Consider the following 72,089-nt stretch of genomic DNA (forward strand, 5'->3'; position numbering starts at 1 on the left):
AATTGTTGTTGTACCTCGAAAAGTTGTTCCTATTATATTGAATTGACCTGAAGTTACCTCGAAAACTATTATTTTGCCTGTTATAACGTGATCTAAACGCTAGTACCTGCCTTTCACTTGTTTGGTTATTTTGTTCTACGATCATTTTCGCAACTACATCCTTAGAATCAGTAAACGTAGTTGACGCTAAAATTGATTTTACTAGGTCTGAGCGAGTGTTAAGCCGACAAACGTTGACGGTTTGTTCGACTGCCATTTCGTGCGCTTTTTCCTGAGTCATTCCTTCTATAACTAATGATCGTTCTAAAGCATCGGAGAGTTCCTCAACACGTTTAGCGAATTCAGTATGATTGTTATTAAAAACTTTTAACGATGCGATTTTTCCTGCAACAACTTTTGAGTTGTCAGGTTTTATTCTACCTTTTAATGCATCTTTTATTTGTTGAATTGTTGTTACTTCATTTGGAATTGCCTCACGCGCTTTCCCTTCTAACTTGGATTTTATAAACGAAATGAAAGTATTTGTCAAATTTTCTTCCATCAAATCTTCTATCAAAACTATTTTATCTATAAAGGATGCAAGTGAAAGCGGATCGCCGCTGTAGTTTTCTCTAATTATGGATGCACACATAGTAATAAAAGTTTTCTTTTGCTCTGAAGTCGCCATTGTTGGTTGTTCTTCGCTAATTGTGTCTAAATTATTATTGTGGAGTGAATTGGAAAATCCAGGGAAATCCTCAAGAAAAGATACGTGACTTTTTTTAATAATACTAGCTTTGTAAGCTGAAGTTGTCGATGCGTCGGATAATTCTTCCTCAGTGTCAAAATCCGAACTTGATTCGCTTTCTTGTATTAATTCAGAAAGATCTTTGGGTATTTTTATATTGCAGTTAATTCTAGAAAAACATTTAGTGAGTTGTTCTCTGCACTTTGACAAACTTTCGATTATTGAACTAGGCTTATCTCGATTTTCAAAATATGAATTTACTTGTATTATGATTTGGTTATAGCTTTTAATTAAAGCATCTTCATATTCTATTGATTTTTTCGCTGAGATAGATCGGTTATTTAAAACTCGTTTAGTAACTTTAGTGAAATTAGAGCGTAAATTTTTGAAATTGGAATCAAAATCTGACATTTGACAACTGACATCTGAAAACTTTATTACATTTATTGAAAATGTTTACCTCCGTGGCAGAAAAAAAATGTTTCATAAAAAAAATTCGGAAAAATGTTAAAACTAACGCTGTAGGCACTGTTTATATAAGAATGAATTTGAAACTATTCATTCGCTCAGTAATTGTGGTTTGTAATTTAAAAAAAAATTTTTTTTTTTGTTTAAAAATCAGAGAATATTCGAAATATTCAAAATCGATGAGTTAATTGGTAAATCGTAAAGATTCGCATATTCGAAAGGCACTGTATTTAAGACTTATTTTGTAAATGCAAGTGAATGTTGAAATATTTTAACCGCACTGTATTCGTTTAATAATGCAAAGAGAAAAAACTGTTGGGATATTTGAAAGACACTGTATATAATACACAGTTTGAAAAGAGTCGCAAATGTAAGATATGTTGAAATATTTGGAATACACTGTATTCGTGTGATGCTTCGAAGGAATTGTTAACTATTTGAATGGCACTGTATTTGTTGCAAAAAAAAATATGTAAATGTTTAGACATCTATGATGCTTAATTTCCGAAGAAATAATTGGAAAAAGAGAAAAGTAAGCTTTCACCGATAAAATAAATTTTCACCATTACTCTGATTGACTGTAACCCGTCTATGTTGATATTTAAAGTCAATGAGAATTTTTCAAAATTGATTAGGTTTGAATAACTATCGCAAAATTTTGGCGAAAAGATTTGATATTTTTGGTATTATACATATAAAATTGATGTATAATTTGCGTTTCAAAAAGGTTTTAAAAAATGTATAAATTTGAAAAAATATTTTTTCGATTGTATTTATTACGAAGCAGTGTTCGCATTTAAAATAAAAAATTCAAGTTCCATATTAATGTTCGAAAAAGAAAGAATATAGTAATATATGCGTGATAATATGCATGTGATGGCCGTATATTTGAAATTATATTTAATGTGCATTCGAATTTTTGGCGATATTTAAATGTTTATATGTTTATATTTCAATATAATTGTTTTATGTATGTAAGTAATTTGAAAAATTCAATTTCTTAATTTAATTAGTTTAACATGTTATTGTCTTTAAAGTAGAAAAAGTATGTTGCTACATGCGTAGTAAACAAATGTTTAAGAAAAGTATGTTTATAATCAAAAGTGTCAAATTGTGTTGCTACATGCGAAGGCTACATGTGTATTACGAAAAATTGTTGCTAAGTTTATAGTATACATGTATTTATACTGAGAAAGCCAAACTACCTACGTATGTACAAAGTTAAAATTTTATATACGTATATTTTAAGGTACTGTACCGCCCTTTTTTCTGCTTTGCTTGCTGCCTTTGCTTGTATACTGCTGAAATTTGTTGTTGTTGTCTTCCTTTGCTGCCGTTACCCACTGATGCTTTTTCTGCTTCTCTGCCTCTCATTCTTGCTTCTGTCTTTTTGCTTCTTTTGCTTTCTCGAATTTTTGTGGATGAGTAAATGGCTTGGGGTTATATTTAACCGCTATTAACGGTGCTCTGTAAAGGCGTCACTGGTGGTTGTGCTTATCATCACCGTTATGGCATAGTACAGCCAGTTCAAAAAAATTTTAACATATATGTGTATGTATGTATGTAACACCACAATTTTCCAATAACTTTCTTTCTTTTTAGTATATTAAATGTATGTATATTTTGGATTTTGTTCCAAAATTTTTGTAAAAGTCCACTTTTAGTTTTAAATTTGGTTTTTATTTACCATTTAAAATTTTTTGAAATTGTATTGGTTTTTGTAATTTATAACTCTTTTTTTTTTTGTAGGTTTTTGAAAATTTTATGAATTTTTTCTTTTTTTTTTTTGTAGATTTTGAAATTTTATACTTTTTTTTTTGTAGTTTTTGGAATTTTATATTTGTTTTGTAGGTTTGCAATTTCATGATTTTGTATTTTTGAAGTTTTATTAAAAAATTGTTAGTAGTCTTTTTGAAATTTTGTAATTTTTTTGTAGACTTTTTGTAATTTTGTAGAATTTTTTTTTGTAGTCTTTTTATAATTTTATAACTTTTTTGTATTTTTTTGAAATTTTATATTTTTTTTGGAATTTTATATATTTTTGTATTTTTTTTGTAATTTTTCGTAAATTTTTGAAATTATCTTACTTCGAGTAATTTTCTTTTTTGCATATATTTTATGAATTTTGCAAAAAAATTTTCTTCATATTGGCACAACCACCACGCACTTTTCCGTCGCAACCACCACGCACATATTCTTCCGGATTTTATTTTTAATTATGCTGCTTTTGTAGTGCAGGGAATTTTTTCCTTCCCCGACGCCAGTTTTTGCCGCAGGCATGGCCACGGTCGCCATGTAAGATGACCATCGTGGTCATCTTTATTCTTGCGTCGTAGTTGACGCAGGTTATCGCCCAAAAAAGCTTTAACGCAACTTGAGTGAAGCACACAATATTAATTGCGTAGACTTCTCGCACATACACTGCTTCTAATACCAAAACAAGAAACTGACGAACTTTACTTTTTAAATATAGTCTTTTTAAAATATTTTATTTGTTGAATATAAAGATGTTCACAAACTTAGAAAATTTAATATATATATATATATATATATATATGTGAGCTGCTGAAAACTTTTTTGCTTCTTTTCAAGTTGAATGCGCGAAATTAATTGGCGTCATTCGAAGTGACGTTTATGAAGGTAACCCTCATGGTGAGTGATTGGTGTGGTCAAAAAATTGACGTGGTTAATATTTAATGATTGATGTTATGGTCACTCAACACTTATCATAAGGGTTGCCTTACATTGGTACCGTTGTCTTCGTCTACGATGTTTGTGACATTGGTTTTTGGAGAGGAAGAACCCTACTCCATCATAGACGTTTGCCGTATCTATGCAGTGCGTCTCCATTAATTCCTCAAGGGCTTCCTTCTGTTGCTTACAGCTTGTTTGATCTATATACATAGAATTTTTCAAAGTCTATTTATGGTCCCCAAAGTAATCTTGAAAAGCCTTGAAGACAAATCCGAAATGGTTCTAAAGTGATACCGAAACGGTGTCTGAGAGGACTCCGATAAGTGGGAAAGGGAGTGTTATAGATGTTGATAGTCCTTTGCGAATATATATCCGGTACCTTCCGGTAACAAAGCAGCATTAAGGTACTAGACCGACCATCTTGGGAATGTTTTAAACTTTCTAGGCCATACCGACCTCGCCACCCCCTATTTCCATGAGGAACTTGCTAAATATGTATATGATACACTCATATTTGTAACAGGATTTCCCCCGCGTAGGTGAGGTTGGCAATTGGGTTGTGGGAGCTTTGAAGCTATAAAGCTTTCTATTGCGTTTATTAACCCATTGCATCACCAAACCCTTCGGGGAGTGGGGAGGGGGCGCAACACTAATTGAGTCAACGGTAGACCTTTTCAATCTACCTGAGAGAAACCAATAGAAGACAGAGGTTTAATATGACCAATCAAGCAGGAAAGCCGTCGACAGAAGCGCAGGGTTGCAAAATTTCTAGGGTGATGTGCAATTCTTACAGTATAAGACTCACAAAGTATTTCATATCTCTGAATAGAGAAAACATAAGGCTCATGCTGCAGGAAGTAACGGCTGAGCATGTTATGTGTTCATATCCTGCTCTCGCCAGGTCAAGGCTCCAGCTATTAGGGGCGGCAGAGTTCTAGTATTTGCCAAGACGACGGAGTTGTCCTTTAACGTTCCGCAGTTGATAGGGGTTCTTCTCTTCACTTGAAGGGCGTCTATGCGATTTGGAACTCAAGGTTCAATAGTTGCAGTGATCAATTATATGCTAAGGAGTAGGGAGACATACTAGCGCCTCTTTTGTGGATACTGTTAGTTATGAAATTCCAGCATATTAAAGGCAGAAGGAACGAAGGTAGTCGCCTACGTAGAAAACAAAGTGATTTTAATCACAAATTAATTCCTGCCAACGATTTGCGAGCTCACAGAAATAACACTTTGCGGCATTTCGCGCTGGGCAGGGAAAAATTTAGGTAAATCCAACAAAAATGGAACTTGTTCTCTTCAGCAGAAAAACAAAATCTTCCTTCTTCAAATTATCGGAATTAAGCCGTACAACCATAAATCTTTCCTCTTGAAGCTGGAAGAAGGAATCGGCGCTTTTGAGCCTTTAGGTGACTGACAGTCAATAACATACCGCCATCATGTTCTTTTCACGTCTTAAACAAGCAGCAAATCTGATAGATAACTATTTAATTTGGGAACTAATTCATGTACTGAGTGACAAGGGCCGGTTGCCATTATCGTGCAGTCGCCGGCATGGGAAATGTTGGTAGCTCGTTGTGGTTGTGAAGCCTTGATATGTACAAATTACACAGTAGGGGGATAAGAGACCAACGTACGCCTCCCGCTGTGAAGATCTTCTAGGTTTTGAAGTTGCGTTCCTTAACTGAACCTTCGCTTGCCACCACTCAGATAATTTGCGGTCAATCTTTTTAGAATAGGGCGAAGGGGTGCACCATTTATGTCTTGGAGAACTGTGCGGTGATTGAATGTGTCAAAAGTCTTGGAAAGGTCAAGTGCCACGAGTACCGTCGTATGGTGGAGTTTTGGGTGGTTCAGTCTGCAATTTATCTGAGCGTTAAAGGCGTTTAGCTCGGTGGTAGTTGCTATACATTTAACGGAAGTCATGCCGTTGGCTGGCTAACCTAAGACTTGCGTTTGAATGGAGCAAGCAAAACGGTTTGCTACTTCTTCGCTTCTGACTAAACGAACGATAACGACTCACCATCGTTAGCACGGTTTCCCGGGGTTGGTACTGTGATTATCTGTTCAATTATTCCTTACTCTGTCTGAGCCAATTGATTAAGAAGGCTTGACCTCCTCATGGTATCATTAATCTGCGGAAGTAACAGTTAGGTGTACGAACTGTTTTGTTTAGGGCTATTGATTATTGACATTGAAATTTGGACTTGATGACTTTGGGCTGGTAGGTGCGGTATTCTGCCACCTTAGTAGATCAGGGTGAAACCCTATCGAAATGACTGGCAGGCTAATGCTGCACCTGCCCACGTCCCGTTAAAACCGTGGCGGGCCTCAAGGTACGTTCCGGCTCCGTCGCCGTTAAGTTGGTGGTGCAGGTGCGGTTGAAAATTTTCCCGCTTCGCGTCCGGTCTGGCTCTGAACGCATTACTCATAAGGTAATGCGTTAACCCTCGCGTGGCCTCCCTGCGGAGCATAGATAACAACGAGACCGTTGAAGGGCGAATTCACAATCGGGTCCGGATAGCGGCCTTGAGGGGGGACTTTTTAGAATGGACACGGCTAATACGAATCCGCCAAGGATGGGGTGCGGAAGAAGAGCGGTTTTGATGGAAATCCGTCAAATCAATCTTCAGCACTCTAGGGCGGCTTCCGCAGATTTGTTGCTCTGCCTTGAAAAAGGCGGAGTGGGTATAGTCCTTTTCCAGGAGCCGTGGCTGAGTAGTAACGGCAGTAAGATTTATGGATTAAGATCTGGAAAATTCAACACCTTGATGCATGGCGAAGCTTCTGCGAAAACGTAGAAGGCTGCAATGAATCCGCGAGGCTTAGAAAAATACTCTATAGGAATCCCTCTCCTCTGGGGTATCTGAAAGATGATGGGGGGGACTTGATCGATGAGTAGCGAGGAGCCCCTAAAGCTTTTACTGGACAATCATTTTCCCGATGTCCCAGTTGCGCAGGGATCTTCGCCTGCATGGTCGGCGGTCGTTGGCCATGCAGAAGTGCCTGCCATTCCAATACGGGAAAGTCAAATAACCTGGGCTATATAGTCGTTCAAGCCTTATAAGTCTCCGGGCCCGGATGGAATCATTCCTGCGCAACTTCAAAAGTCTTTGGGGATTTCCTGCCGCTGGTTGGCCATCATCTACACTAACTGCCTCAGACTTAACTATATCCCGAAATCTTGGCACACGGTTAGGGTTATTTTCATTCCGAAGGCCGGCAGAAGCTCTCATGTATCACCTAAGGATTTCAGGCCAATCAGTCTCTCGTCGTATAGAAAAAGAAACCCTTTTAAAAATAAGCTTTTATTATTGGTTAATAAAATTAACTAAAAAGTAAAAAATAAATTGACTGTAAAGAAATATAACACTTTATAAGTTCATTTTAACCTTTAACGATAATTAGGCTTTTTCGACTGCGACAAAAAAATTCCATATTGTACATAATTATATATTTTTAACATTAATACTTTACACCTAAATTATTAAATCTTACAGTCCTTGGACCACCTTGGACCGTTTTCGATATATTTCTTCAAAGCATTCCTTTTAATAAAGGTAACATCTCTGCCGAATTTTGTTACGATAGGTTTAACGATTTTTGATTTATGATTAATAATATTGGTAAAATTGATTTTATCACAAGTGGGCGGTGCCACGCCCATTTAAAAAAAATTTCAAATTTTTATTAAGAGTCTCAACGTAAGTTCACACGTCAAATTCAACATTCTAGGTGTATTGTTTACTAAATAATCAGGTTTTTTGTGTTTTCCAAAATGTTACATATATAAAAAGTGGGCGTGGTTATCATCCGATTTCGCTCATTTTCAATACCAATCTATTTTGGGTCCAGATAAGCTCGTGTACCAAATTGAGTTACAATATCTCAATATTTACTCAAGTTATCGCGTTAACGGACAGACTAACATGGCTCAATCAAATCTTTTTTTGACACTGATGATTTTTATATATGGAAGTCTATATCTATCTCGATTCCTTTTTACCTGTACAACCAACCGTTATCCAATCAAAGTTAATATACTCTGTGTGCAAAGCACGCTGAGTATAAAAATCGTCGGCCGAACTAGGGTTAAAGGCTCTTCCGTTTAGATTCAGCAAAACTCGCCGTCCCGGAGAATCAGACTGGCTGCATCTGCACTGTAATCATCAGTGAAATACGAAATCTCCAACGGCACTAGGGCCGGGTAAAGAATGTGGGTAGTAGACTTCCGAGCCATTTCAAGAAACCAATTTGTATTATACTCAGCAAGAATCGGTGGTCTCGGAGGACGCCGTTGTAGAAATAGGACTGGCACAAGGTTCGGTATTGGCCCCAGACCTATTTAACATTTATATTAATGATATATCCTTAGCATTGAAATGCAGCAAAATTAGGTTCTTTGCGGATGATGCCCGACTAGAAATAACTGAATTAGACTTAACGGTAGATAAGGGTAAAATGCAAGAAGATCTAAATTCACTATACAGGTGGCTTTGCAGTAATAAGCTAAAATTAAATGTTAACAAAACAGACTTTATGATTATATCCAGAACGATTAATAAAGATTCGCCGATAATTTATCTAGAAATTATGAATACAAAAATTGAGGAAGTACAAATGTTTAAGTATTTAGGGGCACAGATTGACAGCAAGTTAAAGCTTAATGATCACATTGAATATATGGTTGCTAAAATTGCCATGAAAATTAGATTCTGGAAGAGATCATGTAAATATATAAGTAAAAAATATAAACTGGACGTCTAGAGATCCATAATTGAGCCGCACTTTATACACTGTCCAACAATATTTTCTTATTGCTAGTGATGCTCAACTAGATAAATTACAGGTTATGCAAAATAAAGCTATCAGATTTACCCTTAAGCTGCCATATGACACTCTAATAAAAACTATGTTCGAAACACTTAAATGGCTTAGTGTAAGACAGCTTCTTTTTTACCACAGTATGAAATTTGTGTTTAATATGAAGACTGGTATGTTGCCTGAGTACTTGAGTAATAAACTAATTTATGTTGATGAGACCCAATCTAACGTAGTCAGGTAAAACAATAATCTTAGACTTCCTCTCTTCAAAACACAACTGACCAAGCAAAATATATTTCATAAAGGCTTAAAAAGTTTTAACGAACTTCCAAATCATATAAAAAATAGTAATAATTAGAAAACATTCAAAAAAAAATTGCTAGACCACTGTAAAACTCTTCCGCTAAGGTAAACCAGTTATAATGTCCTAATTTTTTTTTGGATTTTTCATGTACGGACACATGATGGGGTATGCACAACCAGATAAGCCTTAACCTGCCGAATGATGAACCGAAAATGGATCGCCCGAAAGGAAAAAATTCGTACAAAAATCATGTCAGAAAACGAGAGATTGGCGACAAAACCTCGAAATCGCAGTCTCAGACCGACAGTTGCTTCGTTGGTGGGACTAACGCCCTTTCAGCGTTATTTGGGACAAGGTTGGAAACACGTTCTCTCCAACCTTCAAATTAATAGGCCGCAAAAACAAACAATTAAATAAATAATTAAGTAACGAAAATAAGCTAAACACAGGTTGGAACAGGGAGGATTGGAAACACGTCCTTTTCAACCTACCATTATATGTTGACCTGTGCTGATCGGAATCTTCATGCATTCCGACAGCGTCATAATTAACAAAGTTGAGGGGTGATTGGATACACGTTATTTCCAACATCTAAATACATGTTTAACTGTGTAGATCAGAGACTAATCCGATCACTTAAAGTACCAATTTAAAAGCAAAATATATGTTCCATATTTTGTTGGCTTATGCTGGGAGCGCTGGAGGATTGGAAACGCGTCAATTCCAACCTCCCTTAAAAGAGTGGCTCCCAGACTCGTATGTTTGTCACGCTAGTAAATATGCTGATCGGAATCACAAGGCATTCCGACAGCATATTCAATGGAACTAAGTGATTGTAATAATGAATTGTGTTTGGTAGTTTAAGTTTTAGGCCTAATCAGCCGTAATAATGAATAAATAATAGTAATAATAATAGCTAAGTCTTCTAAGAGCGAGGAAGTGAAGGTATGTATATTAGCTGATGGCAATTGCGTAATGAACTATAGATTGACGGTGTTAGCAAGTTCTTTGCAAGTGTTTATCCAAAAAATTCACAGAGTGGCAGTCTTCTCTGCTGGAATACGCGGAAAGTAACGAGCGATATAGAGCATATGCAGGCGAAGCGTATGTAAATACGTGGGCTGCAAGCCTGTAGTTTGGCGTATTATAGGGAAGGAAGATCAATTTATTTATGAATAATCTAAGAAGTTTCTCAACTTGGTCGAATTCGTTAGGCTCCCATACCTGCGCGTAATTAAACATATTGGAGCTGGAAGCAGCCTCGAAGATTTATATTTTCTGCGACAAAGAGATAGATGGTAAAGATATGCGGTGCATCTCTTGATTGGTTGTCTCTAATGTACTACAGTATTGAATTAAACTAAAACTTTTCGGTAAATGCTACTGCGGCTCTGTTGTAAGGGAGTAATATTCCGCCGAATCCCTCCGAATTTTAAGAGGAAATTGAAAATCCGGAAAATATCTGCGACGGTTCATTATTCATTTAAGTATTAGATAGAAATATGCCATGCGGCTATAGTGCTGTAGCAAGCGAGCAGTGCCTCCTCCCTTGACCGTATTGGGTTATTTCAGTCGATAAGACTCTACTTGTTCAGCTATCTAAGCATGTTGCTAATGTTTTATAATCAGCAAAGAAGTATCGAATGAACCAATGGACTTACAGGCTTTGGTCTTCCAGACTCACCGAAGAATAGAGGAAAGGACTGCTTCATTCGTTTTTTTTGCCTATGTAACTGCCTAGTGCACCGAGGGATACATAATATACATATAATAGACATACCATCAAGTTTCATTGAGTTTAGCCATGATTTTTCAAATTTTTTTTTTTTTAGCACCGAAGAAGCTACATGATACTGAATTAAATACGGCTATGTTAGCAAGCTTTCTTATACCTGCTTCTATATTGTGCTGCCACAGACGGAGAGTAGATGGGCAAAAACATAGCAATTTCTCGATTTATTGGGATTATTTAAAACTTGCTTTCTGGACGGTCTCGGTACTGTTTTCAAGATCATATCTTGGTATATCGTAATAATTTTATGTTGTGTTTTCTTCGTGTGAACTGAGCCGCGGGTGTGGGCTAGTTTAATGAATATGTAAAAGATGAGCAAAGGTAACAATCCATAACAAATTAGCTTCTCTTTAACACTTAACACAAGATCTTGATTATGTTAGCTCACTCAAATTCGAGCAATGTTGTTAGTCAAAGTTTAGTGCACTGCCCCCAACTATGGTTTTGTAGCAGTAAACAAAAGAACAAATTAGCAGTTTGGAAACAGATAGACCTAATTAAGTGGACCCTTTGTACTTTTCTGTATTTATTCATTAAGACGGCCATTGTATGGATATCAAATTAATAACACAATTCAACTCTGCAAATACATACATATATAAACAAAGAGTTACTAGGAAATTTTCTGTTGAAAAAGTAGTACAAAATATATTGTCAAGGCTGATCTCATTTTATTTCGCTGGAATATGCATAAATACCTCGAATTTTTTATACAAACAGAGCACAATATGTTTCTTCAACTAATTAAAAAAAAAGTGTTTTGACCAAATAATCAGATACGGCTTATGACTTATGCTATTGCGTACAACGAACCACTTGAATAAATAAAGTAAAGTAGATACTAGCGACAATAGCAGGGCATGTCGTGTGTCGTACCACGTGTTAAATAAAATACTAACGAGCTACCAAAGTTCATTTAATAAAAGGTCTCTAATTTTAAAGCTATCCGCGAAAAACTTGGCCAGCGACTCGAAGTTAAATCCATTTAAACTGGCAACTACTTTGGCCAAATGTAAAGTTCTTTCACTAAAGTAAAGGAAACTAAAGTTGTTATATGTATATCGGACATGTACCAGTTACATACTGTGGAAAATGGAGACGATAGGTTTTTAAAGGTTCTTCCGTTTAGTTTCAGCAAACCTCCCAGTGCCCGAAGAATCAGTCTGGCTGCATATGCACGGCAATCATCAGTGAAGTACGAAATCTCCAACGGCACTAGGGCCGCGTAAAGTTCGTGGGTAGTAGATATCCGAGCCGTTTCAATGAACCAATTTGTATTATACTCAGCTAAGCGTTCTAAGATGGAAGGAAGTGAAGACCTGTATATTAGCTGATGGCAGTTGCGTAATGAAAGGTAGATTGACTGTGTTAGCAAGTTCTTTCCAAGTACTTACTTACTTACTTAATTGGCGCTTAACCGTCTAAATGGTTATGGCCGTCCAATAAGGCGCGCCAGTCGCTCCTTCGCTCCGCCAACCGGCGCCAATTGGTCACACCAAGGGAGTTTAAATGGTTTTCCACCTGGTCCTTCCAACGGAGTGCGGGCCGCCCTCTACCTCTGCTTCCATAGGCGGGTTCCGATAGAAACACTTTCTTGGCGGGAGCATCATTCGCATAACATGGCCTAGCCAGCGCAGTCGCTGCCTTTTAATTCGCTGGACTATGTTGATGTCTGCGTATAGCTCGTACAGCTCATCATTAAATCTTCTTCGGTACTCGCCATCGCCAATGCGTAGAGGTTCATAAATCTTTCGAAGAACTTTTCTCTCGAACACTCCCAAAGCCGCTGCATCTGCTGTTGTCATGGTCCATGCTTCTGCCCCATAGAGCAGGACGGGTACGATAAGTGACTTGTAGAGTATGATTTTCGTTCGCCGAGAGAGGACTTTACTTTTCAATTGCCTACCTAGTCCAAAGTAGCATTTATTGGCAAGATTGATTCTTCGCTGGATTTCAGTGCTGATGTTGTTGCTAGTGTTGATGCTGGTTCCCAAATAAACGAAGTCTTTTACTATTTCAAAATTATGGCTGCCAACAGTAGCGTGGTTGCCAAGGCGCATATACGCTGACTCTTTGCTCGATGACAGCAGGTACTTCGTTTTGTCCTCATTCACCATCAAACCCATCTTTACCGCTTCTTTTTCCAGTTTTGAGTAAGCAGAACTAACAGTGCGGGTTTTTAGGCCGATGATATCAATGTCATCAGCATATGCCAGTAATTGCACGCTTTTATAGTATATTGTTCCAGTGCGGTTAAGTTCTGCAGCTAGTATAATTTTATCCAGCATAAAATTAAAGAAATCGCACGATAGGGGGTCACTCTGTCTGAAACCTCGTTTAGTTTCGAACGGCTCGGAGAGGTCCTTCCTAATTCTGACTGAGCTGATGGTGTTGCTCAACGTCATTTTGCACAGCCGTCTAATGTGTGTAGATTCTCTTTTCATGGGTTTTTTCCAAGATTTGGCGCATTGTGAAAATCTGGTCGATGGTAGATTTACCAGGTCTGAAGCCGCACTGATAAGGTCCAATCAGCCGGTTCACGGTGGGCTTCAATCTTTCGCACAATACACTTGAAAGGACCTTATATGCGATATTAAGAAGGCTGATTCCACGATAGTTGGTGCATTTTGCAGTATCCCCCTTCTTGTGGACTGGGCAAAGAACACTTAGATTCCAACGGTCGGGCATGCTTTCGTCCGCCCATATTTTGCCAAGAATCTGCTGCATGCGCCTTACCAACTCCTCGCCGCCGAACTTGAATAGCTCCGCAGGCAATCCATCAGCGCCCACGTCCTTGTTGTTTTTCAATCTGGTTATTGCTATTCTAACTTCGTCATAATCGGGCGGGGGGGACACATATTCCATCATCATCGATTGCGGGATCGGGTTCTTCATCTCTGCGCGGTGAATTGCTGCCTCCATTTCCAAGTGTTTATCCAATAAATCCACAGATTGGCAGTCTTGGCAGCTGGAATACGCGGAAAGTAATGAGCGATATAGAGCATGTGCAGGTGAAGCGTATATAAATACAGGAGCTGCAAGCCTGTTCCCAGATGCAACATATAGTTTGGCGTATTAGAGAGATGGAAGATAAGTTTCCTTATGAATAATCTAAGAAGTTTCTCAACTTGGTCGAATTCATTAGCCACCCACACCTGCACGCCATTAAACAAAATGGAGCTGGAAGCAGATAAAGAGATGCGGTGCAGTAACACCAAAAAGTTGCATCTCTTGATCGGTTCTCTCTAATTTACTGCAGTATTGAATTAAACTAAAACTTTTCGGTCAACGCTACTGCGGTTCTGTGGTAAGGGAGTAATGTTCCAGTGGTTTGGAGTATCGTCCGAATGTATTTCTGTCATGCGAAGCTCTGCCAAAATTTATCTGCAGATGCCGTCAGAATTCACGCCGAATCACTCCGAATTTTAAGAAGAAATTAAAAATCTGGAAAATATCATTATTCATTTAAGTATTAGTTAGAAATATGCCATGCGGCTATAGTGCTGTAGCAAGCGAGCAGAGTCGCCTCCCGTGACCGTATTACTCTAGAAATGGGTTGTTTCAGTCGATAAGACTCTACTTGAATTCCGGGTTCAGCTATTTAAGCATGTTGCTGATGTTTTATGATCAGCAAAGAAGTATCGAATGAACCAATGGACTTGCAGGCTTTGGTATTCCAGATAGTTTCCTGATTCGTCCTTATGCCTGTGTAACTGGCTGGTGCACCGAGGGATACATAATTATAGACATACCATCAAGTTTCGTTGAGTTTAACAAAGAGTTTACTGTTTCTGTTTTTATGTTAGCACAGAAGAAGCTACAGGACTCTGAATTAAGTAAGACAATGTTAGCCTGTATATATATTTCGCTGCCAAAGGCCCAGAGTAGATGGGCAAGGAACATTACAATTCCATCAACCTATTGTCACGTAGCTCAATTTTTCGCAAACACTCCGATTGTATTTCTGTCATGAAAAGCTTCTTAGTGAAAACTCATCTGCCTTGCAGATGCCATACAGAGTCGGCATTAAACATGAAAGTCCCGTCGACCAGTTTTGAGAATAAACTGGAAGGAGCACGATGCAAACAATTATAATTTTGATCTGTAAACCATATAATAAAACATTAACAGAAAAGTAAAGCAAATATGACTTACAACGTTGAGCTATCTTCTCCCACAAAATGTATATTTTCGAGAAAACCTCTGTATTATTTTATAAATACGCCATCAATAAAGAAAAACAAGTATGGAAGGTTAAGTTCGGGTGTAACCGAAAATTACATACTCAGTTGAGAGCTATGGGGACAACATAAGGGAAAATAACCATGTAGGAAAATGAACCGAGGGTAACCGTGGAATGTGTTTGTATGACATGTGTATCAAATGAAAGGCATCAAAGAGTATTTTATGAGGGAGTGGGCCTTATTTCTATAGGTGGACGCCATTTAGGGATATAGTCATAAAGGTGGATCAGGGTGTACTCTAGAATTTGTTTGTACAATATGGGTGTCAAAAGAAAGGTGTTAATGACTATTTTAAAAGGGAGTGATCCTTAGTTCCACAGGTGGACGCCTTTTCGAGATATCGCCATAAAGGTGGACCAGGGGTGACTCTAGAATGTGTTCGTACAACATGGGTATCAAATCAAAGGTATTAATAAGGCTTTTAAAAGGCAGTGGTCGTAGTTGTATATGTGAAGGCGTTTTCCAGATATCGACCAAAATGTGGACCAGGTTGACCCAGAACATCATCGGTTGGATACCACTAATTTATTTATATATATAATACCACGAACAGTATTCCTGCCAAGATTTCAAGGGTTTTTTAATTCGCCCTGCAGAACTTTTTTATTTTATTCTACTTAATGTGGTAGGTGTCACACCCATTTTAAAAATTTTTTTCTAAAGTTATATTTTGCGTCAAAAAACCAATCCAATTAACATCCCAAATTCATCCCTTTTTTCGTATTTGGTATAGAATTATGTCATTTTTTTTTCATTTTTCGTAATTTTCGATATCGAAAAAGTGGGCGTGGTCATAGTCGGATTTCGGCCATTTTTTATACCAATACAAAGTGTGTTCAGATAAGTATGTGAACTGAGGTTAGTAAAGATATATCGATTTTTGCTCAAGTTATCGTGTTAACGGCCGAGCGGAAGGACAGACGGTCGACTGCGTATAAAAACTGGGCGTGGCTTCAACAGATTTCGCCCTTTTTCACAGAAATAAGTCATCGTCCCAGAATCTAAGCCCCTACCAAATTTCACAAGGATTGGTAAATTTTTGTTCGACTTATGGCATTAAAAATATCCTAGACAAATCAAATGAAAAAGGGCGGAGCCACGCCCATTTTGAAATTTTCTTTTATTTTTGCATTTTGACGCACCATATCATTACTGGAGTTGAATGTTGACATAATTTACTTATATACTGTAAAGATATTAAATTTTTTGTTAAAATTTGACTTTAAAAAAAATTTTTTTTTAAAGTGGGCGTGGTCGTTCTCCGCTTTTGCTAATTTTTATGAAGCATACATATAGTAATAGGAGTAACGTTCCTACCAAATTTCATCATGATATTTTCAACGACTGCCAAATTACAGCTTGCAAAATTTTAAATTACCTTCATTTAAAAGTGGGCGGTGCCACGCCCGTTGTCCAAAATTTTACTAATTTTCTATTCTGCATCATAAGTTCAACTCACCTACCAAGTTTCATCGCTTTATCCATCTTTGGTAAAGAATTATCGCACTTTTTCAGTTTTTCGAAATTTTCGATATCGAAAAAGTGGGCGTGGTTATAGTCCGATATCGTTCATTTTAAATAGCGATCTGAGATGAGTGCTCAGGAACCTACATGCCAAATTTCATTAAGATACCCCAAAATTTACTCAAATTATCGTGTTAACGGACGGACGGACGGACATGGCTCAATCAAATTTTTTTTCGATCCTGATGATTTTGATATATGGAAGTCTATATCTATCTCGATTCCTTTATAACTGCACAACCCACCGTTATCCAATCAAAGTTAATATACTCTGTGAGCTCTGCTCAACTGAGTATAAAAAAACAAATAGAAACGAAGATCGGCCTTAAATCTCTTCGGAGGTTATCGAGCCTTGTATTTATTCATTTATAAATTGCCTTTTTAAGAAATTTAGTATAACACCTCTTCTGTTTATCATTGTGTACTTATCGTCGAGACGGCGACTATTTCGCGATTTGTTGGAACTATTTAAAAATTGTTTTCTGGACGGTTTCGGTACTGCTTTCAAGATCATATCTTGGTATATCGTAATAATTTTATGTTGTATTTTCTTCGTGTGAACCTGGGGCGTGTGTAAATGCTCTTTTAATGAATATGTAAAAGATGAAACAAAGTTTCAATTCATAACAAATTAACTTCTCTTTAACACTTAACACAAGATCTTGATTATGTTAGCCCACCTAAAAGCAGTGCTGTTAGTCAAAATTTGGTGGACTGCTCCAAACTATGGTTTTGTAGCAGTAAACAATAGAACAACCTAGCAGTTTGTGAACAGATAAAGCTAATTAAGTGTAGCTATTGTTTATTGTCTTTTTTTTTGTATTTATTCATTAAAAAATAAAGTTATTGTACACATTTCAAATTAATAACACAATTCAACTCTGCGAATACATACATATATAAACAAAGAGTTACTAGGAAATTTTCTGTTGAAAAAGTAGTACAAAATATATTGTCAAGGCTGATCTCATTTTATTTCGCAGGAATATGCATAAAGACCTCGAATTTTTTATACAAATAGAGCAAAATTTGGTTGTTTAACGAATTCAAAAAAAAAAAAGTGTTTTTACTAAAAAGACAGATACAGAGTGTGACTTATGCTATTGCGTACAACGAAACACTTGAATAACTAAAGCAAACCCTACAAAAATCGCGAGTACTCCATGCATGCATGTACTGAGTACTCGCTATGGACCAACCGAGTGCTCCAAAATTAACCACAATACATACAAAAAATATGGTCCAATTAACATTGCGATGTCCTAGGACAGGACCATATACTCCAGCTCCGCATTACATCAGAGTAATCCATGGAGTACCCACAGTCCAATAAACATCGTGTAGTGATTACAATCGTTAAAAACGAGCAATGATCGGCTTACAATATGATCGTGTAGAAACATGAGTTGGTCCATTGCTGCATTACAGTGGAGTATAATGGTAAGTACTCCAGTGGACCACATGATCCAACGATTTTTGCAGGGAAGTAGATACTAGCGACGCACGGTGGGGTATTTGATCAATCTAGTTGGCCAAATTAAACAGCAGTTATTTCTGTTCAAAAAGTGGTTGTCTCACTTCATTTATATGAAAGGAAATATTTGACTGTAAATTGACAGTTTTCCGCACATAATTACTATGGATCCGCCCCTGGTTTCGGATGGACCCGGGGTAATTTTTTGGTATTACAATGAGATATGTCAATATGGGTATCAAGCGAAAAGTACTTTACTCCGCATTTCTCTTGACACTTTTAAGAAGGGTTGCCACTTAGGGGTGCCACCTCGCCTTCTTTTTTATATTTCTTTGTATATCCCTCGGAATTCACACTAATTTTTGAAAATTTTTTCTTCTCAAAGATGTTCAATTTTTCTTTCATGTAGAGAATAAAGCTATCTGCCCTTCGCATGGAAGGAAAGGTGCCTAAGTTCGATTGTAACCGAACATTATATACTCAGCTTGAGCTTCAATTGCACATTTCATTTCAGATAAATTACTTTTCTACATAACACGTGGCACCGCCCGTTTAAAAAAAATGTATCCCCATTCCTCTTACAATAAAACTTGATAAGTGAAATATCATTGATTCAGAACTATTTTTTGCTAAATTATAGCTTATTATTCTAGTCTACGATCCTTTTAAACTTGTTTCTTATCTAAGTTGTCATGTTCTTTAATCGATCCCGTCTATTTTGACAAGAAATGGGAGTGCCACAAAATCCCCGAAAAAAAATCCCCAAACACAAAATCCCCAAGGAAAAAAAATCCCCAAATAAGTAATCCGCAAAATCAAAATCCCCAAAGTAAAAATCCCCAAAATCAAAATCCCCAAACACAAAATCCCAGTGCTATGATAAACATCATGACAGTGTCAAAAATAGGATATCTCTTTCCTCATTCATTCATATTTATGTATTTATATATTCACGTTTTGGCAATACATATTTTTACTTATCCATATATAGGACTGCTAGTCGCTCTAATTCGAACAAGCTAACAGAAGGGTGTACTACGCAGAAGGATATTACCGTGGCGGTAGCCATGGTTATACCACACACCCGGACTTGGCATGGCGTAGCCTAGGGTTATTTTTTATAAGCGCGACCGAAGGCCGCCTACGCAGAAAGTTGGTATGGATTATTAGCCTTTTTGGTCGCGGCGATTATAAACCTAATTTGAATTTATTTCAAACATAAAATGGGGACTTTGTGTTGGGGATTATGAGTTTGGGGATTTTCATTTTAAGGATTTTGATTTTGGGGATTTTGATTTAGGGATTTTGTTTTGCGGATTTTGATTTCGGGGATAACGTGGTAGACCCACCTGAAATATTTTCTGCTATAAGGAAAACATGTGTACACAATTTCATTACGATATGTTAATTTTTCTTCAATTTATGGTTCCCGAAACGTAGAAAATTGCATAGTCATAAAAGGGGCGGTGCCACGCCCATTTTTTTAAATTTGAATTTTTTCCTATTTATTGTTATAAATCCACTGGGGAAATGAAATACCATTGATATAAAGCCCTTTTTTGCAAAAGACATAGCTTATTTTATTCGTCCACGACCCTTTTAAAAATGTTTTATATAAAAGTGGGCGTCGTCCTTAATCGATTTCGTTAGTTTTTCTTAAAAACATTCCTTATGGTAAAGGCAACTTCTCTCCCGAATTTTGTTACGACAGGTTCAACGATTTTTGATTTATGATTAATAATAATTGTAAAATTTATTTTATCACAAGTGGGCGGTGCCACACCCATTTTAAAAAATTGTTCTCAAGATTCTCAACATCAGTCCACACGTCAAATTTCAACATTCTAGGTGTATTATTTACTGAATAATCAGGTTTTTGTGTTTTCCAAAGTGTTATATATATAACAAGTAAGGAAGGTTAAGTTCGGGTGTACCCGAACATTACATACTCAGTTGAGAGCTATGGTGACAACATAAGGGAAAATAACCATGTAGGAAAATGAACCGAGGGAAAACCTGGAATGTGTTTGTATGACATGTGTATCAAATGAAAGGCATTAAAGAGTATTTTATGAGGGAGTGGGCCATAGTTCTATAGGTGGACGCCATTTAGGGATATCGCCATAAAGGTGGATCAGGGTTGACTCTAGAATTTGTTTGTACGATATGGATATCAAATGAAAGGTGCTAATGAGTATTTTAAAAGGGAGTAATCCTTAGTTCCATAGGTGGACGCCGTTTCGAGATATCTCCATAAAGGTGGACCAGGGGTGACCCTAGAATTTGTTTGTACAATATGGGTATCAAACGAAAGGTGTTAATGAGTATTATAAAAGGGAGTGGGCCTTAGTTCTATAGGTGGACGCCGTCTCGAAATATCGCCATAAAGGTGGACCAGGGGTGACTCTAGAATGTGTTTGTACGATATGGGTATCAAATTTAAGGTATTAATGAGGGGTTTAAAAGTGAGTGGTGGTAGTTGTATAGGTGGTCGCCTTTTCGAGATATCGCCATTAAGGTGGACCAGGGGTGACCCTAGAATACGTTTGTATAATATGGGTATCAAACGAAAGGTGTTAATGAGTATTTTAAAAGGGAGTGGGCCTTAGTTCTATAGGTGGACGCCTTTTCGAGGTATCGCTATAAAGATGGACCAGGGGTGACTCTAGACTTTGTTTGTACGATATGGGTATCAAATGAAAGGTGTTAATGAGTATTTTTAAAAGGGAGTGGGCCCTCGTTTTATAGGTGTTCGCCTTTTCGAGATATCGCCATAAAAGTGGACCAGGGGTGACTCTAGAATATGTTTGTACGATATGGGTATCAAATGAAAGATGTTAATGAGTATTTTAAAAGGGCGTGGGGCTTAGTTGTATAGGTGGACGCCTTTTCGAGATATCGCCATAAAGGTGGACCAGGGGTGACTCTAGAATGTGTTTGTACGATATTGGTATCAAATTAAAGGTATTAATGAGAGCTTTAAAAGGGAGTGGTGGTAGTTGTATATGTGAAGGCGTTTTCCAGATATCGACCAAAGTGTGGACCAGGGTGGCCCAGAATATCATCTGTTGGATACCGCTAATTTATTTATATATGTAATACCTGCCAAGATTTCAAGGGTTCTTTATTTCGCCCTGCAGAACTTTTTAATTTTCTTCTACTTAATATGGTAGGTGTCACAACCATTTTACAAAGTTTTTTCCGAAGTTATATTTCGCGTCAATAAACCAATCCAATTACCATGTTTCATCGCTCTTTTCGTATTTGGTATAGAATTATGGCATTTTTTTCATTTTTCGTAATTTTCGATATCGAAAAAGTGGCCGTGGTCATAGTCGGATTTCGTTCATTTTTTATACCAAGATAAAGTGAGTTCAGATAAGTACGTGAACTAAGTTCAGTAAAGATATGTCGATTTTTGCTCAAGTTATCATGTTAACGGCCATGCGGAAGGACAGACGGACGACTGTGTATAAAAACTGGGCGTGGCTTCCACCGATTTCGCCCATTTTCACAGAAAACAGTTAACGTCATAATATATATGCCCCTACCAAATTTCAAAAGGATTGGTAAATTTTTGTTCGACTTATGGCATTAAAAGTATCCTAGACAAATTAAATGAAAAAGGGCGGAGCCACGCCCATTTTGAAATTTTCTTTTAATTTTGTATTTTCTTGCACCATATCATTACTGGGGTTGAATGTTGACATAATTTACTTATATACTGTAAAGATATTAATTTTTTTGTTAAAATTTTACTTTAAAAAAAATTTTTTTTTAAGTGGGCGTGGTCCTTCTCCGATTTTGCTAATTTTTATCAAGCGTACATATAGTAATAGGGGTAACGTTCATGCCAAATTTCATCATGATATCTTCAACGACTGCCAAATTACAGCTTGCAAAACTTTTAAATTACCTTCTTTTAAAAGTGGGCGGTGCCACGCCCATTGTCCAAAATTTTACTTGTTTTCTATTCTGTGTTATAAGGTCAACCCATCTACCAAGTTTCATCGTTTTAGCTTTCTTTGGTAATGAATTATCGCACTTTTTCGGTTTTTCGCAAATTTTCGATATCGAAAAAGTGGGCGTGGTTATGGTTCGATTTCGTTCATTTTAAATAGCGATCTGAGATGAGTGCTCAGGAACCTACGTACCAAATTTCATCAATTTACCTCAAAATTTACTCAAGTTATCGTGTTAACGGACGGACGGACGGACGGACATGGCTCAATCAAATTTTTTTTTCGATCCTGATTATTTTGATATATGGAAGTCTATATCTATCTCGATTCCTTTATACCTGTACAACCAACCGTTATCCAATCAAACTTAATATACTCTGTAAGCTCTGCTCAACTGAGTATAAAAAGCGGGCGTGGTTATCATCCGATTTCGCTCATTTTCAATACCATTCTGGGTCCAGATAAGCACGTGTACCAAATTTGGTGAAGATATCTCAATATTTACTCAAGATATCGTGTTAACGGACAGACGGACGGACGGACGGACATGGCTCAATCAAATTTTTTTCGACACTGATGATTTTGATATACCTATATCTACCTCGATTCCTTTATACCTGTACAACCAACCGTTGTCCAACCAAAGTTAATATACTCTGTGTGCAAAGTACGCTGAGTATAAAAACCTATAAAATGAATAGCAATTTTGAAAGACCTAACCATTGTGAATTCATACAAGTGGCGAATGTTTGATAAAAACGTTCACAATAGTAAACAGCTTGGATCACCTGTTAAATCGCTGTTCGGTTACGTAAATCATTTGATCAATAGTGATTTCCAAACATTTTTGTAGACGACTGATTTATTGAATTATTTATATATTTTAAAATGTTTGCTTAACTGGCTGCTCAAATGTAATCTATTAACTGGATTTTAGAAATGAATATTAATATGTAGTCTTATTTTCTGCATTTACATATAAACGAAAAGCTGATTTGAAACACAAATGGACAATTTTTGGCACTTCAATCTAATAACGGCGAGTAAAAAACAAACCTATCTTGCATTCTCTGCGACAGCCATTCTCCCTGTCAGCTATTATTTGACAAGTAGGTATGGCAATAGAGGAATAGAAAGATTTTTCACTTGTATGAATTCACAATGAACATATCACTCTGCTATTCTGAAATTAATTGAATTAAAAACAAAATACAAAAAATATTGAAAATAAGTTCGAAATTTTCGAAAAGAATTTGAGTTTTCGAACTTTTTCAAATGCATTTTTGTGATTGGTTTGCATAGTTTCAGTCGAAAATAAATAAATAAGATTTCATTTGCCGGAATTTCATAAAATTGCCAGTGATATAATCGTGTTCATGCTGTGCCCACCTACATAGGTATATTGAAGAATAAATAAAAAAAGAAAAAATCTAATTTACTTGTGAAGGAGAAGAAAATAAAAAGTTGGCGTGTTTGGATATTCAACTCCACAGATTCAACAATGGCATAAAAACAAACTGGTATGCCAAGTCTGTAGCCTCATCCAGGATAATTAATTTTAACTCGAATCATCCCTGGACTCATAAAAGAAACACTGCGTTGAACCTGATTGAAAAAATTTATAATCTCAGCGACCAGGAGTTCAGAAAAGAAACCAATGTTAAAATCAAGAATTTTTATACAAAAACGGATTTCCGAGCACCCTAATACAAAAATGGATCACAACAAAAATGAACAATAGCAATTATTCAAATCAGAACACAAAAGCAGATAACCAAAAGAAAATATTTACCGGCATGGCATATGTACCAGGACTAACAGACATGAAAACGTTAGGCACATACATACCCAACAACACTATAGCTTTTGATCATCGACCACATCAAACACTTAATACAATATTTACAAAAACTAAAGACAGAACAAAAAAGGAACAACAACACAACGTTATTTATGAAATTAAATGTAATGGCAAAGAAGGCGAACCCTGCGATAAAATATATATAGGAACAACGAAGCGAGCTTTGGGACTGAGAATAGGCGAACATAAAGCAGACGCAAAAATTTGAAAGATGACGACAGCCTTGGCGCAGCACATCAACAAATTCGATCACTCAGCTGATTTCGACAATACACGAATAATAGATGAGGAAAGCAAAATAAAGAAAAGATTAACGTTGGAAAGGCTTCAAATCCAACAGCAGATAAATAATGCAATGAACTACAAAGAGGATGTAGATAATATTAGCTGTGCATGCAAATGTGTGATAACCAACAATTGACGAACAGCTGGGATAGAGTGTAGATGGTTTTTAAATGTAAAAATTTTATTTATGTTAAATGTATATATTTTTGTAAAAATGTGTAGTTAATTTGCAGTCTACAATTTATGTTATAGCATGTATGTATTATAATTTAGAAAAATATTTTCTAATTATGTTTTCTTGTCAAAATAAATACATAGTCTCCCTGAAGAAGACACAATAACGTGCCGAACCGCGTCGAAGAAAAAAAAGAAAAACTAATGTTTTTGCTTTAAATTGAACGACCAAAAAGCTCTTTCAAATAAATAAAAAAAGAAAAGTTGCATAACAAATACACTCTTTTGACCACAGAACCTCCAAACTGAAAGCATGAATTTTTTGTATCAAAACAAACAAAACAGTTGGTAAATTCAAATAAATATGCAAACGAGAAAAAATAATAATAAAAAACCAATAATTGTAAAGAACTCTAGTACTCGGAGGTGCTAAAGGGAGTTAACGCTAAGACTCCGGCTTTCACGGAGGTGCCAAAGGGAGATTACACTAAGACTCCGGCTTTTCCCGAGAAGATGAGTGATTTTGCAAAGCAGTCACTGACTGTGGCGCTGGTTGATCACAGCAGTCCTTTCAGACAAATAAGGGAGCTTATTAGCTTAATGCTTAAGATGATGCGGTAATAACCAAGTAAGCCCGTTCCAACCTTTGATTGGGGGGATGGTATAATGGTGTGAAGATGATAGCGTGCGACAACATCGCGAGCTTGCGGTGGCTAGAGTAAGTGGTTCCAAACCTCCAAAAGCAAGGCACGAAGGCGCGGGTTGAGGTGGTGGATAAAGCGCAAATCCCCACGGTACCAAAAGTTAAGGTATGGATACCATGCGTGATGAAGTTGGAGGATACACTGCGACTTCTGCAGAATCAGAATCCAAACATACCGTCACAGGATTGGAAGGAACTTTCTGTATCTCGGCCTACCGAGGAAGGTCAGATGTACATCTTCCAATAACAAGCAGGCGGAGGATATTTTGTACATGCAGTTTGCAAAATGTTCTTTGGCACTGGCAAAATTTACATGCGACTCAGGAAAAGAAGTCCCGAGGATAAAAATTCTAACACGCTAGAGGTGGGCGAAGTCGAAAAGGAGCTCAAAAGCCTAAGGGAAAAAAGTCAAGTGGGTCCCCGACGTCACCACGAAGGTGTTAGAAGAGGACCAACCGCCAAATGGTGCTGTGACTGTGACTCGTACAGAGGAACACCCGGCACAACAGTTACGAGAGGCTGAAGGGGGCGTCGCATATTCTAAACCAAAAGGGCAAGGGGACGACGACGACGTCGCGATGAAGGTGCTGGAGGGGGACAAACCGCCCAATGGTGCTGCGAGTCCTACAAATAAACCTCCAACACAGTAAAGTGGCGTCGAGCGAACTCCTAACACTTGAGGGGGGTTCGTTTGACGTGGCGCTGATCCAGGGGCCATGGCTCTCATCGGGAGGAAAGGTTTCTGGACTTAGCGCGCGCGGGTTTGGCGTTTACTATGCGCAAATGGAAAGATCGGTGCGAGCTGTAGTAATGGTAAGGGAACAGCTGCATTCATATATGCTGCCTAATTACACCACTGAGGGCCTCGCAACGGTGGTCGTTGAGCAAAAGAATAAGCAGGCATTTATCCTGGCGTCCTGCTACATGGCCCATGCTGCGAAGGTTCCACCGATGGAGTGCAAAAGCCTAGTACAGGAGGAAGGGCGGTTGGTCATAGGCGCAGATGCAAATGTGCACCACAATGCGTGGGGAGGAGCAGATACGAACGAGAGAGGCGAATCTCTGTTTTGTTACATCCTAGAAAGCAATTTGCAGATAGCCAACAGGGTAAAATGTCCCTACATACATTGGTCCATCATCCAGGAATATTCTGGATATTACATTGAGCTCCGAGCGTGATATATCAAGGTATGATTGGATGGTTCTTGATACACCATCCTTCTCCGACCATGTGTATATCAGCTTCAGCATCCCCTTAAAGAGGGTAGAGAAGGGAGGAACCTTTAGAAACCCTAGGTAAACGAACTGGACTAAATTCCAGAAACATGTAGAAACAAGTAAGGAAGGTTAAGTTCGGGTGTAACCGAACATTACATACTCAGTTGAGAGCTATGGTGACAACATAAGGGAAAATAACCATGAAGGAAAATGAATCGAGGGAAACCCTGGAATGTGTTTGTATGACATGTGTATCAAATGAAAGGCATTAAAGAGTATTTTATGAGGGAGTGGGCCATAGTTCTATAGGTGGACGCCATTTAGGGATATAGCCATAAAGGTGGATCAGGGTTGACTCTAGAATGCGTTTGTACGATATGGGTATCAAATGAAAGGTATTAATGAGTATTTTAAAAGGGCGTGGACCTAAGTTCTATAGATGGACGCCTTTTCGAGATATCGCCGTAAAGATGGACCAGGGGTGACTCTAGAATGCGTTTGTACGATATGGGTATCAAATGAAAGGTGTTAATGAGCATTTTAAAAGGAAGTAATCCTTAGTGCCATAGGTGGACGCCGTTTCGAGATATCGCCATAAAGGTGGGCCAGGGGTGACTCTAGAATTCGTTTGTGCAATATGGGTATCAAACGAAAGGAGTTAATGAGTATTTTAAGAGGGAGTGGGCCTTAGTTCTATAGGTGGACGCATTTTCGAGGTATCGCAATAAAGGTGGACCAGGGGTGACCCTAGAATTTGTTTGTACGATATGGGTATCAAATGAAAGGTGTTAATGAGTATTTTTAAAAGGGAGTGGGCCTTCGTTTTATAGGTGTTCGCCTTTTCGAGATATCGCCATAAAGGTGGACCAGGGGTGACCCTAGAATGAGTTTGTACGATATGGGTATCAAATTAAAGGTATTAATGAGAGTTTTAAAAGGGAGTGGTGGTAGTTGTATATGTGAAGGCGTTTTCCAGATATCGACCAAAATGTGGACCAGGGTGACCCAGAACATCATCTATTGGATACCGCTAATTTATTTATATATGTATGTAATACCTGCCAAGATTTTAAGGGTTTTTTATTTCGCCCTGCAGAACTTTTTCATTTTCTTCTACTTAATACGGTAGGTGTCACAACCATTTTATAAAGTTTTTTCTAAAGTTAATTTCGCGTCAATAAAACAATTCAATTACCTTACCATATTTCATCCCTTTTTTCGTATTTGGTATAGAATTATGGCATTTTTTTCATTTTTCGTAATTTTCGATATCGAAAAAGTGGGCGTGGTCATAGTCGGATTTCGTTCATTTTTCATACCAAGATAAAGTGAGTTCAGATAAGTACGTGAACTGAGTTTAGTAAAGATATATCGATTTTTGCTCAAGTTATCGTGTTAACGGCCATGCGGAAGGACAGACGGAAGACTGTGTATAAAAACTGGGCGTGACATCAACCGATTTCGCCCATTTTCACAGAAAACAGTTAACGCCATAGAATCTATGCCCCTACCAAATTTCAAAAGGATTGGTTAATTTTTGTTCGACTTATGGCGATAAAAGTATCCTAGACAAATTAAATGAAAAAGGGCGGAGCCACGCCCATTTTTAAATTTTCTTTTATTTTTGCATTTTGTTACACCATATCATTACTGGAGTTGAATCTTGACATAATTTACTTATATACTGTAAAGATATTAAATTTTTTGTTAAAATTTTACTTTAAAAAAATTTTTTTTTTAAAAGTGGGCATGGTCCTTCTCCGATTTTACTAATTTTTATTAAGCGTACATACAGTAATAAGAGTAACGTTCCTGCCAAATTTCATCATGATATCTTCAACGACTGCCAAATTACAGATTGCAAAATTTTTAAATTACCTTCTTTTAAAAGTGGGCGGTGCCACGCCCATTGTCCAAAATTTTACTAATTTTCTATTTTGCGTCATAAGTTCAACTCATCTACCAAGTTTCGTCGCTTTATCTGTCTTTTGTAATGAATTATCGCACTTTTTCGGTTTTTCGAAATTTTCGATATCGAAAAAGTGGGCGTGGTTATAGTCCGATATCGTTCATTTTAAATAGCGATCTGAGATGAGTGCTCAGGAACCTACATACCAAATTTCATCAAAATACCTCAAAATTTACTCAAGTTATCGTGTTAACGGACGGACGGACGGACGGACATGGCTCAATCAAATTTTTTTTCGATCCTGATTATTTTGATATATGGAAGTCTATATCTATCCCGATTCCTTTATATATGTACAACCAACCGTTATCCAATCAAACTTAATATACTCTGTGAGCTCTGCTCAACTGAGTATAAAAAGACTTATTTTATGAATTTTTTATAAGCTTATAAGCAAGGAACACTTTCGATTATTTGACGCTTATTTCTAAACGATTTATAAACAAACAAGTAAGGAAAGCTAAGTTCGGGTGCGCCTTAGCTCTGTAGGGCGACGTCTTTTCGAGATATCGCCATAAAGGTGGACCAGGGGTGACTCTAGAATGTGTTTGTACGATATGGGTATCGATTGAAAGGTGCTAATGAGTATTTAAAAAGGGAGTGGGCCTTAGCGCGACAACATCGCGAGCTTGCGGTGGCTAGAGTAAGTGGTTCCAAACCTCCAAAAGCAAGGCACGAAGGCGCGGGTTGAGGTGGTGGATAAAGCGCAATCCCCACGGTACCAAAAGTTAAGGTATGGATACCATGCGTGATGAAGTCGGAGGATACACTGCGACTTCTGCAGAATCAGAATCCAAACATACCGTCACAGGATTGGAAGGAACTTTCTGTATCTCGGCCTACCGAGGAAGGTCAGATGTACATCTTCCAATAACAAGCAGGCGGAGGATATTTTGTACATGCAGTTTGCAAAATGTTCTTTGGCACTGGCAAAATTTACATGCGACTCAGGAAAAGAAGTCCCGAGGATAAAAATTCTAACACGCTAGAGGTGGGCGAAGTCGAAAAGGAGCTCAAAAGCCTAAGGGAAAAAAGTCAAGTGGGTCCCCGACGTCACCACGAAGGTGTTAGAAGAGGACCAACCGCCAAATGGTGCTGTGACTGTGACTCGTACAGAGGAACACCCGGCACAACAGTTACGAGAGGCTGAAGGGGGCGTCGCATATTCTAAACCAAAAGGGCAAGGGGACGACGACGACGTCGCGATGAAGGTGCTGGAGGGGGACAAACCGCCCAATGGTGCTGCGAGTCCTACAAATAAACCTCCAACACAGTAAAGTGGCGTCGAGCAAACTCCTAACACTTGAGGGGGGTTCGTTTGACGTGGCGCTGATCCAGGGGCCATGGCTCTCATCGGGAGGAAAGGTTTCTGGACTTAGCGCGCGCGGGTTTGGCGTTTACTATGCGCAAATGGAAAGATCGGTGCGAGCTGTAGTAATGGTAAGGAAACAGCTGCATTCATATATGCTGCCTAATTACACCACTGAGGGCCTCGCAACGGTGGTCGTTGAGCAAAAGAATAAGCAGGCATTTATCCTGGCGTCCTGCTACATGGCCCATGCTGCGAAGGTTCCACCGATGGAGTGCAAAAGCCTAGTACAGGAGGAAGGGCGGTTGGTCATAGGCGCAGATGCAAATGTGCACCACAATGCGTGGGGAGGAGCAGATACGAACGAGAGAGGCGATATGGGTATCGATTGAAAGGTGCTAATGAGTATTTAAAAAGGGAGTGGGCCTTAGCTCTGTAAAAATCTCCCCCTGGCTGCGCGACTGATGTATGTACATATGTGTGTATGATTGTATTGGCATACAACTGCGGTAAGACTTTAAATAAAGCATAATGCATAAGTAGGCCAATTCATAGTTTTTTTTTTTTTTTTTCAAATAAAAAGTTTTGACAGTTGCCGTCAATAAATGAGGCAGTTTAGTAAAGTGCAGCAGCTGTATTGGTGGTGGCATAAATTTCTTAGATTATTGTATGCCGTAGTTAAATGATCGAATATAACGTTTTTGGCTATGAATAAAGCTGAATGTGACAGCGATATGAATGCCTTCGCCAACTTTAAATTTTGACATGATTATTTATGTAAGAATTTTTTTGTTCAATTTAATTAAAAACAAAAAAGTAAGATGAAACAATTTGGCAATTTAAAAGAGTGTCGTTTTCAATGAAGATCTACGTTTCAATTTATTTCCAAAACTTCCAATATAAAATTTGATATAGAGTAGCGGCCGGTCTTCGTACGAGCCTGGAACTGTGCCAAAATCGATATACAATGGCATTAAAACAAGACTGGATGTTCTGGGAAATCAAAATCAGCCCCGAAACGGGGTCTTAATTGCACAGTATGACAAGACTAGCAGACGACCTCGTTAGCCGTAAGCATATGCCCCTAATAACTGTCAGAGGAGTACTCATTAGTGCTTGGACTATCCGCATATTCGAATATCCGGATATCCATACGGATATCGGTTGACACGGATAAAATCCTTACGTCATGGATATCCGGTTAATATTCGTGTGTGATTTATGAAGATCCGGTTAATAATAGTATTTTTGGATATCCAGTGAAAGCAATAAATTGATGTTCCATATATGTTTATCTAACATTAATAACAATAAATTCGTGGGCATTTAAATCAATTAACAGCGTTTTTTTTTCACAATATAAACAAATGGCACTGTTCTTATTTTCACTTGTTTGTAAAATTGTAGCTTTTTAATTTTTTACGTTAATTTAATAATCTACAAACATATTTCGTGAACAATTTTTCAAATATCCAGATTTTCCGTTTACGTATCCGGATAGCCGAACAGCGGATATCCGGTTTTCCCATTTATGAATCCGGATATCCGGATAGCCGAATTTTTTGCTTAGCTATCCGGTTTATCTGGAGAGTTGAAAAATCCGGATGCAGTTCACAGCCTTAGTACTCATAGTAGAAAGGCATTTTTGAGTGGTGTAGGTATGTCGGACAGACAATAGATGTGAGCAAGTAAGATTATACAAAAACGCCTCCCTTCTACAAATGTGGGAAATTGGAGCGGCTTAGATGAAACAAGCGGCTCTATTGGCCCAAGACTAGAGAAGATTAAGAAGCGGAATGGAAGAGAATGTAGTTTGTGACTTCTGGTGGCATATATTACCGAGCGGGGATAGGGAGAATATTTTCAGACTATTATTATTATTATTAGGCCTGGAAGCACTGCGACCTTTGTGTAGATCTATTGTGCATCAGCATAATTTTGTATGTGAAGGCTTTTGATGTATTTAAGTACCTCTTCAGGCTTTTTGCCCAATATCACCTAGAAATTAAGAGTCACACCACCTAGATGGGAGAGCCTTTGACTTGCCAGAGCGACGCATTCGCAGAGAATGTGAAACGGCGTTTCATCCTCCAACTCACAGAAACGACAAATTTGAGTAACGCATATATTTAACTTACTAAGGATATCGTATACCACAGTGTCCCATATAGTAGTGTTCTAAGGTCCCCCCTGTTTATATTAATGAGTTTGGCTAATACTTCCGTTGCCGAAAGTATAAGCAGTTTGGCCTGTCTTTGCTCTGGACAGTCAATCCAGTGACGTCTGAATTGTTTTGTTTCCCAGTTACTTATGGTTTCCTAGCTGTGCGCTTTTGTGAGCCCACAAAAGAGCTCTGGACCTACTGCTGTAGCACCCTGCTTTGCTACGTAACCTGCATGTTCATTACCTGCATGTCCCTGATGTCCGGGAATCCATCCTAACAAAATCTTGTTTATGGCTCCCATGTCATTAAGAATTTCAATGCAGTCATCCACTAGCTTAGATGTAACTGTTTAGGATTGCAAAGCACACAGGGCATGCATGATTGCACGGATTTCTGCTTGAAATATGGTGGGGTAGCATCCCGATGATCTCGAGTTCTTGAAGTTCGGCCCATATATGCCAGCTCCAGTTCTTCCGTTATCGATTTTCGATTCATCCCTGAAACATACTTCTGAGTCAGGGTCATTGTAAGGATTCCCTGTTTCCCAGTGGGTCCTATCCACAATTAACAATTCAAAGATCGTTGAGATTCTGAACTTAGGCGTCATTACGTCACGTATTTGTAATGTGTGATTTCCTATGAATATTCTTATCACTTTCATATGCCTTATCATGTTTCCTGGCTTCAACTCCGAAATATTTTGAAGTCTTACTTCGCCTAGTGTTGCCTCTTTCTCTATCAGAATAGGGAAGGGGGGTATTCCCACTAAAGCAATAAATGCATCAGCAGGGGACGTTCTCATTACACCCGTTATTTCCAGACCTCTATTCAGAAAACCCTCCATTGGCAATATAACTTACAATAACCTATCATATTAGTTAATATATTACGAGTCGGTAAATTGGACAACCTCAACAGAATATGATGGGTTGACAGATCCAACTTGTCTTTTATAAGCAGAATGCTAAAATATATAGGAATAGCTGTATACTAGAGAAATTATTGGGGAATTATTCGGAAGAATTTCGTTGCTATGCATTGTTTCACTTAATGTGTAGAAGACTAGTGTCAAAATGCAAGTTGTAAGTCCACACAAAAAAATGTTTCTTATTAAAGCAGATCCTGTACATATGTATATGATAAAAAACCACACACCCCCATTATATGGTTGATAACAAACCACACAAACATACAGAATACATCAAATAATGGGCGAACCGCAAATAATACACCTAAAAGAGAAATTGTATGGCCAATTCTGCTACCACAGTGCTTAGGAGCTGTTAACATGCGATTGTGCAAACCACTGTTTAATAGGTATTATGTTGTAATGAAATCAGAAAAATATGGGCACACATAGGAAGTAGTTTAAGCACATACTTGCCCATTAAAAGTGTGTATAGTGGAGCAAAAACTTTTATTTCATACATACTTATTTTCCGTTTTTTTTTTTACATATTGCAGTCGCTAATAAAAATGCACTAAACGAGGTAACAGCTGCTGCATAAAGGTATTGAATGAGGACAGTACGAAGGAACTTTTGCCACCGAACAAAAAGTCAGCGCAATTTGCGCCTTAGCAACCATGCCACTTTAGCAGCCAGAATTTCGAAATACTGAAAGACTTCATTTCTTTGGGAGCCAGCATTAGCAAAAATAATAACCTCAGCTCTGAAATCAAGGGAATAATCAAAAAACGTTGCTTTTAACTGGGAAGGCAATTGAAAAGTAAAGTTCTATCTCGACAAACTGATGATCTACAAGTCACTTATCATACCCGTCCTGCTCTATGATGCAGAAGCATGGACAGCATCAGATCAACCGCGGGGAGTGTTCGGGGGAAAAGTTCCTTCAAAGACTCACACACTCGTTGGTGATGGCGAGTGCCGAAAAAGATTTAATGATTAGTTCTACGAGCTTTACACAAACATAAACATAAACCAGCGAATTAAAGCGCAGAGAGTATTTTCACTGGAACCCGCCTATGGAAGCAGAGGAAGAGGGCGGTCATATCCCACTAAAAGTACGAGAGAAAACGAACCAGGTTATCACCCCCAGCGGGTTAGGGGATTAGAATATACCCGCGATAGATATGGCTGTCGTAAGAGGCGACTAAAATACCAAGCAGACTCAAGGAGTTGTGTAGCGCAACCCTCTCAATGTATTGTCAGCGCAAAATATAGCTTCTTCAACACAATTGTCAACCTCACCTATCCGTCGCGAATCCTTTTTCATTAGCAGCCGAGCTCTGGCGACCCCGAACTCCTCATGGATCTAAGGGATGGGAGGGCGGTATGGCCTAGAAGGTCGCATGTGGTTTTACCATCTGCGTACGATCTGCATCCGGCAAAGGACCATAAACATCGATAACACTCCCCAAGGATTCCGGGGAGTGTGCTTTTCGCTACAACAACTACAACAACCAGGTTGTCAATGCAAGTTTAAACTCCAGTCAAAGTTTACTAAACTTTAACCTTGCAACATTGTTCGATAACATAAAATGTTTCTGCTTTTCGCAGCTTAAGCGAGCAAAGTGGCAGGATTAAACTCTAATCAACTTTGACTGGAGTTTAAATTCGTAATGAAAAATGGAACCTTGATACGTCATGCGTGGTTGGGAACTAGTAGATAATGCATTAAATAAGAGTAAATATAATAAAACATTAAAAAACATGACACCTAATCGAGATATTAAGAAATTGTGTACCATACAGCGGAATCTTGCGACCAAATTTTAATAAACTTACACATAATTCACAGCACAGGAACAATGCAACTAAAGGGGGCGCCCGATGCAAAATATTTAGAAATTTGATACCAAACCGCGAATTTTGTGATCAAATTCATTGAGTTTCGAGTGAAGATGAGATGGGTCTTGGAGTGTTCGAGAGAAGAGCTCTCCGTAAGATTTACGGTCCTGTCCATAGTACCAACGGAGAGTTTCGACGGTGTTCGAATGATGACCTGTATGTACTTAGCGCACATATGATGATAGTGCACAGAATAGAAACCCAAAACCTTCGCTGGCTAGACCATGTTTTGCAAATGGACGAAGGCATTCAAGCCAAGAAAAAGTTTCATTCGGCGCCGCATTTTGAAAGCAAAGGAAGGGCTTCGCTAAGTTGGGAGAGGCAGGTGGAGGAAGACTTTATCTCCCTAATGGCATTAGCTATCCCGAAACAGGGATAGCTGGCATGACTTGTTACGAAACGGCCAAATTGCTACAATTAAAGTAAGTAAAGCTTAGTTAAATGTAGCTTCTTTAACGGTTTACATTAAATATCACTACATATATCACTTTAAGCTGGCAAATTTACTATTTGCATTGTCGCAGTGACATATATCTTCATATATTATTATTTGCAGTTAGTATCTGCATATACATATGTATATTTATGTATGAAATAGAAAAACAACAAAAACCTTATAACCCATTCTAAAAACCAGCAACAATAACAATACGAACACAACCAACTAGTTCCCTAGTAAGTTTATAAATGTCAACGGAAGTTTATTATTATTCATGCTCACATTTATCGATAAAATTATATTTTCCTCTTTTGGCTATTTTACTTTCATAGAAAAATTATGGCACATGAAGGTATATGAATGGTCAAAATGGTCACCACATACACACAACATGTTTTCATACAAATATACAAAAGAACTTATGCGCATGTAGTTGTCATTGCATGTCCGTAAACAGGACGGGTAGAGGCGTTACAAACCCGCTAGTCATAATGGTTCACATTTTGAATAAATTATATGGTAAATAGATTGCGTGTGTGGCTAACGGCATTCAGAAAATGGTTAGTAGTGAACAAACAAATATACTAAAGGAGTGGTTTGGGAAACATGAGGGGAATATAAGTAGCAGAGAAATCATTTCATTTCATTTTCAAACTGCTGTAAGTGTAGTAAAGCTAGAAATTTTAGTAGTATACTATAGCATATTTCAGATATATAGTAAGCTAATAAGTTTACATATATGGTATAGTAAGTGATAGTGGACGCATATTTTGCTAAAGATGGAAATGGTTTTTCCGGAATCTAACTGTGGAAGCAACTCCAAAAGAAATTTTTATGTTTTAGCATACATTAATCTAATAACAAGAGACTTTTAGATTTTGTATCGAAATCCTAATACCTGGGTTTTCAGTAGTTGGTTGAGCTAAGCTTAAACTAAGTTTGCTTAAACTCTAGCCAAATTTAAACTCCAGAGCAGTTTTTCAGTCACAGTTTAAGGCCGCCTTTGGGGTAGGCTTTTTTGTACGGCAACATGGTTTTTTTATTATCTAGAAAATTTGTAGAACAAAACGAAGTACCTGCTGTCATCCAGCAAAGAGTCAGCGCATACGCGCCTTGGCAAGCACGCTACTGTTGGCAGCCATAATTTCGAAATAGTAAAAGACTTCGTTTATTTGGGAACCAGCATCAACACTAGCAACAACATCAGCTTTGAAATCCTGCGAAGAATCAATCTTGCCAATAAATGCTACTTTGGACTAGGTAGGCAATTGAAAAATAAAGTCCTCTCTCGGCGAACGAAAATCATACTCTACAAGTCACTTATCGTACCCGTCCTGCTATATGGGGCAGAAGCATGGACCATGACAACAGCAGATGAAGCGGCTTTGGGAGTGTTCGAGAGAAAAGTTCTTCGAAAGATTTATGGACCTCTGTGGGTTGGCGATGGCGAGTACCGAAGAAGATTTAATGATGAGCTGTACGAGCTATACGCAGACATCAACATAGTCCAGCGAATTAAAACGCAGCGGCTGCGCTGGCTAGGCCATGTTATGCGAATGAAAGATGATGCTCCGGCCAAGAAAGTGTTTCTATCGGAACCCGCCTATGGAAGCAGAGGTAGAGAGCGGCCCCCACTCCGTTGGAAGGATCAGGTGGAAAACGATTTAAACTCCCTTGGTGTGACAAATTGGCGCCGGTTGGCGGAGCGAAGGAGCAACTGGCGCGCCTTTTTGGACGGCCATAACCGTTTAGACGGTTAAGCGCCAATTAAGTAAGTAGTAAGATAATTTGTAGATACGGCAACAGCTGGATTTTGGTTACCCAACAAACATAGAAAAAATATTTCCCCAGCCTTACATATATATATATCTAAGTTCGGAGCTGATATCCAACATCATGGTCTAATTATTCTTAACCAATAGTTATCAAGTTGAAATCCAAAAAGTTTGTCAAATGTATAGTTCTCGAGTTTATATCCAACGTCATTCTCAAATTATTTTCCAATCTCTGAGAGATTTCGAGAAATTTACAGCTCTCAAATGTATATCTAACAAATGTCTGCAGTTTATTTTCTACATTGGATATCAACTTTAGGTGGGTTGAAAAAATTTCTTGTTGGGTATATTCGACGCCAATGCAAACGAACGCAAATAACTGATAGGCTAACTAGAGTTTAATCCTACCAGATCAGTCGGTTAAGCTCAGCTTAAACTTCAGTCAAAATAGACTGCAAAACTGCAAAGTTTAGGCAAAATTAAACTGACCAACTGAGTTGAACTTGTACTGAAAAACAGGGCTTAAGATGAAGTAACATTAGCTGTACTTTTTTACATATATATTAGGGCGGGTCGATTTAAAACGGCTCATTTCTCTGTGAAAATCGTATTCTAGGGATCAAAATAAGAAACTTTGCCGAAGGAATCATACCTCTAAAACGAATTCTGATGTCCCCCCTTTGGGTCGAACTTTTGGGTAGGGGTAATTTCAATTCTACCTGCTGTGTCTTGTGGTGGCTTAAAAAAAACAACACAAGCAATTTTACGATTTTCAATTGTATCACAGTGATACCTTCATTTTTTAAAACGGTTGAATAAAAAACCCACACAACTATGTTTACGACATGCAAATGCATCACAGTGATGCATTGGTTTTAAAAGGTTGTAAAAACGTTAATTTCTAATAATTTTTTTTAATTTCTTTTCTATTACTAAGTTAAATGAATTTTTTCATTTACATATGCTCTGACTAAATAAATTTCTAAAGAGAAAAATAAACTCCAAAAAGAAAATACATAGGCATTTCAAAGTGGGATTTTTCAAAATTTGCCCCTACGACCCAAAGGGGGGGGGGGGGCATCAGAATTCGTTTTAGAGGTATGGTTCCTTCGGCAATGTTTCTTATTTTGATCCCTAGAATATGATTTTCACAGAGCAATGGGCGATTTTTTTGCCTCCCCTCAAATCGACCCGGCCTAATATATATACATATGCACTTAAACTTAATATGGACTGCTAAGTGCATAACTCACTTTTGAAATTGTTGAGCAGAAAATTAGTACTGCTAAATTTCAGAATAGATTTACTCAGTTGCAACTGAAAAACTACTCTCCGTTTTATCTCTACACTATTCTCCACTTCTATGACCAGGAAGTACATATGTATGTTCACGATTTATCGCAACCAGTGTTGCCATTTTAGCATTTTTCAAGATAGATTAAGCTTTTTTTCTCTGTTTAGCTTGAAAAGTTGTGATTTGGCTTTCAGCTTCTTTCAGTTTTTTTTTTTTTTAAGAAATTTTTGAGCTCTTTTTAGCATTTTTCAAAATTTTAGAAAATCTAGTTAAGCAGTTTTATGTAGATTCAATTTTAAGAACATTGAATGAATTTGGGCTAGATTTAAAAAAAATTGGGGGCTAAAGAACAGATAATGTTGGCATTATGATAGACAGAAATCGAGGCGTAGTAACTTGATTAGGGCTCTCTAAGTCACATGTAGACAAAAGAGCTATGTAATGATACATATATATGTTCTGTAAAACGACGGATTCGACCCGTCGCAAATCGCATACACAGGAATGGGATAATTCCTTGTTTTTCTGAACTTATGTCAACAGGCATAATATTTTTTTGAAAGATACCGTTGTGTATAAGACTTTAGCTCATATAAAGTAAAACTTACGTAAGGAATTATTATAAGCCAAAAGGTAGAATATAATAACTTCATTATACGACTTATGGACCAACAAATATAAGGCTTACTTACATAAGGCTTTATTAAATGAAATACTTGCTGTATTAGGATCTTTTATATAAGGCCACCTATATGTATATATAGCCCACCTATAATCAGGCTTACATAAGCTGTTACAATAGCGAGGTTGAATAAGGATTGGTGTACCATATTATAACCTTATTATACGTTTTATTGCACATATAAAATTGCTTAGACTTATAATAGAACACAGTCTGACTTCAAATTCCTTTATTCATATTCATAATAACATATTTCAAAACTTTATTTAACCGGGGGTCACTCATCGGCAATGGTTCGGCCAGTCCAGAAAGTGTCATGAAAATATTCCCTCCAAAAATTCATTTGCCAGATATCGGGGTAAACACAAATCAAAAACTTGAAAAGAGGTTCTCAGACAGTGTGGGTTCTTTAAAAGGACAAAAAGTATATTTCAGTATTGAAAACCATTTACCTCAAACATATTACGAAAACTTATAGACTATAGTGGAGTTCTATTTATCATGTATCCCTTTAGCATCTGCTCACCATTTTTTAGGTTTTATGAAATGGGCGTAAAAATTAATTTTAATTTTTTATTATGTTATGTCCTTTATGAATAAAATTAATAAAACGCAGAGAAAGTTGTTATAAACTTTTAGCTTTTTTTCTTAGCCTTCAAAATGTTTATTTAGCCTTTTTTTAGCTTTTTATAGTTGTCAATCTAGCCTTTTTTCTGAAAAGTTCTGGCAACACTCACCGCAACCGATTCAGCTATGAGTTATACACTATATCCATCATTCAGTGAGTTTTCTAGCTCCACATCACGCTCATGTCTCATGGGAATGCTCTGAATCATTGTGAGACTTGAGAAGCAGAGGTCGTGATATTTTTGTACGCGTGAGTTGTGATAGGCAGATGTCGCCGTTGTGGTACATTTACCACATAACGGCTAAAGGTCAAGCAGCGACATCTATTTTTGAAAAAGTATGTTTATTAAAGGCCGCGTTGCCAAACGAAAGATTACAATTAAACAAAGTATCTGGCTAACAAATTGAACCAGACTTCTAGCTGGATTTATCTGGATCAAATCGTAGTTTCATTTACATGTAAAATTATTTGTCTGGCTCACAAATTTTGCGACGGGATGATGACTTATGACCAACAAAGGTTTGTGTCTCCGCCATTCAGCAAACCCCGTTTTGTAGCGAGTTATTTAACCACTGCCGCGAGTCTTCAACAATTGCCACTAGATGAGCCTCTCAAAGATTATCTATTGCCGTCTTTCAGTGAGTTTTACAGCTCCGGCTCACGCTCAATTCTCACGGGAATGCTCTGGATCATTGAGACTTGAGAAACAGATGTCGTGAAATTTTCGCACATGTGAAATGTGATAGGCAGATGTCGCCGCTGTTTTTCATTTAACTCATACGGCGAAAGGCTAAGCAGCGACATATATTTTTGAAAAAGTAGGTATATTAAAGGCCGCGTTGCCAACCTAAAAAGAAGTAATTAAGAAATTATCTGGCTCACAAATTGAACCAGACTTCTATCTGGATTTATCTGGCTCAAATTTTTGTTGTTGCATTTACATGCAAAATTATTTATCTGGCTCAGGATTTTGCCACCGGATGATAGCTTATGTGATGATAAGCGTTTTTTTACCCGCAAATGTAGATGTATATTCCTTTAAAAAAAACACGCCCTATTGTATACCAACAATAAGGAGTACCTGAAAAACTGCAAGTTATCTTTTTAATTCAGACTTGGCTTCTTATGGGGGGCTAAACTCGATGTGATGCAATAAAATAAATAGGTGAAAATTTTAAAGGTCCTAATAGTCCCGTCATGAATTTTAAGGTAGAAGCAGGCAAGTAAAATTGGTGGTACTAATTTGCTATTATTCTACCACTTCGATATATCGCCGCGATAGAAAAGTGGAAAACAAAATAAAAGAGAAAAGAAAAGGCTAAATGAGAGGATACGCGTTCTCACTATTTCACATATTGTACTTATCCGACTAGCCATATTAGATCACGATAGATTTTTACCCACAGCTGGTTAGGAGGCTAAGGATGTACCTTCGCCAGGTATGCCTGTCGTAAAAGACGATATCAATCAAGGGTTTGTATTTTGTTGTCAACCTCACCTATCCGTGGCAAATTTTGTTTCTTTAGCAACCGAGGCTCTGGCTACCTCAAGTTCCTCATGGAACTAGGGAGACGGAATGGCCTAGAAGGTTCATTGCGGTCATATTAAAGCATTTCCGAAATAGTCAGGCTTGAACTTAATGGTGCTTGTTACAGGAATATATCGACTCTATATCCGGCAAAGGACGATCAACATCGATAAAACTCCTTAAAATCTTCAGGAAGTGTCTTTATCGCTACATTAACAACAAAAACAACTAAACAATTTTTAGCATAGTTGCCATGGAACCTCTATCGCTATACATTTTTATACCATTCAATTCACTTTTTATTTCTGCATGATGCTTGATGATTGGTCTAAATTGACAAACGTGGAGATGTAGACCGTCAATGCCGACTGTTCAAATTAGACGCCTACCAAACACTTAGCGGTATCTTTATGATATTACTTCAAATAGCCAATAAGCTTAAGTAATTATTGCTTCAACCGAAGGTTTTAAGAGTGTAACGGACAGGGGCAGTTCTTTGCCAAATTGAATTCGATACACTTTAAATCTGGCCCCTGCTGGCACCGCATTTGGAAACGATTTTTCTTAACTCCCTGAAACCCAAGGTCTAAAATCAGAAAAATTCAAATATTCTTAACCCACTGGCAGGCATGCTTAACCAACGAAATGATATCATTTCGTTACGATAATCAACGTTAATAAACGAAACGAAATGACTTCGTTTCGTTTATTAACGTTAAGATCGTCAAATTAATTAATTAATTAATTAATGATATCGTTTCGTTGGTTAAGCATGCCTGCCCACTGGGGTGAACAGTTATCTAATCGACGTCAGCGGTGGATATGCTCTTGTCTGTTTCCCCATTCCACAGTTATGGACAATGGGATACTCTGAAGATGCAGCCACACAGTTTCACAGATTCGATGCTGAGTTATATTTGACATATAATACAATCTGTGTATTTGGAAGTAGAAGTGCTCGTAACATCATTCGAGAGCAGAGGTATTCGTACATACATACACACATACGTATAGAAATAAAAGTTGTTTTTTAAGAGATTAAGTTTATCAATTTAAAATGTGGCTTATTATTTTAAGGCCATTAATGGTTTTTGGTTAGTAAAAACAATTTTTAGTACTCAAAAGTTTTCAGCGATACACTTCTGAGAAATATTAAGTATATTCCTTATTTTCGTATGTGAAGTGCTCTCTGCTATTGCTCGTAAAGTTTGGTACGTCCACTATATAGTTAACATTATCGTGCTTCTCAAAGCGCTTAAGTGATATTGTTCTTCTGATAAAAATTTTAAATCGCTAATTATACAAAGAGAGGTACAAGGTCCCAAATTGGACCAGGCCTAAGTTAGGTGGCGTGACCTTACAGGAGAAACCTTGCACAAAATATCTAGGAATCATCCTAGACAGTAAGCTGTCAAGGAAGCTCAACGTGGAGGAGAGGGTGAAGAAGGCCTCAAGGGCACTCTATGCATGTAAAAGAATGCTGCGGTGTACGTGGGGCTTATCGCCCTCTCTTTCTGATTGCGTTTTTACAGCGATTGTAAGCCCTATTCTATACTATGCAGTTCTTGTTTGGTGGAAAGCCACACAAAAAACAACATACCCCAAAAAATTAGAGGGGATATGCAGACGATGCTTAGCATTACGAGAACCCTGAAAACCATTTCGATGGCTGCACTGTATGCCATACTGCACATTCCACCTGTAGACCTGGTAGCAAAGAACATAGCATTAACAACTGCAACCAGGCTCGTTGCCTCGTGGCAGCTTGAGCGCCGACCATATGGTCATAGTAGTATAGCGTCACAAGACGAACAGACTACTTGATTCCCTATCTACGCTTCGAGGAAGATCTTAAGGCCACAATAGAGGTGGGCGGTTCGCGCAAGGGTGCGCAAATGGCGGATGAGGCGATACATGTGTACACATATGGTTCCAAAGTAGTGGAAGGAGTAGGGTCTGCGGTATACTGTGCTGATCCGGAAATTAGCATATCCTACAGGCTGCCGCATTACTTTAGCATTTTCGCGGAAATATTAGCCGTAACCAAAGCAGTAGAAACCCTGGAAGAGAATAGCTTAAGCTGCAACCGTGTTAACTTTTATATTGACAGTCAAGCAGCAATTAAGGCAATAAGCTCACATAGCACAACATCTAAATGCGTGTTAGAGTGTAAGCAGTCTCTGGAGAGAATCGAGACAGGGAGAAGCATACATCTATATTGGGTCCCAGGGCACATGGGTATAGATGAGAATGAAAAAGCGGACGAACTAGCTAAAAAGGGCCCATCCCTTGAAGCTTGCTCCGTAGACGTTCCAATTAGACTGGGCGAGATTAAGCGGGGGCGAGAGGTGCACATGACTAACTGATAGGTAAAGGGGTTGGTTCTATTTAAATGGAGGTAAAAAGTCTTTAATTTAGACCACACTCAATAGCGAAAAACGCCGATGCTGTATGGCAGGGTTAGGTTCCTTGTTACTATTACTTACAATAAGCATTGAAGCTTAATGCGGCGAACAGGGCGATGAAGAATGCGGTTGATTTGTAAAACAAAAAAAAAAAACGCTTGGTGCCATTTGCCTCCGAGGAGATTTAGGCCGAGCTTCTCTTCCAATTTGAGTCGTGTTCCTTTTAATTTTCCCTACGAATTGGTAGGACGGCACCCACATGTTTTATGCCCACTACGAATGACATGAATTTTCATTGAGAAGCTTTTCTTTGCAGAAGTACACGCGGAGTGCGGCCCCGATTAGAAACACTTTTTTTCTAAATTTTTGAATTTAGTTTTCCTGGGAATTGAAGCCAGGACCCTCGGCATGGTAGGCGCAGCACGCTACCACTACACCACGGCGCCCGCCATCTGTTGCTTGCTTGTAATTCTACGAGGAACGTTGGAAGCTATCACCTAGGAGTGGTTTTTCTCTTCTTCTTAAAGCGATAAATATACCCCCCGAATAGTCGTGATGGTGCCTTGTCCTATATTGATCCCTTGTGTTCGGAAAACTAGCATCATTAAGGTTTTAGGCCGACTAACTTGGGAAAGATCTGAAATGACCATGTTGAACATGCTACATCTAGTTTCCTCTTCCGATAGCCATTCTTTCCGCGGGAAAATTTTAAGTGCCTTAACCCGCTGAAAATACGCTGATTGGACAATAAAGTGTTCAATACTACTCTCTTCTATGAAGTTCTGGTCGGGTAGACAGCTCCTCACTCGTTTTGCATAGTTAAAAACGCTGCAGCAATTAACGAAGATTGCAATAAACGAGGTTCTTTGTACAGCACCTACACTGGCTTTAAACGCAATGCTGAATCTGTACCCTGTTGACAATATAGGCAAAACAGCCGCATTCCGGACGACAGTAAAGCTTCGATATGTGCGGGATTACTTTGCAAAGAGCACGTTGTCATCTAGAAATACACGCCACACAATCACTGCAACTTCTCTTAGGCGGAGCTAGCCACGGTTAAGGAAACCATAACTCACCGACGCACCTTCGATTCTTCAAGATACGTCATAACTTGGTGAAGACTCACGATAAGAGAGTAGATACGCATTATCTTTTTGTCGAGTCAAAGCAGCCTCTCACAGTTCAAATTGGAATTACTCGTAAGTTTATATGTCTGAATTTGGGTTCCCTTCAGAGATAATTTTTCCAAATAACGTCGAGCAACATCACTAGCTCGTTAAGGATTGGGAAGAACCTCTCCGAGCCATTTGAAAACAGACAATGCGACTCCCTTTTGTTTGATTTCTTTAACCTAATATTGGAGCAAATAATTCTAGCAGGAGATATAGACCGCGATTTTACAACCTATTTTGAAGGCCTGCAATTGCTGGGTTATGCTAGCGTTATTGATACCCATCCCTGGAATAGATAAGGGGACAAAAAAAGTGTGTTTTGCGGTAATTGAGAAGAAAACAAAGTACCTAATGTCACCCAGGAAATAATGGGAGCAATCGCACCTACATAGCCACGTCACTAATAATGGTTCGAAACTGTGAAGGACTTCGTCGGGAAACTAGCATTATCAGCGAAAACAATGAAAGATAGAGAAACCAAACTGAGAATATTTTTTGCGCCTTCTACATATATTTTGGTTATTCTTCTGTTCATCTAATATTTGATGACGCAATACTATATATGGCCTTATTGGCTGCGCCCACGCTACCGCGAGGCATTAAATCGCGTTACATTTCTGACCATAATTTTCTTCGCCACAAGACCTACAGCTGGGATGTGTAGCGCTCCTGTTATGCATGGTATTGATATCCTGCATACCCCTTCAAATTTTTTGAGGAAGATACTTTTTTGTGTGGCTGTCCACCAAGGAAGGACTCCATTGTTTAGGATAGGCCTTATAATCGCTGTAAATACTCAATAATAGAGAAGTCCCACGTACACCCCTACTCTCCTTTACTGCTGCCGAGGCCTTCTAAACTGTCTGCTCCACCTTGAGCTTGCATGAAAACTTACGTTCTCGAAAGATTCCTAGATATTTTCTACTACGTTTCTCCTGCAAAGTTACTCCTCTATCGTAGACCTCGTCCAATTTGGAATAGAATACCACTTAATAGACAAGACCACATCTGTCTTCCCGGCGTTGGTGGTCAACCCGACATTGGATGCCAAGTTATGTTTATACCGAAGCGTCTGATCCATAAAGGTTAGAGTTTGTAACAGGTAACAATCTAGAACTAACCCTAAAAAACTTCCGAACAGGTCTTCTGCACAAAAAATAGTCCTAATAGATGGTCTGCAAAAATCGTGTGTAACTTTTCTTCTCATGGACGCATTTAGTATATGTGAGATCCTCAAGGACCGCCCTGTTTACTCATAAGCATTTTTTTTGCCATTTAATTGCTGAATGAAATACGTGAACTTTCCCCACTAGAAGCGGTATCGAACCGGCAAGTTGCTTGAAACTACTAAAAAAATTACCTCACGTCCAATTTTTGCTTTGTACTGAATAAAACATTGACGGCTACTAGCTCAAATTACTTGCAAAAACACCAATAAGGGCGCATTATTCATTACTAGCAATATCTCCGCATATCATGCCCATTTCCCCCTCTAACTCAACGAAACGAGCCACCAAGCGAGCTTCACATTTCAACTCATTACACCCACCAGATCAACATCAATTTCAGTCATTAGCACATCACTACGATAATGTGATAATGCTAGTCTACACTTCACTATTTTTGCTCGTCCTTTTCTCTTTTTTATGCAGAGGTTGTTAGAGTTATGGTTGCTGCCTCACCTAACCTCTTTTATGTCATTTAGCTCGATAAGGTAAATGAGTGAGTGAGTGACAAGCATTTGAGAGCATACGCAACTGTCATTAGCAATGAAGGACAAGGAAATGTGGACGTAATGGGACAAACGATGAAATGATTAAAATAACAGAAGCAGCTGTGACAAAAGTGAAGGCGACATCATCAACAGCAGAAACAGGTAGAAACAGGAAGTACATGATACAGATGGAATTCTAAAGATTACTTTGATAATAATAAAACAAAGAGCATCAACATTAATTTTTTTACATAAGCGATTAGCTTTGAGTATAAAATTGATTAATGAGAAAATTAATCGAAAGTATTTCCTATTTTGGTGAAAAGTTGTGCTTTTGATCCATTAAGATAAACGGAGGTTTATAATAAATGTTTCCTATTATTTTATTTCCTCTATTGTGGCTATTGTAGTATTTTCTAAATATAAGCCTTATACTATTTTCACACAGACGGCTTATTGAATAATAAAGGCAGTTTTCTACATTAAGACGCTTATTGAGCTCAATCTTCCCTACAAAATTCGAATCTATAATTATTTCATTAGTAGCTAATCGAATGCCTAATGAAGTCAAAAGCACAATGCAACTCTGTGGGCCGCGTTCCGCTTCTTAGTTTTTGGTGTGTTCAGTGCTTAAAAATGTCATTTGTCAAAGTAAATGTCATTGTCTGCATGGCGGAACGATACAAGGTGGCCGCATCGAACAGCTGATTATAACCTTTTTTATTTGATTTCATACATCAACTACCGGCGCAGTACGATTTTGACATTTGTCCATCGAATTTATAAGTACATGGATTTTTTTTGTTTGTAGGTATGTCACCATGCTGCCACCTTGTATCGTTCCGCCATGATTATCTGACATATAGCATTGTTATGTTATTCGCTTGACATTTCATCCTTCATACTAATCGAGCAGTTACTTCTGTGTGAAAATTTTACGATTTCATTAGAAGGTGAAATAAGATCATTAAGCTTCTGTGTGAAAACAGTATTATACAAATCTAAAAATGTTAAGTTAGGTTAGGCTAGGCTGATTGGAAGTTGTTCAGCTAAGGAACAGCAAGCAAGTGGTCGGGGAGCTTAAATTTCTGGATAGTATCGAGATCAAGATAGAATACTTTACAACAAGTTTTAATATTCATTAATATGCATTAAGTCCTAGCACATCCACCGCGTTAAAAGCCAACAACACAGATAAATTGCGGATTAAATCAAGAACCCCACCACAGAACAATGCTCGTCTTATCAAAAGGTTTTGATACAGTGTATCACGGCACGTTACTCCAAGACTTGGAAGGGTATCATAACATCTAAACCAAGAAGAATTAAAGAAGGGGTGCCAGAGGGTGGTGTCCTGTCTACGCATTTGTTTGACTTCTATATATCGAAGGTCTCTTCGTCACATGAAGGCCCTGGTCGCCCACGGATCAGCTATTCAATAAAATGAACGTCTATCTCTGTAGTATTTCCAGTTCTTTAGCCTCGCCAAATCTGACACTTTCACCGATCAAATCATCGGCCACCTTACTTCCAACGTTGACAAGACAAGTTCCGTCCATACTGGACATCCACGTCTACCGTCTGTTTTACAACCAAACATACTCGATCAGGATTTTCATTTCGGTAAGCAGCATCCGGATTTAAACTTAGAAATCATAGAAGTACAAAAATCGTCAAATTTCTTGCCGGCAGATATCGGGTAAAGATTAAGAAACGCTTCTTATCACTTACAAAGCAATTGCCCGACCAATCAATGCACTGCTTCAAACCTTTTGACTTCTTCAGAATCTTTTGTTTAAAATCGCTGATATTTTACTTTCTGACCAACATCAGCAGAAAGCCTATCCAGCGAAGGCTGCTACCTGCCAGTATATCTTTCTCAAACAGTTATCGCTGTATGAATTTCAAGCGATTCGCATCGTAAATAAGATTGTTTGTAATAGAACGATCGCTAGTCCACTTAACCGAAGGAAAAGTTTGTCAAATACTATCTTCGTCGAAGAAGCAAACCTGTACCGAATTTCAAGCAATTCGCACCATAATTGAGACTTTTTGGAATATGTCGGTCCCTGGTCCACTTTCTGGAAAGAAAAGCTTTCAAATGTTGAGCTAGTCACAGAAGTTCCCCCATAGCGAATTTCAGACAACTTGCACTATGCACTATTTTATTTAGAATAAGACCCACTTCTCGAAATGAAAAGTTATCCAAATATTATCTATGTCAAAAATTTCAACCGATTCGCACCATTAATAAGAGTTTTTGGAGTACATAGGTCGGTCGCTGGTTCACTTCCCGGAAAGGAAATTTTCTCTAATTATGAGCTAGTCAAGGAAGTGCTCCTGTACCAAATTTCAGGCAAATCGCCATATGTTTTTCTTATTTTTTTTCAAGCTGGAGAAATCGTTGGTAAACTCAAGTACTTCATAAAACTACTCACGAAATTTATCTTTTGGGTTACTACTTCACTCGTAGTTTATTTAAAATGCCACTCGATTTCTTTCGAAACCTGCCTTTTTGATCATCTAAGTGAGTATGTACGAGTAGAAATAGTGCATCAACATGTTAGATCTTCTAGTCATGCTGACTCTTATTTCCCATGTCCTAGTAATTAATATTAAGTAATCGATCGGAATAACAAATGAAGGTAAGTAAGATACATTGAACTAAACATTTGCAGTAATTATATAAGTAAGTATGTGGAATGAGTTTATATTGCCATTATATAAATTTTCTTTCCGCTTGTTTGAATTAAATGATTAATTACATATTTCTCAATATTATTATGTAATAACTCCTAAGCTTAACCGAATGTCGAAAAGTCTTTATTTACCTTCTTGATAATTTCTTTTGTGATGTGTTATATAATGTTACCCACTTATGGGGCGTACGTAATCAATAAGTTTTCCTTTATACGGTTGCCATTTTCATATGAGTTACATAAATAATAAATGAGTGTAGACTAAAAAGGAAGTTACATATGCACAAAAAGTACTTATCGCCCTTTTTCTATAATAATTACATTCTACATAGTCCATTAACTGAAATTTTCTCAAGTCACCACTTAAGTGACAGAATACATTAAATGAAAACCAACAAATGATGAGCATAAGTGACAAGAAATTGAAATAAGTGAACATACATGAATAAGTGACAAGTGCTGTAATAAATTACTATATTTAGCAGCCCAATGTGTGTGCGAATAATTTCAATTAAAAAAGGCGTGGGAACCAAGTACTCGTTAAATTCGTTGTGTAAGCATACAGGATAACACTTCGATAACAAATCAATAACTTTTGTATTACAAGTCGATAATATATTGATAACAAATCGATATTTTTTAGATATTTTCGTGATAGCATATCGATAAATTTTCCACAAAATGTCGATACTAATTCGATTGTTTTGTAATAGCATATCGATATTTTTCAATAAATAATTAACATCTTCTCGATATTTAATCGACAACTTTTCAATAACTTGTCGCTAAAAAATTTTACGATAACAATTCGCCTCGATACCTCGTCAGCAAAACACCCATAAATCTTAAATAACAAACCGTTAACTCTTCGGTAACGAATTGATAACACGTCTTGCCCCGCCTTGATTTGCTGTCTGATTTCTCCAATTAAGCTTTAATGTACTTACTAGATTTACGCTTACATTCAGGTTTTTATTTGGGAACGTTTTCCTTTGAATCTGTAACGTGTGGTTACGCAAATTGTATATTTTTTAGAAAATATAAAAATTCTTATTCCAAGTATATTCTTACATAAATATAATTATAATTGAATTATAATTAAGTTTCAATATGAAGAGTTTGACACTCGCAGCTGCTAACGAGATAACACAGCGGTGGTCGCATGGAGCTGTACATCGCGCCTATATCCATTTCGGAACCTTTCCCGACCATATCAACTGCAAATTTATTTCCTTCAAAATTGCTCTGCCCAGAGACCTAGAAAAAGGAGACACTGAAATGCCTTAGGGTTGCCATACAGGCCCTTGTTGTTGTTGTTGTAGCGATGAGGACATTCCCCGAAGGTTTTGGGCAATGTTACCGAATTTGATGGTATTTTTCTGTATGCAGAGCTGGTATGTTCTGTTCACAAGCACCATTAAGACACAAGCCCAACCACCTCGGGCACGATTTGGTATGACCACATGAAACTTTCTAGGCCATTCCGTTCACCTAAATCCTAGATTCATGGGGAAATTGGGGTTGCCAGAGCATCGGCTGCTAAAGAAACAGAATTCGCCACGGGTAGGGGAGGTTGACAATTGGGTTGGAGAAGCTATAAATTGCGCTAGCAACCCCACGGTTATATTCTAAGCGCCCTAACCCGCTGGGGGTGCCACTAAGTTTCGGAACCTTTGCATGAAATCCGACTTTATCACATTGATCCTAATGCCTTCAATATTATTTGGCTGTAGACAAAGATCGTTTTATTGATGTTTTAGACCACACTGTCGGCCGCCGTGGTGTTTGGTAGCTTTCAGTAATTTTCCGACGACCCTTACACCAGAAACATTGAACAAATCTTTGGGCTTCATTAGGTTGAAATATTTAAGATAAAAAAAAGTGTACATTTTGATTGTCACTCCATAACTCGAGAACGGCTCGACAGATTGCCATGAAATTTTTAGGAAAGATACAGGAAGAAGAGATGATGGTTAGTTGATTTTGAAATCCCAAATCGGTTTAGTCATCTATATCTATAAATCTTATAAAATAAAGTCGCTAAATGACATGTATGCACATAACTTCACACAGAATGCTGAGATGCGTGAGATGGTACAGTTAATATAACTTGAAGATATATATTATAGGGGCGTGGCAAATTAACAAGATGTAGTACAAAATCATAAAATTGTTGTTTACACAGCTATAACTCATAAACGGATGGATGGATTTAAAAAATTAAAACTCTGAAAGATTTACCTTCATTCTGTATCAAAAAAAAATACTTGATTCCTTTCTTATATCAACCAAATAGTTTAAACAAAAGTAACATTTTTCCAAAAACTTCGTGTGTGTGATTGTTCGGTGTCAACTGTGCGAGAAATTACTTTTGAATGAGGCATGATGCGACACATACGTATATACATATAATTCGCTGCGTTATTTAACTTCGGCCGTAGGTTTATAGGTATGTATGTGTTTTCATATCAGCTTGACATACATATGTGTGTACATACACAAATAATAATAAATTGTTAAGAATGCATACATCTCACGAAAAATACTCTTTCGTTAAAAATATTGAACATTTCCTTAAATTCTTAAAAAAAGTTTTATTTTTTGGTATTTTTGCATGTATCAGTATCACTACGTAATGTAAAACAGAGTCGCTTTTTCTGTCCCTATGTCCTTTTGAATGCTCAAACCTTTAAAACTACGCAACGGATATTGATGCGCTTTTTTTTAGTAGATAGAGCGATTGAAGAGGAAGGTTTATATGTATAATAACATCCAATAAATAGTAGAGAAATGCTGTTATTTTTGAAGTTTCTAATGTGATGTATTTATATAAGAGAAAGTGGTGTTAGTATTTATAACTCAAGAACGGATGAACAGATTTGGCTGAAAATTGGTGGAGGGGTAGCTTATAACCAGGAGACAGACATTTATTTATTTATTAATTTATTTATTATTTAAAGTCGACGACAAACTATGGTCGACTGCATAATATAAAATATGTTAAAAACCCCATGTGGTGAAATTTTCTATACTAAATAAGAGGTGGCTACACGCTGCCAAAACCTCAGAGCCCTAGTGCTCACCACTGTTTAGGGGGTGGCAGTAAAAATTACCTTACTCCTTTTGATGGGGCTGCTGCGGATGCGACTGCTGCGGTGATGGTGCTGTAAGGAGGCGATATGGTTGACTACGCTGACGGTGGCGGCGGCAATATCCCCTATGCTGATCAACACAAATTTCAATGGATTCTGCAATGATTTCTGTGAAGCGGCGATGGCCGATTGTGGTCTTTAATTGGCTAAGAAATGCACCACACCAAGTGTGGAAAACAATGGTTCACTGATGAGATCGGCAAAGATGCATTAACACCAGGAATATAAGGCGAAATATATATATATATGTATATATATATATATATGCAAAAATCGCATGTCACTGCTGACCGTGGAAAACGAGATTCTTTTATTATTAGCTATTCCGAACCGAACTATGAACTTTCGAAATAAGAAAAGGGCACCTTTTAACTTTTATAAAGCTATTTTATATTATACAGAGAGCTTTTCCAATTTTGTTTGTCACAACCGAGAGGATACAAAATTTCGAATAAGTAAAGTAAAAAGAAGTGTCAAAACAATAATATAAATGTATGTATGTACGTACATAGTCACATCTGTCAACCCATTGTTGGGGTTGCCAGAGGGGTGAAATACGCTCGCGTGTTAGCGTAAAATACAAACATTTCAAATTCTTAAATTTAATAAATATGTACGTAATATATGATATTACGTATTCGTACGTGCAAATAATTCAGAATGCGTACTTATACGTAAAAGGTACATATGTAAAAAACTTCAATATAAAATTCAGCCAAATTCATTTAAATTCCTGTTTAGGTTTTCTTAAGCCTAAGTTCTATTAAATAGAAGGGTTGGCTGTTGGCGACTACGACAGTCGCTCAAACATCGTCCCCGCCCTAGGCGCGTTCAGCGGCTAGAGCCTCTTGCAGCTCTTGAAGAGTCCGTAGCGCATCTCGTACGAGGAGGTCAGACACCTTTCCCCTGAAAGTGGCAGTTTGCAGCCCTTGAGCGGTGCACCGAACGGTGCGTCGAGCGGCAGTAGATGCTGGCGGTTGTGCTTCGGTAGCTGGACGAGACCGAGAGATAGCTGGGCGAGAACGGGGTCGCACGGTGGGGGCCGAGGGTACCTGAGGTGGTACTACTTGGCGACCAGGCCGGGGTGCCTGGGTATGACGTGGGATGCTCGGGGTTGCATCCCGTCGATGTAGCAGAGAGTGATGTCGTAAGCCGCAAGTTCGGCAGCGATCATGGGAGCTGCATTCATCTGTGGCGTGCGATAGCGCTAAGCAATTTAGGCAGAAATTATGCGCCCTCGCGAGAATCCATCGTTGTGGCGGCTTCAGTTGCTTGATGACTCTGCAATTGCGAAGAGCGTGGGTTTGCATACATACGCGGCATCGTCGGTAGTCGATTTGCAGCGGCGGGCTGCGCGCGACCACTGCTGACCGCAAGGAGTTTCGGGGTGCCCGTTGCTGCTCGCGATTCATGACAATCTGAAAGTATAGTTGTAAATGCCTTTTAGGTGAGAGAAATGTTAAGGCAGGGAGTTTCAGTTGGCATTATGTTGCGAAATACGACTATTGGAGACGGTGATGTGGTAAGAGTGGTCAGAGGTGGTTTGAGAGTAGCTACGAATTCTCCGGGGATGCCCGAGAGGGTGGGCTTCCAATCTGAGGGAGGAAACAGAGCTTGAAAAGTGGTCGTGTGAGGGTGCCGGTTTGAGTACGAACGTCTACAACACGTATATGGCCGTCAGGACCTGGATGTATTTTTTCAATCCGTCCAAGGAGCCATTCAGTCGGGGGAAGTGAGTCGTCGTGAATGCAGACACACTCACCGACCTTGGGTTCGGGTTGTGGATTTTTCCACTTCTGCCTTTTTTGGAGATCCTTTAGGTAGTCTTCCTTCCACCTTTTGCTGAACTGATGATGTAAACTTTTTACCCTGTCCCATCGGTTTATAAGAGATAAATCCGCGTGATCCACTTCAGGGATAGCGAGGAGGGGGCTACCTCGGAGAAAGTGGCCGGTGGTCAGCGCGGTAAACTCTGTGGGATCTTGGGATAAAGGTGAGATAGGACGAGAGTTTAATACGGCTTCAATTCTTACCAAGAGGGTGGTAAATTCTTCAAATGTGAACTTGTGGGCTCCTGCAGTCCTCTTGAAGTGCAGTTTGAAACTCTTCACTGCAGACTCCCACAAGCCGCCCATGTGGGGAGCTCCGGGTGGAATGAATTTCCAATTAATGCCCTGGGGAGAGTATTTTGCGATTACTTCTTGAGAGGCAGTTTTCATGAAGGCAACGAACTCTTTTTCCGTCGCTCTTTTAGCTCCAATAAACGTTTTGCCGTTGTCACTCATCATTGTGGCAGGATATCCACGACGTCCGACGAAGCGAGCGAATGCTGCGAGAAAGGCATTTGTTGTTAGGTCCGAGCACAGCTCAAGGTGGACAGCTTTTGTCACGAAACAGACAAAAACGGCCACGTAGCCTTTCAGTAAGGTGTGAGACCTTAGCAAGGAGGCTTTTATTTGAAAAGGCCCCGCAAAGTCGACACCGGTAGTGGTGAAAGGCGGAGCATATGTGCATCGTTCCGGGGGCAAAGCCGCCATGATTTGCGATCGCATTTGCTGCTTGTGGAGGGTACAAGTTTTGCACTGATGTATGCATCTCTTTATGAGGGGTTTAAGTCGTGGAATATAGAGATCCTGTCTGAGGCATTGCTGCATGAGACGTATTTCGGCATGGAGAAGAAGTTCATGGAGGTACTGTATATAGAGGACAGCGAATCTTGATTTTTCTGGGATAATAACGGGATGTTTTTCATTGTAAGTCAACGTCGAATGAACTAGTCTACCATGAACCCTGAGGAGCCCGTTTTCATCGAGGTATGGGTTGAGGGTTAGTAGAGAGCTTCTTTGATCAATGGGTTTTGCATTTTCCAAGCATGCTCTTTCGCGAGGAAAATATCGGGTTTGTGTTAACGTCACAAGTTTATTTTTCGCTTTGCGGAGATCTTCATGAGACAGAGAGGGAGTGTAAGCGGGTTTAATGCCTCGAATTCGGTCCTTGAGATTATTAATGAACCTGAAGGCATATGCCATGACCCTGAGGGCGCGAGGAAATGAGGAAAATCGATCCAATACATCGGGGTCATCTCCAGCTGAGTATAGTGCTTCGACTCTGCGCATTTCAGGCGGGTTGATGCTGCGGGTAGATGGGTTTGGCCAAGCTTCGGGGGGCTGGGTCAGCCACGCAGGGCCATTCCACCACAGCGAAGAATTTGCCAAGTCCATGGGTTTGCATCCTCTAGTGCCCATGTCTGCTGGATTGTCGCGACTGCCTACATGCTTCCAGGAGGCGCTTCCGACGAGATCCATAATTTCAGCTGTTCGATTGGATACGAAAGTTTTCCAAGCGTGGGGAGGCTTTTCGAGCCATGCTAACACAATTTCCGAGTCAGACCACATGTAAAGATTTGTAAGAGAGAGCTCGAGATGGGATTGTACGACGGGGATTAGTCGGGCAAGGAGTAGAGCTGCACATAGTTCTAGTCTTGGAAGACTGGTAGTGCGAAGAGGGGCAACCTTGCCTTTAGCGACCAGAAGGTGGGACGAAGTGGTGGCACCGTGGGTTGTTCGCAGATATATAGTGGCGCAATATGCCTTTTCTGACGCATCGCAGAAACCATGCAGTTCAACCTGCTGGTTCGGCATGTAGTCAACCCATCGAGGTATCTTTATCTCTGAGATGTTGGGTAAATTTTTTGCGAACTGCGTCCATTTAATGAAGCGGAGGGGCTTCACTGGTTCGTCCCAGCCAGTTCCGTCTATCCATAGCTCTTGGAGTAAAATCTTGGCCTGAATCATAATCGGCGTAAGCCACCCTGCGGGGTCAAAAAGTTTTGCGACCGAGGAGAGAATTTGTCGTTTTGTACTAGCGGACGAGAGGGGTATTGAGTCCACTGTATACGAAAACGTGTCGGTCAGAGCGTTCCACTGTATGCCGAGAGTTTTGGTGTTGCTTGCTTTCTCGAATTCCAAAAGATTGGTATCTAGCAAGTCCTCTTCTTTGATGTTTTTTATTATACTGGGGTGATTGGCCGTTATTTTCCGTAATGGAAATCCTGCTGACGCTAACACTTGGATGACTTGGGAGAGAGATGTTTCAGCAGAGAGAATTTCATGGCTGCCAGAGAGAATGTCATCTACATATGTTTCTTTCGTCAAAACAGGGACGGCTTTGGGGAAAGTTTCCTTTACATTTTTGGCCAGTTGGTGAAGAGTACGTATGGCGAGGTAGGGGGCACAGTTCACACCAAATGTGACTGTTTTCAGACGATAGTCTTTTATGGGGTCGCTCGGAGATGAGCGAAAGACTATCCTCTGATAGTCTCTGTCGTCTTCATGCATTATGATTTGACGATACATTTTTTCTACGTCTCCGTTAAAAACAAATTGGTAGGTACGCCACTTGAGAATCAGAAGCATCAGATCGGGCTGGAGGGTAGGGCCGGTATAAAGAACGTCGTTGAGCGCATGTCCAGATGCCGACTTCTTTGAGGCGTTAAACACGACCCGCACCTTTGATGTCTTTTTCTCGGGTTTGACAACTGCATGATGAGGAAGATAAAATGAGAGGCATTTTCCTCCGTCAAATTTTTCATAGGAGCCGGTTTCCTCCATATGATCAAGGGTGAGGTATTCTTCTAGAACACTATCATATTGAGTCTTTAAATCCCCTTTCTTCTGCAGACTTCTCTCCATTCCAAGAAACTGGCTTAGAGCTGAAGACCGAGAGTGGGATAATGAGATTGACTCTGGGAAGCTGGGTTTAAACGGCAGCCTTACGATATAACGACCGTTATCATCGCGTGAGGTTGTGGCTGTATAGAAATTTTCGCAAAACTCGTCTTCTGGGATTATTTGGGGTTTGGTGGGAACTTCCTCCAATTCCCAGAATTTACGCAATAGAGAGTGAAGATCTTCGTTCGACACTTCTGACACTTGCATGCAGAAAGCGTTTACCATCACAGGAGCTCTACCGCTCAGAATCCATCCAAAAATGGTTTTCTGCGCTAGAAGATGGGGGGAAAGTTTCTCAACGCCGTTTTGGATGATTTGCGGTATTACATCACTGCCTAGGACGAGATCTATTTGCGAGGGGGAGTGACAGTTCGAGTCTGCGAGGTTGAGGTGTGCCCATTTTGCTTGAAGCTCGCTAGTGAGCTTAAGCGAGGGGAGCATTTTAGTTAGCCGGGGTAATACTATTGCCTCTGCACATATTCTGGTTTTGAAATCGGGGGATACCAAAGTCAGAGAGCACAATTTGTTTGATGTCTGAACTACCTTGCCGCCCATCCCTGATATTTCAAATCTAGAGGGTTTGAATGGGAGTTTGAGTCTATCTTGGGCTCTGGTAGAGATAAAGGTTCGTTCAGATCCCTGATCCACAAGAGCTCGTAGTTTAAAAATTTCTCCTTTATGCTCTACGGGAACGATAGCCGTGGGTAAAATTATTTCACAATCGTTTTCGGAATAAAACGATTGCACTTGGCTTTTCTGCGAGCATGAAGGGCTTTCATCCAGAGCATTGGCTTGATCGGGAGTATTGCCGGGTGAGACTGTGGAATTCGTGGTCGTGGCTTGTGAGGCTGTCCTTTGCAATCGTGAGGGTTGTCTTTTCGACACTTGAGATGTGTCTTCGTGAAGAACTGAGTTGTGCCGATCTTGACATTGATTGCAAGTTTGAGTACTGGAACAGTCTTTCAATATGTGTGACTGAGAGAGGCAATTGAAACACATATTGTTTTCTCTCACAAACCTTCTGCGATCAGAGGTCGACAGCTTCTTAAATTTGAAGCAACTTATAAGGGGGTGAGATGAGGTTTTACACATAGCGCACTTGTACATTGTTCGCTGCTCTGTCATATGAGATTGGGTGTGGGAGGTCGATCTATTTTGAAAGGGATGCGACTGTTGGGGTTTAAATGGCGGCCTAGTTTGAGGAGGAGTGAATTTACTTTTACTTGGGCGCCATTGATCAACTCTTTCTACCACTTCGTATCGCGTTGTGAGGAACTGGTCCATTTGGGACCAGTTGGGAAGTTCTCTTCTTGAGGTTAGAGATTGCTCCCACAACGTGACTGTATTTTCTGGGAGTTTAGAGGTAACCAGATAAATAAGTATGGGGTCCCAGTTATCTGTGGAGACTTGTTGCGTGGCGAGAATTTGAAGGCAATTTTTTACCGACGATTGCAACCTTTGAATGTCTTCACTGTTTTCGGTAGTGATAGTTTTTAAGTTCATCAGGGCCCGTATTTGGTTATCTACGAGAACTCGTCTGTTCTCGTATCGGGCCTTTAGGGCTTCCCACGCTAAGGCAAAGTTGTCGTCAGTCAAGGGAAATTGGTTGACTATTTGAGCTGCCTTTCCTTGGGTTTTGTATCTGAGGTGATACAATTTTTGCGCTTGGGAGAGTTTCGGGTGGTTAATATAAACGGCTGTGAACATGTCACGAAATGAGGGCCATTTTTCATAACCACCATAAAATATTTCGGTATCGCAGGGAGGGATTTTTAGCGAAATACCGGAGTTGTCAGATGGAGCTGGTGTGACGGTAGGGGGAGCGGGGGCATTTGCTTGTTTAAGCAAGTGAAGCTGGTCTTCTATCTGGGCTTTTGTGTCTTCGTATGCTATGAGACAGGACCTGTATATGCTATTAGCAGATGTTGGAAAATCTTGGGGCAGGTCCTGATCTGGGGTTTCGACAATCTTATCGAAGACGGTTTGGACTCTATTCCAAAATTTGTCTATATTGGCGTTTTTTATTTTGAGTGAGGACTCCGTGTTGTCTTGGAGCGACGTCGACCTAAACCGAGCACAATATTCCAAAAAATTGTCCGTTTCGGATGTAAATTTTTTGGGGGCAGACGAGATTTTAAATTTTTTAACTCCTTGAGTTTTGGAACCACCTTTTTTGGTTTCATCGTCACTCATTTTTAAGCTTTGTTTTATGTCGCTTAGAGTTGAGAATCAACAAAAAATTTAACTTCAGAGAGAAAACTTTTTTTTTTTTGAAGAGAGAGTATTTGCTTTTAACTATGTGAGGGAGTTACGTTTAAATATTCACGTTAAATAGCAAGAGAGAATACTTTTCAAAACCAAAAAAAGTTTTTTAGTTAAATTTATTTGAGGGGTTTGAGTATGTGTAAAACCTAATAGGGAGAGGGGGACAAATTTCCGAAGTAAAGAGGTTTTAATTAATTTGAAATTTGAGGGTATGACGAGACAAAGTTGACCACTGTGCCGCGGTGCACTGTATTTAATATGTATATATGCGTGAGGGTTAAATATACGTGGGAAAAATTCAAATATATATATATGTAAATATGAGTAATTATTTTTTAAGATTTTCACTATCGATATTTTTGTGGACTGTATAAATGGGGATACAGAGTGAAATACTAAATTACTCGGGAAAATTTTTTAGCTTTACACAAGAGAGATATATTTTTCAAACGCTAGTGTACGCACTGAACCACTCTTGTACCACTGTATGAGATTTTGTTTCACCGCTTATGTCGCTTTCTTGTATACGCAAATGAGGAAACCGAGAAAATTTGCTTGCGTTTTTTTTTTTTTTTAATTCAATGGGGATAAATCAGATGTTAGCAGAGGTTGTGCAATATATTTAATTAACGACAAGAGATATTTTAATTTAAAATGAGGAAATTTTAAATTATTAAGAGATTTGTCGCATTAAAATATAAGGGGTGCTTTTAGCAAGTGTGCCCACTGTAGCTAACTACTGAGTTTTTCTTATTTTGCTTTGCACATATACCGTACTGAGTTTTGCAATATGGGGTTATTGCTATATGTATATATATATATATATACGAAATGGTATGTGCAATTTTAGTGGGAACTTGAGAAAATTTGGCGGGAAATGAGGATTATTGGCGGGAAATTCTAATCCTCGAAAATGAAAATTGCCTTGATTTTTCTCTTTTATGTATATTTTTCCGTGTTTAGGGTGTATTCAAATGTCATTTAATACTCACGGTTTTTTGGCAAATGGGTATTTTTTGTCGCTGGTTCCTTGGTGGCGTCGGCAATATCCTCTATGCTGATCAACACAAATTTCAATGGATTCTGCAATGATTTCTGTGAAGCGGCGATGGCCGATTGTGGTCTTTAATTGGCTAAGAAATGCACCACACCAAGTGTGGAAAACAATGGTTCACTGATGAGATCGGCAAAGATGCATTAACACCAGGAATATAAGGCGAAATATATATATATATGTATATATATATATATATATGCAAAAATCGCACGTCACTGCTGACCGTGGAAAACGAGATTCTTTTATTATTAGCTATTCCGAACCGAACTATGAACTTTCGAAATAAGAAAAGGGCACCTTTTAACTTTTATAAAGCTATTTTATATTATACAGAGAGCTTTTCCAATTTTGTTTGTCACAACCGAGAGGATACAAAATTTCGAATAAGTAAAGTAAAAAGAAGTGTCAAAACAATAATATAAATGTATGTATGTACGTACATAGTCACATCTGTCAACCCATTGTTGGGGTTGCCAGAGGGGTGAAATACGCTCGCGTGTTAGCGTAAAATACAAACATTTCAAATTCTTAAATTTAATAAATATGTACGTAATATATGATATTACGTATTCGTACGTGCAAATAATTCAGAATACGTACTTATACGTAAAAGGTACATATGTAAAAAACTTCAATATAAAATTCAGCCAAATTCATTTAAATTCCTGTTTAGGTTTTCTTAAGCCTAAGTTCTATTAAATAGAAGGGTTCGCTGTTGGCGACTACGACAGTCGCTCAAACATACAACTCAAAAGATAAAATTTAAAATATATCGAGATTTCAACAATGTTATATTACAAACAAAGAAATATTAATGAACATTACTATTTAATTTCAGAATATAATAATAATAAGAAATATGAGTAGAAATAAGATCTTATGCCGAAATCTTATACTGGCGGAATGCATCAGATTCCGCCCAGCATGATTTCGGAATGCAGTGGATTCCAATTTCCCTGTTGGAATGCAACAAGATTCCAATCAGCATGTCATGGGAATCCGGCAGTGCTAGGAGTAGTGTAATGAGGATACGCCATCACAAGGCATAAAAAAGTAACATAACCTGTGTTGTTGGAATCCACCGGATTCCAACCAGCTCGATGCCTGACCCATAAGATTATACTGCCGGAATGCATACGATTCCGGTCAGTGACTCATGAAAAAGCATGTTTTTACGTTGTTGGAATGCACCAGATTCCAATCAACACAGTACTGTCTTGTTCCTTCTTAATGATACATGTTGATAAATGTTCCTCCATCCTTAAGCGAGATAGTTCCTGTTTTTTATCGAAGGAATAAAATGCCGGCAAATTAAATTAGCTTGTATCTCTTAAATTAGATAAGCAAGTATTGCATTACGTATAGTGGCAAAATTACATTCAAGACTGATGCAGCTATACACGTCATTGTAGTGCGCGCACCAGATAAGAAGAGGATTATTTTTAGCAAAGTTTCGTCGACAATGGGGTAAATAGAAAGGAACGTAGTGTCTGGATACTCTAGGGGGAACCGCAAAGAACAAGCGGCTGAGGAGGTCCGCGGAATCAATTTCTCCAATAATGAGCTTATGGATGAACAATACCCCCAGTAATGTTCTCCGATTTTCCAGAGTGGGTAAGTTAATAAGAAGAAGTCTACTTCTGTATGGAGGAAGGTGGAGACTTGAGTCCCAATTAAGGCCGCGCAATGCAAATATCAAAAATTGCTTTTGAAATGACTCAAAACGCTTTATACGCTTTTGAGAAACAGGGGACCAAACGCATGAGCAATACTCGAGTATTGGACGAACCAGCGATGTGTAAAGAACCTTAGTGAGGTACGGATCATCGAACTCTTTAGCCCATCTTTTAACAAATCCAAGTAAACCCAACGCTTTGTTGGCTATAGATGAAATATGCATGTTAAAATTCAATTTCGTATCAAAAAGGACACCTAGATCATTTGCAATAGATATACGCTCCAAAGGCGTACCATCTATTACATAAGATTTCAATGCTGGCTTTACTCGGTGAAATGTCATATACTTACATTTACAGCAATTTAAAGCTAGTAAATTTGTTGTGCACCAACACCGGAACGAGTAAAAGTCGGCCTGAAGAAGATCCAAGGAACTCAAATCGGTAGGACAGTAAGTGTAGCAAAGTTTTACATCATCAGCATACATTATAGTATGGGAATATAATATTGTGTGTGGCAAGTCACTAATGAAAAGGGCAAAGAGCAAAGGGCCTAGATGACTTCCCGGGGGTACGCCGGAGGAAACTCCGAACGATTCCGACAGAGTGCACTTGAACAGGACTTTTTGGGTTCGGTTAGAAAGATAGCTTTTCAGCCACATTAATAGGTGAAATGGAAAGCCCAGTAAATCAAGCTTATGAATAAGCAACTCATGGTTGACGGTATCAAATGCTTTGCTGAAGTCCGTGTAGATGACATCCGTTTGCTTGTTCGCTAAAAATCCTTCCATAACTATAGAGGTGAATACAAGCAAATTTGTAGTGCTTGACCTTTGACGAATAAAACCGTGTTGGCATGCAGATAAAATACTAGAACACTGATATTGCAGCTGACTGGTGACAATCTGTTCAAAGACTTCAGGAATGACTGAAAGTCTAGCAATACCCCTGTAGTTTTCAAATTTTGACCTACTACTTTTTTATGCAGGGGTATAATAAAAGACTATTTCCAAAGTGCCGGGAATGACGCAGATCCCAGAGATAGCTCAAATAATTTTAAAATAGGCTCACACATGTTTTCGGCGCAATACCTAAGCACGCAACTATGAACACCGTCCGGTCCCGGAGAAAAGGTGGGCTTCAAAGATTGAAGACTCTGAAGAACAATATTACCATCAATAGCAGGATTCCTAATGTAATTCGAGCTATCTAAGTGATAGGGATATTGACCGGAATGAAAACCACTGGATGAATACGCGGACTTAAAGAACTCAGAAAATAGTTCAGCAACGTCGTCATCAGTGCAAGCTTTTTTACCTCCAAAGGTTAATGAGGAAGTATACCCAGAAGTTTTCCGCTTTGAATTTACGAAACTGTAAAACTTTTTTGGATTTCTAAAAAATTGGGCTTTGCAACAACTCAAGTAATTTTTATAACAAAGCTGATTAAGACGGTGAAATTTAGAACGAGCTATTAGAATTTAGAGAGGTCTGCAGATGCTCCAGATTTCTTGAACCTCTTATAAAGCCTAGATTTAATGTTATTAAGTCTGATAAGTGGCCTTGAAAACCAAGGGGGCTTATTCGAACATAGGGTATAGAGAGTAGGAATGCAGGTATCAAAGAAGCCATCAAGCGTACTGTAAAATATAGAGATAGCCGAATCGACATCAGTGCAAGCATAGAGATCCGACCAATCATGGGAAGCCAACAGATCATTGAGCATAATGAAATTCGCTTTGTAGAAGCATCTAGATCGGGGACGAGACTGTACTTGAATCCTACGGGGTAGGCTGATATCAAGTGATATCTCTAGCGTAGGGTGAAGAGGGTCTTCTGGAAGGGATAAAGGTGGTATTCGCGTAAGGGCAGTACCCACCGAGCCATCCACAAATACTAAACCCAGCATTTTATTTCCACTATTTGGAACATTGTTAATCTGTAAAAGAGATGAGTCTAACAAGCAATTGAGAAACTCATGTTGAGCAGTGGGAGTTAAAAAGTTTGAATCACTTATATGAACCCAACTAACTGTTAAAGTCACCAACAACAACAAGTCGATCGTTATCTCCCAACTGCGAATGCAAATCACAGATGGCCGAGCTATGACTAGCATAAACATCCATATCCGAACGAGGTGGTATATACGAACAGCAAACAATTACGCTATAGCTACCGAATGAAAGCCTAACTGCTATGAATTCGATATGAGAGATATTGTCCAGCGAAATCAACTCAGACGATAGGTTAAATTCAACAGCAATAAGGACACCTCCCGCTCTAGAGATGCGATCACGCCGATAAACAGCATATTTATTTGAAAAAACCTCAGAATTGTAATTATCAGGCTTTAGCCAGGTCTCCGTAAAAGCTACAACTTGTGCAGAAAAGTTGAAAGAATTAAGGAAGAATGGAACAAGTTTTGATTGTAAACCACGAACATTTTGGTAATTAATGAGAAGATGGGACAGATCAGCAATTACCTTTGTGTTGTTATTACTGTGTTCGTCATACCGTTTTTTGGCTGTAATAAAACAGGTTCGGCCCTCGCCTTTCTCGTGAACAAGTGAACCACAGTATGCTTGGGCCAAAAAGAGGAATCAAGTACCTTATCGAAATATTCATCTGAAAGGGATATTTTAAATGAGGAGATGTCTCTCTCATATTTAAAGTTAAATTTATACACATTGATGTTACTAGTGGGTGCAACACCAAGTTTAGAGCAAACGTAATGAGCAATGTCATTTTCGGTAAGCGAGGCGTGTAATCGGGACACAAATACAGCCCTACGAGGTGGCACGGCAGTCACCTGCAAAGGAATAGCGGATAGTGCACCAGAGACATAGGATACTTTTTATCCCGTTCTGGCTAGGCTATTAAGATCAAAACGTGGTCTTGGGTAATCCTGGGATATGTTTGTCCAATATGGATATCAAATGGAAGCTGTTTATGAGTACTTCGATACGTGATATTTTCGTACCCGTGGGTGACTAGGGTCTCGAGATATAGGCCAAAACGTGGACGCGGGTACTTCTAGAATGTGTTTATAGAATATGGATAACAAATGAAAGCTCTTGATGAGAGATTTAGTACAGGGTAGTTTTCATACCTATTGGTGAGTAGGGTCTCGAGATTGAGGCCAAAACGTGGACCCGGGTAACCCTAGAAAGTGGTAATACAACATGGATAACAAATGAAAGTTGTTGCTGAGTGCTTTGGTACATGATAATTTTCATACCTATGTATTTGTGACTGGGGTCTCGAGATATAGGCCAAAACGTGGATCAGGGTAACACTAGGATGTGCTTTTACATTATGGGTATAAAATTGAAGCTGTTGATGTGTGCTTTAGTACAGAGTAATCTTTATACCCGTGGGTGACTAGGGTCTCGAGATATAGGCCAAAACGTGGACGCGGGTACTTCTAGAATGTGATTATAAAATATGGATAACAAATGAAAGCTGTTGATGAGAGCTTTAGTACATGGTAGTGTTCATACCTATTGGTGACTAGGGTCTCGAAATGCTAAATGAAAAAAATGATGATCCTGCTAACACCTCGGTCAATATACGTGCCACAATAAAAGAGGAGTTCTCTCTGCTAATACAATCTTTGAATTCAAACAATGAGTCCCCTAATGCAAGTTATGCAAATGTAGCCAAATCAGGAAATAAAAAATGCAATCCAGCAATTGTAATCAGCTCAACTAAGGATAATCAAAATCACTCGGCTTTGTTAAATAATTTTAAAAAAAAGTGTATCATTTAAAGATACGAATTTTGCTCCATTAAAAATAGCCCCTGTGTCAAATAACAAAGTTAGAATCGAGTTCGACAACTTAGAGCAACGAGATAAAACAATGAATAAGTTATCAAATGTATCTGACATTAGAGCAGAGAATGCAAAAACTAGAAGGCCATTAGTGATTATAAAGGGAATATCGAAAGAAGTGCAAGTAGAGGAACTCGTTCCGATTATTAGAAACCAAAACCCCAATGTAGGCTCAGCCATGATGGAAGACAGTGATATAAAACTGCGCTTTGTGAAGCGAAATCGCCGAAACCCTGATTTTATGTTCAATGCTGTCCTTGAAGTAAGTCCCCTAGTCCGTAAAACAATGCTTGTGTCTGAGCAGCTTAACCTAGACTATCAGCGTGTTAACGTATCCGACTTTAGTGCCTTTCTGCAATGTTTCCAATGTCTCCAATTTGGACACACCAAGAGTAAATGTACTTCTCAAAGCGCACCCTGCTCCCACTGCGCAAGCAAGGAACACCAATTCGGGAATTGCCCCTTTAAAAAAGATTGCGAAAAGCTAAAGTGTTTCAATTGCTTAGAGCGAAATGAATCATCAAACACAAAAGTTGATGTAAAGCATTCCGCGACCAGCGTTAAATACTGCCCGCAACTCAAAGCAATTCAAACAGCGTATTAACGCACGGACCGATTATGGGTGTTAAGCCCCTAAAATGCATACAAGTCAATGTAAACCACTGCTATACTGCATACAAATAGCTACTACAATATTTTACGTCCCACTCTATAGATATAGCATTATGTAGCGAACCGCCAATGTACAAAGATACTACAATTAGCTCCACAAGTGGTATCTTAACTTTTCAATTTCCTGCAGAGAACAGAAGAGTCAAAGTTTGCATTTTAGTTAAAGAGTCTATAGGTACATCTTTGGGCATGTCACAGTTTTCAACGCCAAATTTAAGTGTCATAAGGCTTCATATTGACAATCTCCAGTTATTCGTTGGGAGCGCTTACGTGGAGCCCGTAGTAGACAAATTTAACACAATGACCTCAATCAGCAATTTTCTCGAGAAAACAGCGTCCTCACCGCAGCTACTTGGAGGCGACTTTAACGGATGGCACACCTCATGGGGCTCAAATAATGATAACGAACGTGGTACTTTGTTAGCAAACATGATTTCGTCTAGAAGTATGGCAGTCTGTAACGAGGGTAACGTAGCCACATTCAACGCTATCCGTCATGGCATATCTGCCACGTCAATTGTAGACATAACCATTGCCTCAGAGAGCCTTGTACAGCGTATTGTTGACTGGCGCGTCGATGTCGAAGCAATGCAAAATTCAGACCACAACGCCATATCATTTAAAATCATAAAAAATTATAAGACTCAAGCATCAACAAGCAATTCGACTTATATGTATAATACTAAATCCGCCCATTGGGATCAATTTAATGCCACCTTGAAAAGTTGCGTTGAAGAATCAAATATACTTAACACCAATTTTCAAAACTGCACTTACCACGTCATAGATAACGTTGTAACAAGTCTAACCTTACTTACTTACTTAATTGGCGCTTAACCGTCTAAACGGTTATGGCCGTCCAACAAGGCGCGCCAGTCGCTCCTTCGCTCCGCCAACCGGCGCCAATTGGTCACACCAAGGGAGTTTAAATCGTTTTCTACCTGGTCCTTCCAACGAAGTGGGGGCCGCCCTCTACCTCTGCTTCCATAGGCGGGTTCCGATAGAAACACTTTCTTGGCCGGAGCATCATCTTTCATTCGCATAACATGGCCTAGCCAGCGCAGCCGCTGCGTTTTAATTCGCTGGACTATGTTGATCTCTGCGTATAGCTCGTACAGCTCATCATTAAATCTTCTTCGGTACTCGCCATCGCCAACGCGTAGAGGTCCATAAAGTCTATCCAATAGTATAAAATTTGCATGCGATGACTCAATGAAGATAAGGTGCGGTTCTAAACCATACAACCCTTGGCGGAACAAAGACCTACAAGCGCTTAAAGAAAAGTGTATAAAACTTCACCACAGACTGAATAGGCTGTCCAAGCAAGGTAGGCCATTAGAAGGAACTGCTAAAATGCACTCCGATGCAAAGCGAGGGTATGCAGCAACACTGAAGGCAGCTTCAATACAACATTTCAGGGATTTTTGCAAAAACCAGGGTAAGGAAGATGTTTGGTCGGTCACAAATAGAATTATAAACGATGCAACCGTACAGCGTCCGCCCACGACACTTCACCATGCAGGAAGTACCACAGAGACCAGTATCGAAACAGCAAATGTTCTACTGCAGCACTTCTACCCAGACGATTGTGAAGACATAACCATAAGCCAGCGTAAAATCCGCAGTCAGGTAAAAAATAGCATAAGTACACCTGACGACAAAGACTTCACAGAAGCCGAGGTCGTAGAGGCTATTAATACAATGAACCCTAATAGAGCTCCTGGATTAGATCACCTGACATCGCATATATGCTTGGAGGTAATCAAAGATTATCCTGATTTAATAACTAAACTATACAACGCTGGCGGCCACCGTGGTGTGATGGTAGCATGCTCCGCCTATCACACCGTATGCCCTGGGTTCAACTCCCGGGCAAAGCAACATCAAAATTTTAGAAATAAGATTTTTCAATTAGAAGATAATTTTTCTAAGCGGGGTCGCCCCTTGGCAGTGTTTGGCAAGCACTCCGGTTGTATTTCTGCCATGAAAAGCTCTCAGTGAAAACTCATCTGCCTTGCAGATGCCGTTCGGAGTCGGCATAAAACATGTAGGTCCCGTCCGGCCGATTTGTAGGGAAAATCAAGAGGAGCACGACGCAAATTGGAAGAGAAGCTCGGCCTTAGATCTCTTCGGAGGTTATCGCGCCTTACATTTATTTTTATTTTTATACAACGCTTGTTTAAAAATTAGTTACTTTCCGAAGGCATGGAAAGAAGCGTATGTCAAAGTGATACCAAAAACCAATAAAGTGGCTGGAGATGTATCATCATATAGACCAATAGGGCTTTTACCAATATTAGGCAAAGTGTTGGAAAAACTACTCACCAAGCGTTTGAATTTCCACTCAGAAAGCAATAATTTGTGGTCTAATAAGCAATTTGGCTTTAAACAGCAAACGTCGACAACCGACGCGTTATACAACGCAATCCATCATATAAAAGAAAGAAGAAGCAAGAAATACCAGGTGATTTGCGTCTCTCTTGACACCAAAGCCGCTTTTGATAATGCTTGGTGGCCTATACTTTTTAAACAGCTGGAATGCCAGCGTACTCCATCAAATATTTATAACTTAATTAAAAGCTATCTAGATAACCGAACGGTTAGATTAGAATATGCTGATGCTACTGCCAAAAAATCAATGTCAAAAGGGTGTATCCAAGGTTCCATATGTGGTCCTACATTTTGGAACATAATTTTAGATAGCCTATTTACCATGCCACTACCAAATGGATGCCAAATTCAAGCATTTGCCGATGATGTGCTCCTTACCATGGCCGCAAAAACACGCGCGGAGCTCGAATGTATAGCTAATGCTGCTTTATGCCAAATACATCAATGGGGAAACGATGTCAAACTACAATTTGGTGATGATAAAACGAAGGCAATAGCGTTTACACAAAAATCAAGAACAGCAAAAATTTACTTAAATGGAACTAACTTGCCGTTCGTAGAGTCTATAAAACTTCTCGGAGTTATAATAGATTACAATTTAAATTTTATCCGCCATGCATGCTATATCATTGGAAAAACGCAACGAATTTTTAATAATATATGCAAATATGTGAGACCTACATGGGAAATTCATGCCGAAAATGTTGCGATAATATACAGACAAGTTGTCGAGCCCATGATTACTTACGCATCAAGTGTCTGGGGAGGAGCAACTAACTACTACTGCGTCCGTAAGCTTCTCCGATCTTTTCAAAGAAGTTTTGCTTTAAGAGCGATACGTGGCTTTCACACTGTGTCCGCAACTTCTGCACTAGCACTAGCTGCGTTCACGCCACTCCATCTTAAAGCTGCAGAAATAAGCAAAGTATACGAGGTCAGAAAACAAGGCGGAAATCCTGGGTTACCAGTAGAAGTTGATTTAGATAGAGATATACATCCGAAAGACTTGCTACACCCAGCCGATCGGCAAACCATTGAATATAGCAAAATCAGTAGACAGGTCGAAATTGATAGCTTAATAGCAAATCATACCACACAGATCTTTACAGACGGAATAAACTAGAAACGGGAGAATGCGGATCGGGCTTTGTTATCATCCATCCAGATGGAACTTATGAAAAAGAAGTATTTAAGCTTCACAATGTATGCAGCGTGTTCCAAGCTGAAGCGTACGCAATCGATTCTGCGCTATTCTGGGCTCAAAGGTACTTGGCAACACAAAACCTACACATTTTTAATGATAGGCAATCATGTCTTGAAGCTATCAAAAATAGAAGCAGTACAACGCCATTAGTAGCATCAATACATAAGTGGTTGTGCTTTCTACGTCAAAAAACCAAATTAATTTCTCTTGGGTAAAAGCTCATACTGATATCGACGGAAATGAGCAAGCAGATAAAGCAGCCAAGGAAGCGGCAGGTCTGACTACAAGTCCTGTTTACAAAAATTTTCCAATGAGCTATACTAAAGCAATTATACAACAAGAAACGCAAGAAGCATGGCGTCGTGAATACACAGATGAATCGACAGGCAGTACCACAAAAATGTTCTTCCAGGCGCCAAAAGAAGCAGAGATATACAGCGAAAGATTTGGAATTTCATTCGAAATGACGCAGTGCTTAACTGGTCACAGTTCCTGCAAAGCCTACTTGAAGCGCTTCCATATTATTGATACAGACTTATGTCCATGCAACGAAGGAGAAGCACAGTTAATTAGTCACTTAATCTACTCGTGTCCCAGGTACCAGAATGCGAGAAGAATTCATGAAACCCTTTGCAAGGAGCTCAACATACAACCATACAACATAATAGATATTTCACGGAATCAAAAATTGATCGAGTCTTTCAAGAAATTTATTAGTAATATATTTAGTACACTAAAAATATTTAATTAATTGCAATAACAAATATTCATTACTGTATGCTAAGTTAAATACCTGAAATTTAAACTCACGTCTGTATCCAGTTGCAGACAGTATTGTTTCATAAAATCATATCACCAACTATACTCACATGCATGTATATATTAAGTTATAATAATTTTAAAATCAAGTTATGTACATGAAAAGATACAAGAAAAGAAATAATACATTTTCTCGAAGCGCGGCTAGCGTGCAGAGACCTAAGGAAAAAAAACTAGGGTCTCGAGATTGAGGCCAAAACGTGGACCCGGGTAACCCTAGAAAGTGGCAATACAACATGGATAACAAATGAAAGCTGTTGATGAGTGCTTTAGTACAGGGTAGTTTTCATACCTATTGGTGAGTAGGGTCTCGAGATTGACGCCAAAACGTGGACCCGGGTAACCCTAGGAAGTGGTAATACAACATGGATAACAAATGAAAGTTGTTGCTGAGTGCTTTGGTACATGATAATTTTCATACCTATGTATTTGTGACTAGGGTCTCGAGATATAGGCCAAAACGTGGATCAGGGTAACACTATGATGTGCTTTTACATTATGGGTATCAAATTGAAGCTGCTGATGTGTGTTTTAGTACAGAGTAATCTCTATACCCCTGGGTGACTGGGGTCTCCAGATATAGGCCAAAACGTGAACGCGGGTACTCCTAGAATGTGTTTATAGAATATGGATAACAAATGAAAGCTGTTGATGAGAGCTTTAGTATAGGGAAGTTTTCATACCTATTGGTGACTATAGTCTCGAGATAAAAGCCAAAACGTGGACCAAGGTAATACTAGGATGTGGTTTTACATTATGGGTATCAAATTGAAGTTGTTGATGTGTGCTTTAGTACAGAGTAATCTTTATACCCCTGTGTGACTAGGGTCTCGAGATATAGGCCAAAACCTGGACCCGGATACCCCTAGAATTTGTCTGTAATATGGATATCAAATGAAAGCTGTTGCTGAGAGCTTTAAGTAATTTTCATTGCGATATTCGATTTAGTCGCATCAACCTGGCAAAACTGATAAATATGCATGCGAAGCCGAAATAAAGAAATGAATTAATAATACCCACATACCTATTTATATACGTCCTATCCGATTTGCCTGAAATTTGGTATATAAATTTGCCTATATTAGTTTTTACGATCCTTTTTTTCGGGAAGTAGACCAGAGACGGGCTAGGACTGGGATTAGGACTAGGACTGGGACTGAGACTCGGAGTGGGACTGGGACTCGGTCTCGGAATGGGACTAGAACAAAATACCTACCACCCTCTGGGACTGGCAATAAGGGATGAAGAAGAATGGGAAAAACTTGAGAGAAGATAAAAGAGGGAAGGAGAAAGTGACTGGGAAGAGAAATTGGTAGGGAGCTATGTGACGTTAAGTCCTAACACCTCCAGAAATATGTGGAAGGGGGAAAAGCTATGGCTGCCGTACAAACTTAAGTTATTTTAACACCTAAAGTTTGACTGCATTGTTGAGTATAGCTGTTATGCCT

General features: G+C 38.8%; 1 long non-coding RNA gene across 1 annotated transcript; it reads left to right on the forward strand.

Annotated features, from left to right (window-relative positions):
- The first annotated feature begins 17,536 nt into the window (after positions 1–17,536).
- Positions 17,537–46,295, forward strand: LOC137245265 (uncharacterized). Its single transcript, XR_010951286.1, has 3 exons — positions 17,537–18,017; positions 33,161–34,927; positions 46,084–46,295. It is a non-coding gene; the product is annotated as an uncharacterized lncRNA (long non-coding RNA).
- Positions 46,296–72,089: the final 25,794 nt, after the last annotated feature.

This window comes from Eurosta solidaginis, chromosome 3, assembly GCF_040869045.1.
Source record: "Eurosta solidaginis isolate ZX-2024a chromosome 3, ASM4086904v1, whole genome shotgun sequence".
Lineage (NCBI taxonomy): Eukaryota > Metazoa > Arthropoda > Insecta > Diptera > Tephritidae > Eurosta > Eurosta solidaginis.